Below are 72089 nucleotides of genomic sequence, written 5' to 3'. Positions count from 1 at the left end.
GTCTTGGAGGTGCATCATCCGAGTGTTGGGAGTTGGCCTCATGAGGGGATACATTGACTGGGGACCGTGTGCTTTCCATGCGATCAATCTTATCCATCATTGTGCGCACCATGTATTCGAACTTATTCATGCGCTCTTCCTGGCTGTCGCTATATTCGTTTACAACCATAATGCAGACCATTTCTCTAGGAAGGTCAACCTTAGATGCAGTGGACAGCTTCTGAGCTTGGCCAGTCACGCGTGGCAGATCGGTCAGTAAGGGCTCAACATGCCTCGACTAGACTCGAGTCTTGTATGCCGATCGCGTGATGACCGGTTCTTGACGGCCTTAAGACCGAGGCTGCTGAGTGGTTGGGTCATGTTTTATGACGCTGACCACAGTCCAGGATTCACAGATTTCTTCTTCAGGCCTTGTCATCTGAAGAGGGTAGAAGAGGTTCAAGTGAAGAGGGTCGTCAGAGCTGGGTGCCCCGACCATCTTGGTTGCTTCCCTAGTTAGAATTTGCAGACCCCTATGGCATTTAGCTTTGAGGTTTTGATGGACCTCATGTCAGAACTGCGATTGAGACTGCAGCTAGTCAGCCCTTCTTGCGCAAGAAAGAGTAGTTTTCATCAGGTGAAGCAATGGGTGTGGGCCAGGAACTGGGGTCATCCTGAGCCGAGGAGGACGAAGGACTTTATCTCCCATCAAGTCTTTGCCCCGAGCCCTCTTATGGTCTCTAGAGGCATGATTGAGATGACGGGGCTAGTTCAAGATGATACTCTTGGGGAAGGTCTTCAAGTACCAGGGCTGGAGGTGCTTGCCCAACAAATGAGAGGTAGGCAGGAGAAGGGTTGACTCATGACAGCCCCTGAGTCAGAAATGAGGGGCAATCTGTGACGGCGACGTGTGTACACCCCTTAAAGAAGGATCACAGGTGACTTGGGGGTCATCCCAGACTCGAACAAGTGGTCTGGCCTTAGGAGGCCGAGAATTGTGAGCAGGTGTTTATAAGAGGACAGGTGGAAGCCTGCCCCTTTCAGGGTGCACTAGAGTGTGCTGAGTAGGAGGACAAGGTACCGGGGGTTGACGCAGCGACGACGTTGCCCCGAGTGGTGGGATGCAAATGCATAACGTGTACATGACCTAGCCTTAGGAGGTCTGATCCTGAACGCTGACTCGAGGTAACATAAGGGTTGCCCCGAGGTGTGGCTCGAGTGGATGACCCACGGGTGTGTGCAAGAGGTAGAAGCTCCAAGGTCTCCGCCTCGATGTGTCGAGCCTCTAATGGTAGAGACTTGTGGTGGTGCAGGAATGTGGGGAGTAGCCTTGTGGCGACCCACAAAAGCAACGACAACTTCCTTGCCTTTTACAGAAAGCGACTGGGCAGCTTTCTGGCGTATCTCAGCAATACGACCGACAAGTGACTTACCGGTGACAGGATGCATGCTGTGAGTGGTGGTGTGTGTGCCACCAATGCAGAGTGCTTTCGTGGAGTTTCCACCAGAGTTAGGAGATGGGGAGTTAGGGACTTTTAAGTCCCTTCTCACATCTATCCAGGTTAAGACCTGGGAGGTAGCACTGGGTCTTTGCTCAGAAGAAAAGTTGGGAATGAAGTTCGAGGAACTTGTTCCCGGGGGATGCTTGCGAATGCGGGGATGAGAAAATCCCAGATCTAGATAAATGGGTTAAAAAACCCAATAGCCATGTGTGTGCAGAAAAACAAAAAACAAAGGAGAGACTAGCCAAACAAGGACGATCCGACGAAGGGGTAGTGTATCCCCAGTGGAGTTGCCAAGCTGGTTAGGTGCCTTAATCTCGCCCTTTGAGTCGGGATGACCTGGTGGCACGTGTCTCAGGTTTCAGTGGAACTCGGGATTTGAGATCGCCCACTCGGGAACCTTATTAGGAAACAAGGGTAGGTATACCAACCGAGGAGAGAGGAATTTTAATGTGAGGCGGGACACACCTCACTTAGGTCTGTGACTCACTCGGGCTGACTCGCGCGGGCGCTCTCTTAGATCATGATGGAAAGCCTCCCAACCCTACAAGTGGTTCGGAATCACCTCCCTTGGCCTGTACTCTCCTGTCTTTGGGCGAATGCATATAGGCATGCACATTCAAAAGAAGAAAAAAAAGTAAGAGGATAGATGAAAGGAGAAGAAAGAGACAGAATAGAGGAATGTGGAAGAGAGGAATTTGATCAAGTCGCTAAACTAACACAGTAACTAAACCAGCAAGTGATTGACTCGCCGTGGTAGCAAGACGGGCACGGTAACTAGACAGACACAATGACAATACTACTAGATGACAGAACGATCACTGACCAGCCTGACACGATGGCTAGCCTATCATGACAGTAAGATGGGCACGACGATAATACTACTAGACGATGAGACTATCATGGCAGTGCTTGACTTAGCCTCCCTTAGTCAAACGAGAAGGAAGGAAGAAAGAAGAGAGAGAAGAAAGACAGAATAATAAGTAAGAAGAGAGAGAAAGAAGAGAGAAAGGAAAAGAGAAACATAGACGGCGATGAGGTTCCACCATCTATGACAGAAGGGGGAAAAAAGGAAAAGAATATGGACGATCATGAGCTTCTACTGTTCATGACAGAGGAGAGAGAAAGTAGAAGAAAAACATAGACGGCGATGAGCTCCCACTGTCCAAGACAGAAGAGGGAGAAAATAAAAGAAAACATGTACAACGATGAGCTTCCGCTATCCATGACAGAGGGGAGAGAGAATAGAAGAAAACATTGAAGGCGATGAGCTTCCTCCATCCATGACAGAGGAGAGAGAGAATAGAAGAGAACATGAACAGCGATGAGCCTCCACCGTCCTTGACATAAGAGAGAGTATTTAGAAGAGAATACAGAGGCTCTCCATGACATAAGAGAGAGAGAATAAAAGAGAATATGGACGATGATGAGCTTCTGTCGTCCATGACATAAGAGAGAGAGAGAGAGAGAGAGAATAGAAGAGAATAGCGATGAGCCTCCGCCGTCCATGACATAAGAAAGATAATATAAGAGAACATGGAGGGTGATGAGCCTCTACCGTCCATGACATTGGAAAGAGAAAATAGAAGAAAACATGGACGACGATGAGCTTCCATCGTCCATGAAAGAGGAGTAAAAAGATAGAGAAAACATGAATGGCGATGAGTTACCATCGTCCCTGACAGAGGAGCAAGAAGAGAGAGAAAACATGGATGGCGATGAGCTTCCATCGTCCATGATAGAGAAGCAAGAAAAAAGAGGAAACATGGATGGCGATGAGCTTCTGTCGTCCATGATAGAGGAGCAAGAAGAGAGAGAAAACATGGATGGCGATGAGCTTCTGCCGTCCATGATAGAGGAGAAAGAAGAAAGAGGAAACATGGACGACGATGAGCTTCCGCCGTCTATGATAGAAGAGCAAGAAGAGAGAGAAAACATGGACGGTGATGCCATGACATCAGAGGGAGACAAGGGAACTTTGACAAAGGCTCAGCCCGCCACTCGGGTTATGGCCCGACTCACTGTTTATGTCCCAGTAGTAGGAAAACATCATACTCAGCGATAGGCTCCATCATGAATGAATGGAGAAGCAAAAGAGAGAATAAGGGTAAAGGAGGAAGAGAGAGATTAGAAAAGCAAAGAAAGATAGAAGAGAGAGAGGGAAAGTGCATAAAAAAGATTAAGAAAGAGAGAGATAGATGAGAGGAGAGAGATGAGAGTAGAAGAGAGAAAGAGAAAGGTGACGGGAGGAGAGAGATAAACGAGGGGAGGAGAGCGAGATATAGACAAGGGGAGGAGAGAGAAAGAGATAAATGAGGGGAGAGAGAGAAAGAGAGAGATGAGAGGAGGAGAGAAAGAGAGAGATGAGAGGAGAGAGAAAGATAGAGATGAGAGGAGAGAGAAAGAGAGAGAGGAGAGGAGGATAGAGAAAGTTACCTTCACCAATGGATACCAGACCTTTTCTTCTCTCTCCTCTCTCTATCTCCAAGACGTGCCCACAATTTCACGTAAAAACTCCCAATTTTTATTCATGAGATTGAAAAAATGAGGGGTCCCTTGACAATTAGGTTTAGCATGTATTTATAGAATTGAGCCCAAACATGAGTGTATGCCCAAAATCTAGCCTAATTGATGATAATTACAGTTTAATTGAATTAAAATAAAATCTAAAAATGGGTGCAAAATGATTGTTTTGCCATTGCCCAATAGTGCATGAAATTTCAAAACGGTCTCTATTACTGCCCTAGAACTTGTGTGATCTTCCATGGATAATTCAGGGTTGTGCCGACGTTTGTTTGGCCGAAAGATGATTGCTTTATTGTCGGGCTCGGCATGACAATTGATTTGATACCAACTTCGAGCCACGGATCGCGTTTTTAGGCCACGATCATGCCAATCAAAATTTATATAGATCTTGAAAACTTCTGATAGATAGTGTGCTTGTTTCTTGATGTTTTTCTTTGGTTTCTTTACTGAATTGCACTGAGCATACCATCACCGTCATGTTGCAATGAATGTTGCTCGATTTCATGTCCGAACGAAGATTTCATCGTCTTGGGTTTTTGCCTAGAATCTAGAAATTTGACGGTCGAAAACTGCAACAACTTTGATGCCTTCGTTGCCGAATTCAACTGTTCATCATACGCAAGGTTTGGACCAAACATAGCCTCTGACCTTACGTACAAATGCAATTGGTATCGTGTCGATTGAGTACATGAGTGTTGTGATATGGCCGCTCAAGCGAGGCATGTTGGTGTTGAATTTTCTACTACTATCTTCATGAATTGCCAACTTCTCTCTAGTTTTTCTCCCTGCTTGGGTATCTTCAGGGTCGTGCCAGATATCAAAACGCTCGTCTTGACAAGACGAACATGCTCACCAAATTTAAGCGTGATCTGACTCAAGACGAGTGAGATACGAGTCTTCAAAGTTGCTGCTCGTGAGTGTACAAACCAGTCTCCTTTAATGGAGATTGGTAAAGGGAAGCCGCACGGGAATAGCGTGCGGCCTACCCCTTTTTAATGTTTCACCCATAACTTTGTTTTATAACACCCAATTAAGCCAAAACTTGACCCATAACGGTTTTCGACCGTGCTAGATTCAGTGGCAGTGGTCCCACAACAATTTGACTCATTGAAAATAGAGTTCTAGTTACGAGGTCCGTTTCAGGGTGCTAGAGGCTAATTTTTCCGAAATTGTTTCTTTGTCTGCGCTGCCTTAGACATGTAGGATTACGACGAAACTTGACAGGTGGCCTTTTGGAATGCTTAGGAAGATTCTGACCCATTCTGGGGAAATTCTAAGACTATCAAGAATTCCACTATATATCAAGGTTGTATTGACCAGCCTCTCTTTTATTTTGCATCGGGGACCCAAATTGCTAAAAAATGTGTTCAAACAACGAGATATATGGATGTGGAGAAACATTGCTTAATGCTTATATGGGCTATGAAAAAATTAAGACCTTATGTCTTATCTCATACAGTCAAGCTCATCTAAAAACTAAAACCACTCAAGTACCTATTAGAAAGACAGTCCTTAACGGACGTTTGGTGAAATGGAGAATGTTATTGAACGAGTTTGAGATCTAATATGTCACTCAAAAATAATCAAAGGACAAGTTATTGTTGACCATTTAGTCCAACACACACTGCCAGATAACACTTCCGTTAGCACGAATCTCCCTGCTGAGGACCTTTTCACAACTGAGGACTTAACTTGGGTGCTGTACTTCGACAGTGCAAGGAATGAATACGGATCAGGTGTAGGGGTTATACTATGCTCACCCGAAAACTTTTTAATGCCAACAGCCATCAGACTGAATTTCCCATGTACTAGTCAAGGCAAAAGCATGGTTCCACGATGTGTTGTCCCTGTTAAAAGATGGTTCATACCCTGATGGAGCCACCGAAAGGGATAAGGAACCCCTCCAAAGGTTGTCTAATAAGAGATAACTTTATGTTTAAGAAATCCTTTGATGGTGTCATTTTGTGGTGCCTCCATCAGCCGTAATTGACTAGGTATTAGCAAAATTACACAATGAAGGATATCATTATGTGGCAGGTGCCTTAGCTCAAAAAATCAGGCTCTAAGGCTATTATTGGACCACCATGGTTGAAGACTATTAGAAATTCATTAAGAAGTACCCCAAGTGTCAGCTTTATGGAGACCTCATCCATGTACCGTCTGTACCACTTAACTCAACACTGCCCGTATAGCCCTTTGCCATGTAGGGTCTTGATATTATCAAAATGATTTCACTAAAAGCCACAAATGACCACCATTATATACTAACGGCTACAAAATACTTCACAAAATGGGTAGAGGCCGCATCATTTGTCAAAATTGAAGGTCGGCTTGTTGCCCGTTTCATAAAAAATAACATTGTATTTAGATTCGGCATTTTAGAATCAATCATTATTGACAATGGAAACAACTTAAAAAATGAAAGGGTCGCTAAGGTCTGCAAAAGATTTGGGATAACACAGAAATTCTCCAAATCTTACTATCCTCAAGAAAATAGACAAGTAGAGGCCATAAACAAAGGACTTCTCAAAATTATAGATAGAATGATAGAAGATGGTAAAGATTGACACAAAAAAATAAATGACATGTAATGGGCCTATCGAACAAATGAGAAGACTCCTACTGACATGACCCCACACTCATTAGTATATGGTATGGAGGTTGTGGTACCCATTGAATTTGAGATACCATCTCTCCGAGTGCTTATTCATAATGATTTAGATGAGGAACCAAAGATCGAAGCACGAGTCACTGCCCTCAATACTTTGGATGAAAGATGACTACGAGCAACACATAATATCGTAGCTTACCATCATAGAATTGAAAGGGCATACCAAAGAAAAGTTGTTCCCTGACAATTCAAAGAAAGAGACGTGGTACTCGAGAAGATTTTTCATGCTCTTACAAATCCACACCCATTAAGCAAATTCAAACCTAATCGAGAGGGGTCATTCGTGGTAACCTGAGTGCTACAGACAATTCTTACAAAATAAAAAATCAAGAGGGGTATGAACTTAACTACTCTATTAATACGGTGTATCTCAAGAAATACTACCTGTAACGAGCTCAAAAAAAGAAAAGAAAAAAAAGAATGTGGTGAAAACTCGAAAAGAGCACCACCGGTATAAAAACTAAAAATAAAACTCCAAAAAGGAGCATCTAATCCAGAACCTCAACTACAAATAGGTACTTGCAAGTTACAACAATACTATATAAGCAAGCCCTGAGGATGGAGACTCCTCCTAATCCTTACAGGTTCCCAATAGAACCAACCTGGGAAGATATGAGAGGGTGAAATGAATTGTAGACCCAAGAAACTTTGACGAACCTCAATAAGAGCATCGAGACCTCTCCAATAAGGAAGCCCTTCAAGAACCCAAAGAACTCCTCATAGTTTTGCGACACACAAAATGAGAGCACCAAAGGCCAAGGGAAACTTCAAGACTCTTGGGCCCTCACAATCTCACAAGGAAATCCATTCATCTTCTTTATATAAGTGAATAAAAATAAAATGTCCACCAAAGGGGTCACAGTAGTTAAACTGTAAGACCCACATTAAAAAATAATAATAATCTTGAAAATTTCATTTCAAAATTTTTCTTTTTAAGAAAATGATCCTCAGTGACATGAGCCTAAACTGCCAAACAATTTCAAATGGAAAACCTTTCCATTCAAAAACCAAAAGGGGTTAAAAAAATGCTCCTTGGTGGCATGAGTCTAAACTACCTACCAAAATCCAGTTCAAAACGTCTAGCCCCGTATGACGTAAAAGGTCGGGTGTATCCATTTCAAAATGCTCCTTGGTGGCACAAGTCTAAACTACCAACCACATTAAACTACCAACCATATTTTAGTTCAAAACGTCTAGCCCCATATGACGTAAAAGGTTTGGTGCATCTGTCTAACCCAGGGTTTAAAAAATCGTCGATCCGATCAGGAATCAAGTGATCCAGATCGGGTATCAATGACACCGTTCCAGATTCACTAATTAAACTGGATCCGGTCGTTTTTTTTCAAAAATCGCCTTGATGAGGTCGTAAGTCAGAATAAATCGCGATTCTGACGTCATAAACGCGGACACATCATTGATTCCACTGTGGAAGTCGGACGTCACCGCGGCTTAAATGCGATATGCCGCACACTCCTCATGGCACTCGACACCACTCGGGATAGTTGAATTAGTTTTATTGCGCTTTGTAGTCCCGTAATTTTTCGATGGGAGACACTGTTGTTGGGTGCCATGCATGCAGACGATTAGGGCGCCAAGAGGTTAATGCATTTAGACGATTACTTTGAAAGCACCATGCATTTATACAAATTTTTAAACCTTCGCTTCATTTACAAATCACCAAGCTTCGCTTCGTTTATAGCACCATACATTTATACGCACTTTTAAAGCCTTCAGAGTTTTAAGCACCATGCTATAGATAGAAACGCATTTAAAGTCTGAACTACTATTTAAAGCACCATGCATTTGTACATATTTTTAAACCTTATTATTGGTCCATATTCAATAGAATTTCAAAACCTTCCTTATATGCATTCAATAGTATGTTAATAATTTTTTATCATATTTATTAGAATATTATAATTAATAATTATACATTGATAACCAAATTTTGTATTTTATTTACTAACTTGTTTGTATTATAAATTATGCAATGTATTCTTATTTTCTTATAGTTGTAAACATGGATTGAAAACTCGGCGAGTAGGCACAAAATCGACCAACTCGACTAGGGAATCGGTGATCCCGTGCCGATTCTAGCATAAAACGTGGAACCATACAATCTTAGAGGAGAACTAGTTGTGTTTTGGCTGAACTCCTACTTGGACTGGTGAATTTTTGCTATTGATTTCATAATGCATATGTGACTACTTTAATAATCATATATGATGAAATTGTATAGTTGCTAATTTATCAACAATGAACTTTGACAACCTCGTATTTGGTTTTAATATTAGTTTATATTTTACGAATTGTAAGCTTTATTGTAGTCCATGTATGATTATATACTTCATTCATGATAATTCTATGCTTCTCTTTTTGTGTGATGTAAATTTAATGGTTAGCAGTAGTTCATACATGGAAAGAACATCTCAATATTCACATATTAATTCAAAAAAATGAAAGTTATTAATGTAGTACACCTATTTCATATTGGATTCCTATTTATAATGATTTTTGATAATTTTTTTGGATTTTTTTAAGCTTGAATCGGACCGATTTAGCCGATTTTCGATCCGAATCGTCAATTCACCGATTCAGATAGTTTTTTTAGGTGCCTGATCTGGGGCACCAATCTGTTTTTTAAACCACTGGTCTAACCTCATATGATATTAAAGGTCGGGTGTATTCAGAAAATGTTTAGCCCCGTAAGACATAAAAGGTTAGGTGTATCCGTCTAAGCCCCTATGACGTAAAAGGTCGGGTGTATCCGTCTAATCTCATATGACAAAAAAGATGATGTGTATATGTCTATCATTGCATGATATTAAATTGCTTAGATGGTTCTATGGTTGCAGGAGCTAAAACTGCTAACTAAAAATTTGGTTTTCAAAATATCTTTCTCATTTCAAAATTTTCATTATATCTTGTGTTTTAAAAAAACTTTAATTTTTTTGTTAAAATCGTAACTTTTCCAAAGGTTCAGGTTTTATTTCAATCCTCTCCCTATTTTCAAAGTTTCTATAACGTCTTTTAAAACAAATGAGCTTGGACACCCGTATACGATGATTACCACGTTGTCACTTCATTTCTCTCTTCAAAATTGACCAAGCAAAACTTTTCATAAATAAGTAAAACCTCTAGAAGACCTTAGGAAACCTTAAGGAATCAAAGAAAATACCACGTTTAAGAATTTAAAAATGAAAACCTTTGAAGGTAAGTGGTATGGAAAAAAAATCCAACTCAAGTTCCAAGCTTGTGTAACTCACTGGAACATTTCATGCCAAAAACCCTAGGATGAAAATTCCCTAGGTGGGTGAGTGGGGGGCGCAATGTCTTAAAGGAAAAGTTGATGTGCCCTCTGACCAAGTGACATCAGATAAAATTTAAAATATCACCAGCCTCTACTTCTTTTGACACTCACCTGTCCCTCAAAGGACAGAGAGTGCCAAAGAGGGGCAACTGTAGACACCCCATTTTGTGAACTGGCAAATTCGATGCTTTTCTAAACATAGACAACCTTAGGATCACATTATCCTAGTAAATCCCCATACCATAGACCACCATAGTCCATACTGCCTGCCATGTGATCTAGAATCTTACATAACACCATGTTTTAGTAAAAAATCATTACAAATAACAAAACACCTTATTTTGACCTAAATTTTGGCAAGCAGGATAACAAGAGCTCGTAGATCCCCATAGTACTGGAATCTGCCAATTCTGGGTGGATTTGGTCTGAGCGACACCACTAGTGTTGCCCAGGCTAAACTAACCCAAATCAGCTAAGTTTTGGCAGGCAGCATCCCAACAGCCCCAAAATCAGCTTAGACAAGAATATGCCAATTCCGGGCAGATTTGGTCTGGAGCCTAGATCGACCCAAATCGGCTGATTTTTGGCAAGCAGCATCCCAACAGGCCAAAATTCACCCCAAACTGGATTATGTCAATTTTGAGCAGATTTGGTCTGAGCGACACTACTGATGTCACCTAGCTCCGACTGCCTCGAATTGGCAGTTTCCGCATGTCAACCCCTCTCGAATCATTTTTGGCCAAGTTCATTGAACCTGGACCATTTTGGTCTGGGTGGCACTGCTTATGTCACCTAAGCCTAGGACCACCAAAACAGTAGTCCAAGTTGGAAAATCTTCTGGTTATGGTTTGTTGCCCACTTCAGACGATTTTCATCTTATAAAATGATCATTTCCGGTTCATTTAGGGGGTTAGACCTTATTAACTTGAGTGCCCAGAGAAAGCTTTGAGATTGTGAGACCTAAGAAAAACCTAGATCTAGGAAAAGTATAGCTTTAGGTCATCTGCAGGCCTTAGATTAAGAAATTCATCCAACCAAGCTAAGGCTTGGTCAAAACGTGAAGAGAAATAAAGATGACGCATGGCATAAGCTTAGCCGGTCCTGATACAGGTGATGCCTCGAAGTCTCGGGAGCCCCAGACCAACTGACTTGGTCTAGTACATTTTACTCTTTCCTGTATTTCGTTTCATTTTTTTTATTTTTTAGAATTAAATTAGTTTTATTGCATTTTATGTAGTATTTCACATTTCGTATCTATGCTGGCTCTGCCACTGATCTGATAGCAGATCTGCTCATTTATAAGGAGATCTGGCCTCATATCAAAATTTGATTGTCTCCACTCTCTATCATGCTCTTAAAAAAAAATTAGTTTGTGGTACGGATCTGAGTGATCTTTCACTGAAGATCTCCCCGATATGCATCTTGAACAACCTCCATTCATGATGCCCTCCTCTTTCTCTCTCTCTATCATTCTTTTACTCTCTCTCCAAACTTTTATCCTTTGCTATGCACAAGATAAAAGCGATTACGCTCTTCCTGTAAAAATCGACCATGTTTTTTGCTATAGATAGAGTTATGTTGTTTACCATTTTCTTTTGATATTATTTGTTGTTTGGATGATTTGAGGAGACTTTTATATGATCAGATTGTCTTTTGAGAATGATAGGCTTTAAAAAGAGATATCCACTGGAGAAAGAAAGAATATATTGTTATATCGCAGAATAAGATACCTATATGTTCCAGCCTTAAAACGAATACATTGCTATTGCCAAATCAACTTTTCCTTGGAACAACCATCCTCCAATGTGAGCCTTTCTCAGGGACTCCGTTCATTTGGATTTGGATAAATACATTGGAATATAGAACCCAATATCTAACGCTCTTCGTGAAGAAGTTCCAATTAATCATGGCCCCCATTTTTTCCATTTTTTCTATCATTCTACCATATTCTACCATTTTCAAGAAGTGATTTTTTTTACTGTTCATGTAGCCAGTGTGATGCCCACCTACATTTTATCTAAACCCACCATTTTGTTTCTATACACTAGATCATTTGTGAACATTTTTTTTGTTATTGCCTTCTTTCTTTATGTTTTTTGTGTATGCATGTACGAGCCCATGCATGCATAGGTGTGGTGTATGCCTACAATTTATATACAATGACCTCAAGGAATTTGATTATAAGTTCAATTTGGATTCATCAAATTTGCTCTCACTCTCGACAATCGAATGATGTCTTTTTTTAAATTTTATCTCAAGAATGAAAAGTTATTCAATTATAAATATATCATTATCACGTGAAATATAAGGGCATAACTTATATATATATATATATATATATATATATATATATATATATATATATATATATATATATATATATATATATATATATATATATATATATATATATTATTGGAATATCTCCTATATGGATAATACACATTCCAGTTGCTCGAGCTTAATTCTATTTTGTTCTGACGCAAAGCAAAGATATCAACTTAGGCCGGCTCGTGTTATTCAAATATTCATGACCAAGAAGCACTGAATTCTCTTTCGAACAGGCCCTAGCAGGAGAAGGAAGGTTGGAATGCCAACATATGTTTATTATGTAATTCACCCGATCCGGTAGTACCCATTTTGAGAACGTCCAGTGCCAAAGTTACCAAATGGATAAGCGACAATCTCTAGAACTTACTATATAATGTACTCTATATGTTGAGTTACGGTGGGGCATTTTACCAGAAATTTCTATTATATCAATCTAACCTCGTGGATTCATGTTGAATCATATACTAGGGGGTGGGTTATAATACAATATTATATATAATAGAATGTTATATTGTATATATAGTAATATTATATAATCTATTTTATATAACATAATAGTGTAATAATATATGATAGTATAATATATATTAAAATGATATTATAATATTACTTAGCCAAAAGAGTGTATCCTCCACTCACCTGACTGAACATGTCTTTTTATCTGACTGAACGAACAGAAAGCTAATGGTACTATTTTTTTGGGTCTCTAAAGAAAGTCTCATATATATATATATATATATATATATATATATATATATATATATATATATATATATATATATATATATATATATATATATATATATATATATATATATATATATATATAAGTAGGGTTTTAGCAGTGGGAGTAAATGGGTGTTATACTCCCAAGTGAGTAGATGACCTTTTTGGGCTGGCTCGAAATTTTGGGGGTTTTGCAATGCTTTAAAAAATGATCAGTAAACCAACATAGATCATCCAAAAAATCAAACTAGGATTGTTATATCGATGGTCCAGATAGCCAGATCGCCAAATTTGACCTTAAAAAGGTTCAAAAAATTGCTAAAAATCGTCGCAAATAAAATTATTTGGGTTTTCAAAAAAAATAAAGAAGCAATACATTATGGATTTTCATTATCTTGTAATAAGCACATATTTTCGCGTTTGAATATCTGTTGATAAAGGTTCTAGTTGTATTTCAATCCATTGTTGGATCGGGCATTTATCTCTCTCTCTAGAGATGATGAGGAACAAAATATTAGATTTGATGTGGACCTAAGCTCTTTGTTCTTATGATCTGCATTTTTATGTATTTGATATTGTTTTGTGATGTGATGTGATGCGAGAGACATAGATATTTTGAGATGGGTAGACACTGTTTGTTCTTTTGGGTCTGTTTTTTTAATAAAGCTGATGGTATTCTTGATGTGATGAGAGACAAAATTAATGGCTTCGAGATAGGTCTTCAATGCTGATTCTTTGGTTTGCGTTCATGAATTATATGATATTTATGGAATGTATTTTTATTTTTTGTGGCTTTTTTTATTTTCTTTTTAAGTTGTATCACTTGATCCTGCCTTGAAATTTGTAATAAAGTTGCATAGGTCTAAGCAATGGTTTAAAAACCGGATCGGTGATTCGGATCGGGCTTTTCAAAAATAGATCCGGATCGGCGAATCGGCGATCCGGATCGGCGAATCGGCGATCCGGATCGGAATCGGGTGAATCGGTCAGAATAAAGCTTCAAAAAAATCCGAAAAAATTATTAAAATTCATTATAAATATTGTTTTTTAGAAATTCAATAAAAAATGAGGGTACTCCATTAAGAATTTTCATGTTTTTGAATGAATATGCGAATATTGATATGTTCTTCTCCTGCATGAACCGCCATTCAATATTTAATTTACATCACACAAAAGGATAAACATAGAATTATCATGGAATAAGTATATCAACATACATGGACTACAATAAAGCATAAAATTAGTAACATACGATCTAAATTAAGATGTACAAAGTTTAAATTAACCTGACAGTTCAAAAAGAAAAATAATCACCATATGTGGTGATAATATGTTGCGGTAGTTCATGTAGTCATATTCGTTGTTATTTGTTATTGCAAAAGGACAATAATATTTTCGTACATATCAATTACAAGCATTTAGAATAATACAAAATGCAAGCTCCAAACATGGCTACAACTCAATTATCAAGAACATACATTTTTTGCATTAAAAAATTAATAATAAAAACAATTCTTCAAAGAGCCGGCTAACATCAGTCATTCCAACTAAAAAATCCATGAACAACAGATAAAAAAAATACAGTTTTGTATTGAAAATATAATAACATGCATTTTTTTGCATAAATAATCCATCAACATACAATTTTTTCAACAAAAACTTTAACAATAAAAATTTAAAATATGGTTTAATACCTCATGATAATTAAAACCTTGTCACGATTTTCACATCTTTTTGGAAAATCATCATTTTTCAAAAAATTCGATCATGGAAAAAAAAAAAAAAAAATTACAGCAAACTCAAACAATAAAAATTAAAAATTGAGTTTAAATGTTTAATACATCATGATAATCAAAACTTTATCACGATTTTCACATCTTTTCGAAAAATCATCATTTTTCAAAAAATTCGATCATGGATAAAAAGAAATAAAAAAAAAAAAGTACGGCAAATTTTCAAAAAATTCGATCATGGATTAAAAAAAAAAATTAACAAATTTTCAAAAAGTTCGATCATCGATTAAAAAAAAAAAATCATAAATTTTCTAAAAAATCGACAATGGATTACAAAAAATTCGATCATGGATTACAAAAAATTCGATCATGGATTACAAAAAATTCGATCATGGATTACAAAAAATTCGATCATGGATTACAAAAAATTCGATCATGGATTACAAAAAAAAAAAAAAAAACATAAAAAAGCAAAAAATTCGATCGTGGATTACAAGAATAGAAAAAAACAATTCGATCATGGATTACAAAAAATTCAATCATGGGTTACAAAAAAAAAAAAAAAACAAAAAATTCGATCATGGATTACAAGTAAAAAAAACAAACATTTCGATCATGGATTACAAAAAAGTCGATCATGGATTACAAAAAATTCTATCATGGATTACAAAAAATTCGATCATGGATTACATAAAATTCGATCATGGATTACAAAAAAAAAAAAAAACAAAAAATTCGATCGTGGATTACAAAAAAAGAAAAAAACATTTACATCATGGATAACAAAAAGTTCAATCATAGATTACAAAAAACTCTATCATGAGTTACATAAAAAACAAAAAACAAAAAATTCGATCATGGATTACAAAAAAAAACAAACATTTCGATCATGGATTACAAAACATTCGATCATGGATTACATAAAATTCTATCATGGGTTACAAAAATAAAAAATAAAAAATAAAATTCGATCATGGATTACAAGAAAGAAAAACAAACATTTTGATCATGGATTACAAAAAATTCGATCATGGATTACAAAAAATTCTATCATGGGCTACAAAAAAAAAAAAAAAAAAATTGTTCTTCACAAAGTCGTTTTACATAAGCGATTTTAACTCAAAAATTCACCTCTAAGTGAATAAATTACATCCAATTGAGTATATTTTCTGATAAACAACAATATAAGGAATTAAAAACCTAAATTTGTAACACATTATTTCTAATATATCATGAAAACAAAATCAAAAGGCGGAAAAAAAAAAAAAAAAAGCGGAATTTGGTTCCGCAGACATCTCACTGTTCATATCAAATTTCTTGCTGTAATTGACTAGATTACGTAAAATTGAAAATTTTAAATCATACTAGACACAATAAAGATTAAAAACCCTAATTATTGAACTCATTTTGTTCAAAATATGCCGTGAAATAAATCAAATGGCGGAAAAAAAAAAAAAACCCAAAGTTCTTACCTGTTTTTGTGAACCGAAGCCTTCAATTTCCAAAAAACTCTGTTTTTCTCAACGATTATCACAAATTAGTAACAAAAGGTTTTGATTCACAGCTTTAAGATCAAAATGCCTACAAATTTTGAAAGATTCATGCCCTATTTGGCATGAAATTTCAGAAAAGGCGGAAACCCTAAACCCCGAAATTTTCGTGATCCAAAAACAACCAATTTTTCCACCATTTAATTCTTGAAAAAGCTGAATAAAGCTGTTTAAAGCCTGCAACTCAGATCACATGCCAAAAAAAACAAAAAAAATGATAAAAAAATGACAAATTTGAAAGAATCCATGAAGAACACTGTGCAACCCGTGTTCTTCACGGACTCGCCGATTCCGCATAGTGAATCGGCGAGGCACTGTGCGGAATCGTCCGGTTCTCTCTAGAACCGGACGATTCCCGATTTTTGAAACGATCCGGTCCATTTTCGTGAAATCCGAGTTGAACCGGGCGAGTCCGGTTCTACTCGGCGATTTTTTAAACGCTGGGTCTAAGCATCATATTTTTTTATGCTTTTCCATCTTTTTCCGTGGAACTCCTCATTTGCTGCATGGTTTTGTTAATCTTTTTCTGATTTTTCTTTCAATCATTTTAACGTGATATTTTATTGCCCCAAAGTAACCGGTTAAAATAAAGTAAAATAAATTGGTATTTGTTTTTTTTTTTAATCAAGTAATAAACACCTTTTAAAAACTTGATTTTTTTAAAACAAAAATTTATCAGCAACTCTTATTTTTAGGTTTCATAGGACTCAAAGTTTGAAAATATACTTTTGAGGCTTATAAATTTTAAATTTTTATATCTTTTAACCTTTTAAAACAATCTTACTCACTTTAATATTAATTTTTTAACCAAAATAAATTTTAAAAAAATAATATTTTTAAACCATCATTTATATATCTTCACGTGTCACTCTCCAAAACTTTTCAATCCTTGTGAATCTCCGTAAACCCTTTTTATTTCTACCTACACACTCTCTCTCAACACAAACTGCTACCTAGACACTCTCTCTCAACACAAACTGCCGGATCGAAAGCTCGAGACGGATTTGCGCTCTCTAGAATAACTCCAACTGTTGGCCTATTCTCTATGTCTACAATTGCCCCAACTGCATGCAAATTTTCTCCCGTCTACAATTTCACCATCGACTGGCCCAGTTTCTCTCTACAGTACATCGACTGCTTGGCAATTGTCTCTCTCTGCAATTGAAGGCCCCTCTTCTCTCTCTGCAATTGTGCCAACAGCAAACCCATTTTCTCTCTGTGATCACACCAATTACCGGCCCAATTTCTCTCCGTGTGATTGCACCAACTGCTGGCCCCTTTCTCCCTCTGTAATTACACCAACTGCTGGCCCATTTGCCCCCTCCGCATATGAATAAGCAGCTACGCCATTTTCTCTCTCTTCAATGGCACCAACTGCTGGCCCATTTTCACCATCTGCAATTGAACAAGCAGCTGGGCCATTTTCTTTATCTGAATTTGCCAGCACATTTTGCCTCTTAGCAACATCACAAACTGCCGGTTCATTATGTTTCTATACAATGGGCCTCGATGGAGAAGCAAATATGAGATGAGCTTTCTGGTTGAAGTAAGTCAGCATCATCCCGTTGTACCTGCACATACTGCTTGTTGATTATGGTCAATTGATATCCGGACATGGTCATTGGTCACAAAATATAAGATCATCGCTAAATTACATCAATTATGGAACCCACATCAAGCTGCAGATAGTTAAAAAAAAAGGTACGCAAGGTAGAGAAAATCATCAAATATATCCCGGCTTGGACAGAGAGAGTCATAGAGGGAGACAAAAGTTTGGGATAGTGACCAGCGAAGAGAGAAAAATGATGGATTTAGAAAGAGTTATCATTGCATTATTTGTTTGAGTTAAAAAAATAAAATTAAGATGAGTAAAATTAATCTAAGCATTAGAAGATATAAAATCTAAGATTTTTATGTTCTAAGATATATTTTAAAACCTTAAATCTATAAAGATATGAAACTTAGAAATAAAAGGTACAGAGATATCTTCATTTTTTAAAAATATTAAAAAATACAAAATTTTTTTAAAAAATAAGGGCTTTGTTTTAATATGTTTTTGGATTTTTTTTTTTTATCATTCTTACGAAGATTGGAACGTGTTTATTTGCCATGAATACTTATTTTTACTTTTTTAGATTAATTCTAAAATATCACTTGACACAAATTAATTTTTCAAAATTCCATTTTTTCACTATTTTCAACTTTATTTGAATGTGCTTTATTTTTAACATTTTTTTTTAACACTTTGTGGACCTGTCGGGACCTGCCCGATTGGAACGGGTGAACTGGACGGTTTACCAGTTACTCAGATCTGGCCTTTGGTTAGTTTCTGAGTCCGATTCGATTTGTCGAACACTTACCAAAATACTACTAACCAAACCATGAAATGCACAAGACATTGAGTCACTGAGCACGAGAAAGTCTAGGACTTGAGAGAGACAGACAGTGAGAGAGAGATTACAAAACTCTCCAAAGAAAAAATTCATTATCAAAAAAAAGAAAAAAAGAAAAAAAGAAAAAAAGAAAAAAAGTGGGATCTAGCGGTGTTAATATCAACAATCATCTATAAAAGGTTTCTAAACGAGAGAATAAGGACACGTTTTCTTCAAAGTTCCCCATGTGAGAAAATTAGTCCCACACCAAAAACCTCGAAGAATAATATGGGGGCGAGAGAGAGCTCATAATCTCAGTCATATAACAAATCTAATAGCTATTATATAGATGATTATGATTCATCACACCTTATCACCTCAGAACCCTAACCCATTTCTAAATTTCCCTCAATTGAATTTGAATTTCAATAGAATTTGAAAACCCTAACGCCTTTCATTCTCATGGTCAATGATGAGATTGAAAAGGAGGAAGAGAAGCGCTAAGTGGGGCGTCCCACCTCTCTCTCTCCATTTAACTTTAATTTGCAAATCAAATCTCAAATATTCTTATCTTTCCTAATTTTCAACCCTCACATATATTGTCTGAGTTGGAGCATCGATTGTCATCCCAACTACATCCATCTTGCATATCATCAGCTTGAAACTATGCACGTGCTCAGGCATGTGGAAATCCAGCAACCAACTCATGACAAGAACCTCTCAATTTTGAGAAGGTGTGTCATATGCTTTCTTGAGCTTATCGATGATTCCATTTACGGTCCCGCACACTCTCTAACATAGGTCTCAATTATTGTGCCCAATAATATGTTCATAGCAGTGCGGTTCTTAGAGACCCAAGTGGCATAGGCATCCCTAGTGGCCTGAGCCGCATTCCCTTTGGGCTCAATCGGAGTAGCCTATGATATGATAGTCACACGACTTTCATGTAAGACATTTCCCACTTTTCTTTTCCATCAAAACTACATTATAAAAAACAAGCATATAACCGAGGTTCTTCAATGTAGGATTAAAAGACATTAAAGATGAAAGACGAAACAAGTAAGCTTGCTGTTATGGCTAATTCCAGCAACTTATGTTGGGTTGGGTTTCCCTCCATGGAGGATGGCCCACAGTTCATCCTTTTTTGAGTGAAGCCCATATGAAATAAGGGCATTTCAATCATTTTACCCCATTATCTATTAAATGAGGGTTTTCCTCATTCGATCTCTATAAGCGAGATTAAAAAAAGAGAGAAGAGTGTGTGCTGACTGCAGAAATAGAGAGGAGTGGAGAAAATTCTGGGTTTTAAGGCAATGTGCAATCATCATCAAGAGCTCGATCGGATGGTTATTCGTAGTCTGATTGAGCTGAAATTTTGAACGCAACACATGATTCTTCATTTTGAACGGTGTGATTGACGTTTGGCGTCCTCTAACTTAGTTCTGTAGAGCCGTCTTTGCTGCCTCTGTTTTGGTGATATCTCTTCAATTTTCTCTTTTTTTGGAGTTCATCTTGTTTATGATATTTGCCAAGAATATATTTTTATGATATTCGCCAAGAATATATTGTTCTTGATAATTGGTATTGTTGTATGCCTTTAGTTTTAACTAAAAAAGACTCTTGTATATTCCCATTATTTGGTGATAGTGGAAGCTTTGGGTGGACTACGGTCCCGTGGTTTTTACTCCTCACTTTGGGGGGATTTTTCACTTGAAAATTGGTGGTATCTATGTGTGTGTTTGTGGTGCATTTGGTTGTTGATTTGGAAGCTTGTTAATTGCCTTTATTGTGTTTGATATATTGCTCTCTACTTGATTACCTCCTATTAGGTTTACTCAAAAGGAGAAGAATTATTTTGTTCTGTTGAGCTTGTTGATCAGGTACTGCCCGGTTTGACTTTCTCCCCAATAGCGTACACTTTCATAACAATGGATCCCATGGAGAAATGCATGATGGTGCTCAATAAGATATGCTTCCCGTATACAATGGAAAACATGAAATAGGCTCAAAATTATGCTATCAAAGGGGCACAAAATAAAGGCTCTTTAAAAAAGGATGGTCTTATGGAGGATAACGTTGGTAACAACCATGTGGAATGCTTAGAAACAAAGAACTTTGAGAATTTTCGAAAATAAATTGATGCCAATTTCACAATATTATTATACAATTTATTATAGACTGTGGAATGGCTACTGACGATTTTAAAACAAGATTAATGATCCTATGAGACCCACTCATACCCATGTGCATAGGACCCCAAATGATTACCATTAAATTTGACACAGATCTCTAAATAAGTTATTACATGGGTGTGAGACTTGATTTTTTTTGACATCTGTGTCAAATTTAATGGTAATTTTTTGGGATTTTACATACATGAGTGTAGAAATGCCTCATAGGATTATTACTCTTAAAACAAATAATAATAATAATAATAATAATAATAATAAAGAGGGAGTGAGAGAGATTGTATTACAAGCCTATGGGTAAGAGAAAAAGAAAGCCCGAGAGAGAGGTGACATCATTTGCAAAAACAAAAATGCATTTGGTTTATAGAAGATGCGGCTTCCAAAGCTGCCACTTTGGGAATTTGCGCTATAAATCAAAGATAGACAATGCAGCTTTTATAACTTAGTCGTGGAAAAATCAAGTATGCCTTAAGCGTTGTGCCCGTCAAGAGAGAGAAAATCTTTTGGAATCCCATTAGGGATGAGAGGAAGAGAGAGATCAGAGTGGAAAAACTCAGGCAAGCTAATTCGGATTCGCCACAGAAACTTGGACTCGCCACCCAGGCGAGCCGAGCCACTAGGGAGGTCTGATTTGGGGATCTTTAAAAAAAATATAAAAATCCAAATATGATAAATTTATTTGCAATATAATTTTGATATTTTCAATCATTTTGGCAAAGATTAGAAAGTTTTTTCACCATAACTACTTATTTTTGTATTTTTTTTTTCTTTTTGGATATTTCTAAAGGATGTGGTTTGTATAAAGTTGATGCTCTAAAAAATCAAAGTAAGGCGCACCATCAAATAGTGCCGAAAGATGTCATTCCCGAATTGGAAATCTTTGCGATGTCTTTAAAGTTCATTTTTATATTTAATTATAAATTTAAATCTTCAAATTAGTGTAGATCGAGCAGATTTATGAACACTTGAAAGTCTTGAAAATTGACGGTCCAAAAAATGCATTATAAGATGTACTATTTTCAAGACTTGAAATCTATTTTTCTCATTTCCATACATCTTGAAGTCAAGATGATCGATTCGTGGATTTTTAAGCATCGAAACAACCTCTTCTATTGAATTTTTGATGTGTGCCTTAATTTGATTATTTTAGGGTCTCACCCTTATATAAACTTTTTTCATTTCTAAAATACCCCCATCACAAATTGCTTTTTTTTTAAATCTATTTTTATCTACTTTTTTTAACCTTTTAGATGTGTTTTCATTACTTTTACTTTAAAAATGTTTACATGTGTTTTTGTTTAATTTTACTTTAAAAATATTTTTTTTTTTTGTGTTTTAAATTTTTTAACACTTTTTTGCTCGGCCGGACTCATCCTGACTCAGATCGAGTTACTCGGCGACGTGGTTTGCCACAGTGAGGTAGATAAGCCCCAAGCTTTCGTAAGAAATAGAAGCTCGTATCGAATAAGGAGAGGGCTTGTATTAAAACGTGCATGTTATAGCTTTTTCTTGGAGCATACTGTGCATTTACTCTATTAGGCAAAATACGTATTTGGAAGATTGTTTTGTATTTGAAAATCTAAGATTCATCTATAACGAGATGATTATTTTCATAGAAGAAAAATAAATAAATTTGAAGTTCTTGAACATTCATTTTCTCAAAAAATTGGATGGTTCGAGTCCAATCTTGAGAATAATTTTTTTTAGGCACATAGAGAGTCAATTTCTTTTTTTTTCTTTTTCTTTGTTTTTGTTTTTTATTCTTTGATGTTAGAGATCACAGCTCCAAATTTTTGAATCTAAAAGATATTCCAATTGTAAGTTTTGCCCAAGGAAATAGATATATAATATACTCCCCAGAAGTAAGAAATCTTTTAGCTATTACAAGGTGATTTTAATCACGACTTTCTTCCCTTTTCTAAAGAAGAATAATATAAGGAAAAAGTTTATATAGAGCTGAGGCTCTGAACCATCAAATTAGAGCCAACATTAAAAATTTCACTAAATGAGGTTGTTTTGAAATCTTCAAATTGATCATCTCGATATCAAGATGCATGGATATGAGAAAAAAAAAAAAAAAGATTTTAAGTTTTGGAAATAGTGTACCTTGTAAAACATTTTTGGACCGTCAAATTTTTCAAGTTTTCATAGATTTGCTAAATCTAGACTATTTTTTAAACTTGAAATTTTATAACCTGAGATGAAAATATATTTTAAGGCTATCACAAAGATTTCAAGTATTAAAACCTCATTTCTCGATACTATTTGAAGGTGTGTTTTACTTTGATTGTTTTGAGCCTCGGCTCTAAACAAACCGGAAGCCTTTCCTCGATTGAACCTAAGGTAGCAACAAGCACAGTCCCACTCGATCACGAAGGATTTTGAAATGCTGCGACCCACTTTCAAATTTCCCAAAGGAAATTGAGTCATCCCTTTGAAATCTATTTTAGCGATGGATTTGGGATTTAAAAATTTAGGTGATCAGAATCTCCACCATGGTGAATATGAATATAAAAAATAAAATAATTTTTAAAAATAAAAATGATATTGTTTAATATATTTTTAAGACCCTCCATTTTTTTGTCAATTTCCGTATGTGCATCTTGTCACCCATGAATACTTTTTCATTTATTCAATTACAACATTTTGGATTTACTTTCACAATACCCATAAAATACACATGACTATGGGTTGGAATAGTTCAAAAAAAACAAAATGTTAAATTGTTGAAAAAGTGAATTGTATTTTGATAAAATCTCTATTTTTTCTTGGGCAAGTGGCACAACTGAGAGAGAATAAAAAGGGGAAAGGTTTTTGAGGGTGGCGGAGGAATCCCAAAATATAAGCATGAAGATAAGAAAAATAGTGTGATTGCTAGAGATAGGAAATCTTGAATTATTCCGATAACTGGAATACACCGTAACATCTCAGTAGTATGGTTTGGTTCATACCTAGAATAAACTGTAACTTCTTAGTGGTAAAACTGTAACTTCTTAGTGGTATGGTTTGCCTCACTTCCTAGTAGTGTTTTAAAATCCTATAATTCTCTATCCTCATCCTCATCACCGACTTTGATGGGAAATCATCCGCGATTGAAACAATTTCTAGATGGTATGGGTTCCAAACCAAAAGCAACCCCTCCTTTCACCGCATCCCCTCTTATATTATGTAGAAAAGTTTATCTAATATATATTTTTAGGTTCCCCTAAACCACTATTTCACAAAAGCTTTATTTATTTTAGCATTTTTTAGAATTATTGATTCAATCTAACAATCCGACACTGATATGTGGGGGGAATGATCACCCTACCGATATTGCTTCCTAGATAGAGAGAGAAAACCCAAATCAAATCCATGAAATTTTCCTTTGTAGCCTTAACCTTCCACGCCTTATTCTTGACTGTAACCCCATTCTGGATTGAATATTAATAAAATTTTCACAAGTTGCTATTATCTAGTAGCAGTGATTGTAAATCTAGTTAAAATTGAAATTTAAATGGATGGTTAAAATCTGATCGTTCAAAAACTCAAAATCTGAAATCATATGTTAATTCTCATGCGATTCCCAAAATCTCATAGACAAAAAAACCCTGTCAAACAGTGTCAGACAAGCTAGCTGGCCCAAACCGGTCCTGGCTTGGTTACCTAGAGTTTGCCAAGCCCGGTTTTGGTGGTCATTATATATTTTCTATTAATTTGATAAAAGATTGGAAAATAATTTGGTTATTTATTTATATATTTTTTTATTTTTTAAATTATTTTTAAAATACCCCTGGTCATAAATAAAAAGTTCAAAGTCTAATTTTCTACTACTTTTTTAACCTTAGCCGGATGTATCTTTTTTTAATTTTACTTTAGACATATTTTTCATGTTTTTTAAATTTTGTTTATATTTTAAACACTTTTTGACCTAGTGAGTACCTGTCAAACTCGAGCCACTTACCCGGACCTGAGCCATGACAGGGTCCGTGGCTGGATTGAGCAATCCTACACTACTCAAATATCCCCTTCGCATGACCGAGTAACTGTGATGATGTGGTCGGGCCAACGAATTTTATCTTTTGGGGCCATTGGCGTTCACCGTTAATTCAACGGGCAGCTGACACCTTCCTTCCTCATAAATAGGGAAAATTACGGAAAACCCTCAAGACAATTTACATAATCTAATTTTTCTCTCACTTCTCCCCCAAAACAAACCTTTTAAGGAAATACCCTTGAGGAAAAAAGTTTATTTGTTTTTATACGAAAATGTATTTTTTATACACAAAATTGAGTTTGATCAGCTTTGATGTTGACTTTAGACCAAGTAGCAAATGGACCGCACTATCCCAATGTCGGACCGCACATTAAATAGCACTTTACATAATACCGAAGTCCGTCCGCCCGACCGCATTTACCGCCTGACCATACTTACAAAGGGCCAGAGCTTCTATTTTGGTGGTATAGAGGAGAAAGAGGCATGACTAAAGTAATAGTAAGGGAGGATAATTTCGGTGCCTTTTACTTAGTGCCCGAATATTGAAATCCAGTAACATCTACGGTTAGACCGTCTTTTGCAATTGTCAGATCCCATTTTATACAATGTCGGAGCTTACTGCCGGACCGCATTTTACTCAGTTATGGGACTGCATTTTACATAATACCGAAGTCCTATTGTGTGACCGTGTGTAAGCGGGACCGCATTTTACATAATATCAAAGTTTTAGTGCAGAGTGCGTAGAGCTCCTATTTTGGTGGGATAGTGGAGAAAGAGGTATGAGTAAGATAAAAATAAGAGAGGATAGTTTAGGTAGATAGTGGAGAAAGTGGCATGGATAAGGTAAAAGTGAGAGATTATAGTTTAGGTATTTTTTAATTTTTTGATTAGAGGTATTTAGATAGGAATTGTATTTTGAGAGGATAATTTAGATATATTTTTCATTTTTTCTTTTGGACGTAATAATTGTATTTTAAGAAAAAAAAAGTGAGAGAAAGAGTTGGATGGGCCGTAAGTTATAGAAAGTCTTACATTGGTTGTTTTTTTTAATTTTCCGTAAAAAATATTTTTGCCGAGAGAGAGAGAGAAAGCAAAGCAGAGATTGAGCCACACATGGATCAAAGTAAGTAAATTGTTGCGAGTGTGTAGAGATAGAAAAGCCTGATCACCTGCCCCTAGCTGCACTTGCCTCATCTGCTAGAGATAGAAAGATAAAATCAAGATCAAATCCATGGCAGTTTTTCTGAACTTCTGTGATGAAGACACAGGAAAGAGCTTCGTAGCTCATCTCAACAATGCTCTCACTGAATCCGGCATATCCACCTTCTTCTTCTCGCAACGGGGACAAGGAGAAGAAGAAATGGAGAGAGCGATTAGAGAGTGTGAGGTGTTTATAGCCGTCTTTTCTACCAACTACGCTTCCTCTTCCTTGTGCCTGAACCAGCTTTCTTATTTAATGAGTTTGCCAGCAACGAGTATGAAGTCGATTTTACCTGTGTTTTATGATGTGGAGCCTTTTCATGTCCGCCGGCAAGAGGGACCTTTCAAGGGAGCTTTGGAGTTTCATAAAAAGAAGAATGGGTCTGATGAGGAGATAATCCTCAACTGGAGAAATGCTTTCCAACAAGTAGCGGATCTTTTCTGTTGGGATATGCAGAATCACAGGTATGAGTAGTCTTAAATTTCTTGTAATGAGAATTTCTCTTTCTCTCTCTAGATTTCTTGTAATAAGAATCTCTCTCAATACTAATTGATACACAAAGTCCTGTAAGCCCCTCTCCCCTTTCCTCCTTTGAAAGTAGGAACCCCTGTTTATAGCATTTCTGTCATATCTCTCTCTTCTCAATTATCTTGGATTTCTTGAAAAAAAGGAGGAGAGCACTTCTCTATCTCTCTTTAGAGTTTGTGAGGAGAAGCTCCATGGAAAATAAGATAGAACCACTAGGATTACTATCATCACTTCCTGGAGTGACATATCTGTAACTGTTTTCTGCTCCAGCTATGCTTCCTTTTCCTTCCCCCTTGATCAGCTTTCTTATTTTCTGAATTTGCCACCAAAGTGGGGGAGGAGGTCCATTTTTCCTGTTTTTTTTTATGTGGAGCCTTCGCGATTCTGCCGGCAACAGCGGCCTTTCAGTGGAGCTTTTGAGTTTCATAAAAAGAAAACTGAGATTGGTGAGGAGACAGTGCAGAACTGGAGAAATGCTTTGAAAGAGGTCGGTGGTCTTTGTGGTTGGGATATGAAGAATTGCAGGTATAACTTTATTAACCAATTATCTTAGATTTCTTGAAAACATAAAAGTAATCTAAGTAGTCTAAAATGGGAGAACCATTTCTATTTTCTCGCACTGTGAGTTCAGTTACCACTTATTTGGTTTTTAATTTCACATGGAAATACTCGATGGGACTAAGCCTTCTTAAATTCTTGTTTGATCATTTCTTTATAGATCTATGAAGTGGAATACTATTCGTAGTTTTGATTATTTTTATAAATACATGAAATGGGGTCTGTCATATTATTAGACTTGATGAGCATGAATATTTCGTTGTTGTTAAATATATCCCATAGCACAGCCATGTGTTTGGCATCATGTTTGCTGTGTCACTTATATTTCACTCATTTACCTTAAAAAAAAGCTGTCCAACTTTTCTTTAATTGACTAACAGGGAAGGATTTTCTATAGGAATGAAGCCAATTTGGTGCAGGAACTTGTTGAACATGCTTCAGCCAAGTTAGAGAACACAACATCATGGCATGTTGCCGATCACCCCATTGGTTTAGATTCTCGGGTCGATGATGTGATGACACTTTTAGATGTTGATGCTGCTGATGTTCGGATGATTGGGATCCATGGCATGGGTGGTATTGGCAAGACCACTCTTGCTAAGGCAGTCTTTAATAAAATATATGCCAGTTTTGATGCCAAATGTTTCCTCTCAGATATTAGAGAAGTTTCAAGAACATGTGGTGGACTTGTCACCTTACAAAAACATCTTCTTAAGGAATTGTTCAGTGACGAAGGTCGAAATATATATGATGTTGATAGAGGTATCAATGTTATCAAAAAGAGGATTGGCTCTAAGAAAGTTCTTGTTGTATTTGATGACATTGATGATGAAATTCAACTTGAAAAATTGGCTGGCAACCATCATTGGTATTGTCAAGGAAGTAGGATCATCATCACTACTAGAGATGAGCATGTGTTGAATGTGCATAAAAGAGTGGAGAATAATCATATCTACAAGCTCGAGGGATTGGCTGACACACAATCTCTTGAACTCTTTAGTTGGTGTGCATTCCAGAGAAATCAACCCATGCAAGAATATGTGCAACTCTCTAGGGATGTGGTATCCACTGCTGGAGGGCTTCCCCTGGCTCTTGAAGTTCTGGGATATTATTTATGTGACAAAACCATTGAAGAGTGGAAAGATGCAATAACAAAGCTGAAAAGAATACCTGAAGATAAAGTGTTGCTAAAGCTGAAAATAAGTTTTGATGACTTGAGCGAAGAAACGAAACAAATATTTCTTGACATTGCATGCTTCTTCATTGGACAAGACAAAGATTATACAATTTATATATGGAAAGGTTCTGGTTTCCCTGCTTTAAATTCCATAAGGAAATTATTGCAACGGGCACTCATAAAGATTACTAATGAGAATTGTTTGTGGATGCATGACCAACTTCGTGATGTGGGGAGACGGATTGTTGAACTAGAAAACTTGGGTGATCCTGGGAGGTGCAGTAGGTTGTGGTCTAGAGAAGACGTCATTGACGTGTTGAAGAATCACAAGGTGAGAAATTCCTGGACTAGCTCATTTTTCAAAAAACTTTAATGGATTATTAGATTAGTATTCATTTAACTCTATTTCGACAAATGTTGACGCACATACATCAATTTTTCGGCATCTTGTTACTTGACTGACATTTATTTTTACTGTCGATTAGGGAACTCGTGAGGTTCGAGGCCTAATGCTTAAGGGGAATGAACGGGAGGAGAACTGGGAAACTGAAGCATTTAAACCAATGACCAATCTGAAGCTACTCAACATCAGTGATGTGTCTCTTAAAGGAAGCTTCAAATCCCTTTCATCAGAATTAGTGTGGCTAAAATGGCTGCGATGTCCTTTAAAGTACGTCCCAGATGACTTTAGTTATGAAAAGCTAGCTGTCCTTGACTTGTCAGACAGTGAAGCTGTCTGGAACTTGTTAAACAACAACATCAAGCAGGTGTGGAACTTAACTCATATTTAACATTGTCTCGTGCCAGTTCTTTTTTTCCTTTTTGTTTCCATATTTGAAAGCTATCATGGCTGTTTCCTGCTTTACGGACAAATTTTTTTGGACAGATTTTCCCCAAGTTGAAGGTTCTTATTCTTAGAGGTTGTCATAACTTGGAGAGAATTCCCAACTGTTCCCTATATCCAAACTTAGAGACGTTAAATCTCGAACAATGCTGCAACTTGGTCGAGATTCCTAACTCCATTGGCCTTCTAAGGAATCTAGTTTATTTGAATCTTTGTGAATGCTCCAGCCTCAAGGAAGTGCCTGATTCCCTAGGCTCACTAGAGAACCTTAAGGAGTTGGATGTGGGTCAGTGCGAGGAACTCAGTAGATTCCCAACATCAATAGGAAGGATGAGGTCACTGCGTTATCTGTACATGAAAAATACTGCTCTTGCTACATTGCCTGATGATTTTGGACGTCTTTCCAAGTTGGAAGAGTTAACCATGAATTGGTGCAAACAGTTGAAAGAGCTCCCAGAAAGCTTTGGAAATCTAACAAGTTTAAGGGCACTCAATATAAGCAACAGTACAAGTTTGACAAGGCTTCCATCTACTTTCTCAAGTCTTTGCTCCTTGGAGAAATTGAATGCAGAAGATTGTAACCTACAGGGGATGATTCCTGATGACTTTGAAAAGCTATCCTCATTGAGAATCTTGAATCTCACCAGGAACAAGGTCCAAGGCTTGCCCAGTAGCATGAGGTGCCTTTCTCACCTAGAAGAGTTGTATATAAATGGTTGCGAGCAGCTAGTAGCTATCCCTGAGCTCCCCACCAGTTTGAAACATTTGGATGCTTCCGGATGCAAAAGTTTGCAAATGATAACCAAGCTATCTCACCTTTATCACCTAGAAACACTATGTATATATGATTGTGAGCAGCTAGTAGCTATTCCTGAGCTCCCCCATAGTTTGAAAGAATTCAAAGCTAGGGGATGCAGTAGTTTGCAAACCATGCCCAAGCTATTTCACCTTTCTAAACTTAAAGAATTGGATGTTAATGACTGTAAAAAACTATCTGCTATTGAGGATATTCCCACCAATTTGGAACTTTTATTTGCTTCCAACTGCATATCATTGCAGATTATACCCAATCTCTTTCATCTTTCTCAACTTAAACATTTGGATCTCACAAACTGTGAGAAAGTGATTGAGATACAGGGTCTCAACGGTTTAAAATCTTTGAGAGAATTGTTCTTGAGTGGGTGCAGTCCTCACACTTTGAGGGGTCAAAGTCTGGCGAAGGTAAGTTGCTTCTTTTGCAAGAAAACTCTCATTGTTTGGTTATTGAGTTGCCTTTATAACTTTGACTGCTAATTGCTTTTTTTTCAGTTCAATCTGATATATATCATATACATTTTTGTAGGAAACATTTACGAGTCTAGATAAATTAAGTATTCCGGGAAGCAAGGTGCCAGATTGGTTCATGTTTCAGACTCCCTCGTTCACAGTGCCGAGACTTTCAGATGTGGGCCTCCATATAAGAGAAGTACTACTGTGCTTTTCTTATTCTACCTATGACACTAGTCCTGGCTCACCCAGATCTATGGTATCAATCAAGAGGGAAGACAGGGGCATTAGGATAGAGGAACAAGTTGATATTCAATATTTTCCATTGTCCCACCAAAATCAAGTCTTTTTTCGCCGTTTGCGACATGGCCATATGCCTAGACTTTGGTTCAAGTGGTTCAAAGATGAGAATCAAATTGAACTCTTAACTAAGTTCATGGTATGCCTGAAGGGTGCGATGCATCTGGTGTACAAACCCGCAGATACCGATGAATCCATTCAAGAAAGACTGGCTAATTTCTTCAACCCATTGCTTAGTGAATGACAGTTTACAGCCTCATCATCTCATAAGGTACCAACAATTTCCGGTTTTGGATTGCTAAATGATGCTTCCTTTTTGTATGACAAATATGTTCAGAAAGGACTTACAACACCAGTTGCTTTTATATTTCAATGATTTATTCAGTGACTTCTAATGAAAATTTCATGTTTTTGGCTCATCTCTCTGTTTCTTTTGATTCCCTAATGCCAACAATGATCAAAAGCATTCTAAAAAATTATATTGAAGCTTGAGCAGCACAACTTTATTTATATTTGAACTCAAAATTGCCCAACATTTATAGTATTCTAGAGCTCTTATAGGACTCACTCTCTCTCTCTCTCTCTCTCTCTCTCTCTCTCTCCATGTCTGTATGGGGGACATGCTACGTGTTACAAGTCTGTCGCATGACATAATATAGAAAGAATTATATATATATATATATATATATATATATATATATATATATATATATATATGGTAAAAGTCTTCCCAACGCCTATAGGTGAAAATGAACAGTGATTTTGTCTACCCTCATCACCGTCCAAAGTTCATCTCATAGTCACGATTGTCCGGTAGTGTTTCATTTTTCATGTTTTTTTAGAAATCAGAATGATCTGAAATTTGGAGCGTGTGTACATCTTAGTGAGGCTCACCTAATAAAAATAAAAATAAAATAATTCGTAAAATAAAATTGATCAAAATACCCCCAAAACTTTTTGGGGGTATTTTGTTCATTTTTTTTCATGTAAAATATTTTTTTGATATATTTCGTAGATTCGCCTGTTTTTGATGAACACACGTTCCAAATTTCAGGTCATTCTGATTTGCAGAAAAAATATGAAAAATAAACACTATCGGACAATCGTGACCATGTGATGAACTTTGCATGGTGATGAGGGTAGGCAAAATCACTGTTCATTTTCGCCTATAGGTGTTTTGTAGTATCTTCCTATATATATATATATATGTATATATATATATATGTATATATATATATATGATTTCCAAGCATACTGTCATTCTTTTGGGTATGGTAAAAGATGATGAATTTGCCACATGTGCAGGAGGATGGGAGCTGACACTTTTCTTAATGCTTTTGTTATTTCCTTGTTTGGATGTGTTAATGTGATTGAGCAATTTTGGTTAAAGCAAATCCCAATCAGCTAGAAAGGATCATCTATTTGCATGTTGTAGAATAATGGTTCCACTACCCTTTCATACTCAAAAGTACCACCTTCTTTGAGCACTTGATACACCGACAAAGCAAAAGCAGCAAGGGAATCTCCCCCACCCCTTATCTCTCTCTCTCTCTCTCTCTCTCTCTCTATATATATATATATATATATATATATATATATATATATATATATATATATATATATGGGAAATACTGACGTAAGCCCACTAGCCTACAGCTACATACAGGCCCAACGGCCCATATTCAATTTGGGTTGATCCAATGATCACGATTGTATTTTGTATTTGAATTTTAATTTTTTTTTTATATAAATCCAAATCACTTGAAATTTTGGGCCAGCATTTCCCACTAGTCTACAGCTACATATAAGCCCAACAGCCTAGATTCAATCTGGGTTGATTTGACGGACACGACCTCATTTCGTATTTGAATTTTAATTTTTTTCTACAAATCCAAATCTCGTGAAATTTTAAGCATCTATTCTTCTCATCATGGCGCACCAAAAAAAATATTAAAAAAATAATTCGCAAGACATAAATTGACCAAAATACTCCTAAACTATTTTGTCAATTTATTTTTCACAAAATATTTTTTTGATATTTTTATTGGAATCTAATATTTTTAAAGAACACACGTCCAAAATTTCAAGTAATTTATATTTATATAAAAAAATTAAAATTCAAATATGAAATGCAATCGTGATTATTGGATTGGCCCAGATTGAATCTGGACCGTTGGGCTCATATGTAGCTGTAAGCCCACTGGCCTATACTAGCATTTCCCATATATATATATATATATATATATATATATATATATATAGAGAGAGAGAGAGAGAGAGAGAGAGAGAGAGAGAGAGAGGCGCGTCCTTATGGACCGGAGGTAATGTCATGAATAACTGCCATTTTTTTGTATGGTGTTAAATTTTTTCGAAAGTATTAGTTACTTTAAAGTTCTTCGTGTAGATTACAAGATGGTGCAAGCAATGTGAGAAGAGGTGACTATTCAAAGGCTCATGACCCTACAACCAATGAACTTATGGGCAGATATTGGCACGAAATGTTTCCAATATGATGGGGTCCTTCATATTAAGGTCTCTGTTTCTTCCAAATCTGATTATGGAGCTTCATCTTGATGGAATGTCTATTTCTGTTAATGAATTATGTTATTTTCAATTTGTGGATTCTTAGAACTGTGTCAGTTTCAACAACTTTGTTTGCTCCTGTTTATCTTTTGTTTCTCCACAGGAAGCTTTGAGGAAAGCTGAAGTTACAGGCAATAATGATTGCCCCATGAAAATTAAGCTGGCCACTCCTCCCCTTCATCGTCTTACTATACAGACTTTGGACAATGTATGTATGGGTGTTCTCGTGATATTAGAACAGGGTGAGAATTATAATATACACTTTAAGCATGACTTGCCTATAGTTGAACTGACTATTTTGTAGGTCTGATTGTGGCTATAGTCAAGCGGAATATTGAATTTTATGGCAGTTACTGCTTTGTGTCTATAGGGATCTATTTTAGAGTCTGGTATATAACTGGTTTGTGCTGCTTTTGGTTTTTGTTATAAAGATTTGTGACTTTAGAGGAAAATTAATTATTGTGTCAATGTGTTATTGCATAGAAAACAAAGAAGGCATTAGCTGACCCACCAAAAATCAAATTTTTGTTATTCGTTTTCATTATGACCATTTGTTTGATTTTATATGGTTGAAAGATGGCGATTAATTTATGCTTGTAGATGGTTTCTACAGGATGCTGAAGGGAGGAAGGATCCATCTGGTATACAAACCGGATTCCATTGAAGAAAGGCTGGCTGCTTCAAGTCAGACTTTGCAGCCTCCCTGATCTCATAAGGTAACAAAATTTTCAATTTCTGCTACAATGCTGTTTTTTGGGTAGCTGTTGTGTCATGGTTTTTATATAACAAATATACTCAGAAATAACTTCAGCATCAACTGCCTTTTTCTCAATGATTTGAAATGAAAATAATTATTTTATTCTTCCTCATTTCTTTTATTCTTTTGATTCCCAAGTGCGTCATGTGAACAAGGACTTGCTAAAGAAAATTATATTGAATCTTGAGCAGCACAGCCTGATTTATATTTGATCTAAATAGTGCCCAACAGTGGTTCGCTCGGGGACTTGGCTTATGACCGAGGTGGGACGAGTTCCACCCACCTTAATCACCCACCCTAATTAAGGAGGAAACAAATTAAAAAATATAAAAAATGGGTGAAAACACCACCATATTACTTTATAATTAGTTTTTTGGATGATTTTGATAGTTTATAAGGTGATTTGAGAACTTTCATATATATATATATATATATATATATATATATATATATATATATATATATATATATATATATATATATATATATATATATATATATATATATATATATTATTTTATTTTATTTTATTTTATTTTTAACTTTTCAGAAATACTCAAAGATTTAAATAAAAATTTCAATAATCCATGTCTTTTGATCTTTTTTACTACTTCTTTCATGTTTTTCCTTATTTTTGACTTATTCTAATTTTATGTACATTTTTTCTAGCCTTTTTTTTGGGCTTGTGTGCAAGGATTTACTTGTCTCGACCAAGGGCCAAGTACCTTGGCCAAGGCGATTCTCGGAACACAAGTGCCCAACTTTAATAGTATTCTAGAACTCTTAGTGAACTCTTAGTGAACACTCTACGCCCCCACCTCTCCCTCATGTGTGTGCCTGGGGGTAGGCCAGGTGTTACAGGTCTTTATCCCACATTTGAGTTCTTTCTACATACTTTGGGTTATGGAAAAAGATAATGAATTTGCGACATGCAGGAGGATGTAAGCTGTGGCTTGTCTTGATACTTTTAGTTATTTCCTTGTCAGGATGGGGGTAATGTGATTAACAAATTCATGAATAATTTTGGATCCCAACTTGAAAGGATCATCTTCTTCTATTGTTATGTGTTCTTTTATCATAAACGGACTCTCAACATCTTACCTTGTTGCAGAAAATGGTTCCACTACACTTTCATAAACAAGGAAGCTACCACCTGCATTGAACGCCTGTGCCTGATACTCTATTTGTCTATAGAGTGAGAATCATTTGCTTCTTATTGGGGGAGACTTCGTCGTTCGCTTCACATTGGCTGTTTTCTTCTTTTGTACCAAAATGGTCCCCAACTTAAAACTTGTATCTAATAGCCTAGATCCATTTTTCAGGCATGTCCTTGCTGTTAGTTTACTACTTTTAATTGAAGACTTTGTGCTTTGTAGCATGTGCATTTTTCTTCATCATTTTCTGCGACATCTATGATATGATCTCCCATTCATGGTTAATCCAATAATTCAAGAATTGCCTGATTGGGGCTTTTTGGTCTACCTGAGAATTGATGGTGACGGCCAGTTTAGTTGCCGGATAAAGGCATGAATCAGGAGTATCAGTGCAGAGAGAGAGAGTTCCTGTATATGACAAGCATATGGGTGGGGAGTTCCTATCGTATGACAAAGGGGTTCATACAACGCAACAGCATGACGCCTCCTCCAATCGAACCCTTATCAGGCTTATCGACCTCACCCTTCACCTTCCATGGCCCCATCCTCCAGGTTACCTACAATCTATTAACGTCCCTTACTAGGCATAAGAACTCTCTCCTTTCCTTTCTTAAAAAAAAAAACTCTCCTTCCCCTTTCTAGGGCACATTCATTATTAAGTACCAATCTGTTTTTATTGGTATTCATGAATAAAGGAAAGTAGAACTTTTCTTCAGACCCAACCTACATTAAAAAAAGTGAAATGGACATAAACCGTCAATTGGAGTAGGGTTGGTACAATGCCTGGCAGGGCCTGGATAAACCTGACCTAGCCCAAACCCCTAAGCAATTTATAATTTTGAAACTTAGTTGGATCTAAATTCATCAAATTAATTTAGAATTAATTATTTTGATCTTAAATGATTTTTAGATTTATAAAATAAAATTTTAGAAGTCTCTAGATATTTTACTGTTACAAAATAGATTTATAAATAGAGATAAATTGAATTTTCAATATTTTAAATATTAAAAAGGAAAATAATATATTTACCATTTTTTTAAAAATCATTTTTATAAATTTTATAAATCATAATTTATATGGGGACCCACTATAATTTACACATGTGGTTAGTGCATGGGGCCATGAGAGGCATGCCCCACTTAGTGCACTCTTCCTTATTTTGTAGCCACCAAATTAAGCCACTTAATCAGTTGAGTGAAAATAAGAAAGTTTTGAAAATTAAGATGAATGATTTTCAAAATAAAGAGCATGTATAAGAGATTTATGAAAGAGATAGAAAAGTATAATATATTTTTCATATCAATTTTATTTGATGGGATTAGGTTAATGAAGTTGAACGATAAGGCTCTAACACATTTCTTTTAATCATGATGGTTGATTTAAGGATTGTATGGTTAAGATCTCTCACCCCAAAGGTCTTCTATGATCAATGATCTAGATCTATTCTCCATAAAAATGATTAACCTTAAAAAATCCTAAACTTAGGTACAGTCTATAAATAGGCCCTATGGGGTTCCTATTCTCTAGACCTTGAGCTCTCTCTCTCCCTCACAAGGTAGCACACCACCTTCTCTCTCTCTCTTTTGATCCCCTATTTCTCTCTCTCTCTCTCTCTCTCTCTCTTTTGATCCCCTATTTCTCTAGCGTCTCTAAAATATAGTTATCTATCAAGCGTAGGTACTGAGACCTCGCTATTGTACTAGGTATTGAGACCTAACTTACCATACTCCGATTGAGACCTAGCCCATGGTTCTACTATTGCTCTCTTATTTGAAAGGGTTGACAGTTTGAGGTTTCCCATACTTTAAAGATCTGAGAAAGACGTTGATCTCATTCACCATTGGAAGAGGAGACTTGGAGTGGGGTGTGCAAAGTCCAGTTGATGTAATTTTCTTGTAATTTGTTTTCTATTTATGTAGCTATGTGTTTCATGCTCCAAAAGATTAAGTTTATGCCATTTTGTTGTGTAATAAAGAATGGTTAAAATGACAGCAAATGAGAGTCATTGGGATTCTTTATGTTTTTATTGTTTCTCATAATGCATTTGGACAACTGTAAGTAATATGGGTGGTGAAAACAAAGAAAAAACGGAAACATTTTAATCGATATACACTTGCCCAGGTTATATAGTCTTACTTTCAACCCACTCTCTTATTAGTTGGTTTCTTATTGTGCTTCGTGAGAAGAATTTGAGAGAGAGAGAGAGAGAGATGAACTTTTTGAAAAAGTAGTTGTACCCTACACTAACATTGTGGTGGTTTTTTCATTTTATGTATAATAGTGATACAATAGTGTAATTGACACTTTCCTATCTTGTTGAATATAATATACACATTCCTATATGATATAATTGACACTTTCCTATCTTGTTAAATATAATATACACATTCCTATCTTGTTACATTCTCTCAAAAGGAAAGAGTAATATTTCAATTGTTTCCATTCCAAAACTAGGATTATTGAATTTTGTTTTTATTAATCCTCCTCAAACTCTGCTGGGGAGGCATTTGAATTCGAGTTTGAAGCAAAGATCTTGAAACCATCTTGGGGCAATGAAGAGATTCAATGACTTAATTAAGCAAGGAAACAAACTAAGTAGCAAGTAATCCAAGACTAACATTTTTCAATGTGTTTTGCCGTAGCATGAAAAATACGATTAACTGTCATGTGGAGAGCACTCATATTGTCACAAAAAAGTGTTGGTGGCCGAGAAAGTGGCACCCTAATGTTCGAAGAATAAAAGAAAATCATGTCAATTCTGCAACAGTGGATGCCATAGATCGGTATTCAGCTTCAACACTTAAACGAGCCACAAGTGACTGTTTCTTAGTACTCCAAGATATGCAGTTGGAAACAAGATAGGTGCAGAAACCAGTGGTTGAACATCGAGTGTTTGGAGACTCAGCCTAGTCGGCATTGGAGAAGGCATATAACTCAAAGGAATTAACAGGTAAGATTTTTATAACATAAGACTGTGTATCATTGCGATACTAAAGAATTCGCTCAACTACTTAAAAATGTGCAATTGTAGGGCATAAATAAATTGACATACTGTATTAGCACTATAGGAAAGGGCAGTCTGTGTTATGGTGATGTATTGGAGTGCACTAACAATGCTTTCATAAAGAGATGGATCAAGAACAAATAAGAATTCCCTTGAACATTATTCTTCATTACCATTGGTGTTGAAATAGGTTTGGCACCTAGTATCTGGACGTGGGCAAGAAGATCTCAAGCACATTTGCTTTATGACAAAAGGATTTCACCAAAAAAATAAGATACCTCTATGCTAATAAAACAGTAAAGAGGTTCAAGATTTTTCGTTGCAAATTCTTTTCTAAGTTGAGAAATAAATCATTCCAGGAGATTTGAATTATCTCTTGTACCAATAATATCATCAGCATAGAGGAGAAGGACAATGATGGCTTGAGTGAGTAGTGCGACAAACAAATAGAGATGAATAAGCTACATTGTAATAAAACCCTAATGATAATAAATACGCACTAAATCAATCAAACTAGGCCCGAGGTGCTTGCTTAAGATCATATAGCCCTTTTTAATTTGTAGATATGATTTGGATATTCTGAGCTAATAAAACCAGGAGGTTGTTCCACAATTACAGGTTCCTTAAGAAAGCCATGCAAAAAAGCATTTTTCACATCAAGCTGTTTGATAGGCTAGTGATGAACAATAGTTATGGTGAGCACAATTCGAATACTAGCAGGATTAATAACAAGACTAAATGTTTCAGATAAATCAACTCCAACAACCTAATTAATCATTTAGCAATTAATCTGGCTTTAAGTCTCTTTCGACTACCATCAAATTTTAGTTTACTCTTATAGACTCAATGACAACCAACATTCATACCTGGAAGACAAGAAAATAACTCCCAAGTTGAATTAACATGTACAGCTTCAATTTCCTCTTTCATTGCATGATGCTAGTCCGGATAACCCAAGGCAGACTTGATGGTCTAGGTTCTAATGGATAGTTTCAAAAGTTTTAAAAGGACATTTTCAAAAGTTTTAAAAGCAGAGTTTCAAAAGTAAGAGCATTTGAGACTGCTGCCATGGATGGTAGAATTTGAGGTTTTCGAGTACCATCTTGAGTTCTTGTGACCATGTGATAACAAGAGCGCTCAGGGGCTCGTGAAAAATTAGATTGGTTAGTTTTTTGCATGACATCATTTTATGTGCTACATCATCTTAGACATCTTGTATTGATGTCATAGTGGTGGCATCTTCCTTTATAAGACCGACCATTATTGAAAGGCAAATCAAGTAGAGGAGAAAACACATCTTGTCATCCCTTATGGGCGGTCTATGTAGAGGTAATGGATCAGAAAAATAAATTTGTATGTCATATTCATAACAGACCATTTTTCATAAGTAGTGCGCTCCCCTTGAGCATGTGCACTATCAAACAAAGAAATTTAGCACATGAAAGAATATTTTCATCAAATACAATATGTCTAAAGATATGGACTTGCCCTGTGGATGGATGTGTGACATAATGTAACTCAAAAATACATATGGAAGAGAACGATGATAGAATTTATCTACAGCATAGTCTCGAAGGTACGTAAAACACTGACAACCAAAAACTTGGATTGAAGAATAGTCTGGTAGGTGGCCAAACAACAAAGAATATGGTGAAAAACATTTGCAAATTGGCCGAGGGACTTAAATTTTGTTACAAATACTACATATGGAATGCTCCAACCCAAAATCGTTTAGGAATTCTTGCATGAAACATCGTTGTAAGATCCAATTCTACAATAATTCTATGTTTGCTTTTAACTATTCCATTTTATTTAGGGGTTCCCGGACATAATATTTGTTGCACAATTCGATTACTAGTAAGATGAGCAATGAATTCTTTATTAGCAAACTTATAACCTCCATCACATTGAAAAATTTGAATTCGTTTATCATATCTCCTTGCAACCATACGATGAAATTTCACATATGTAGAGAAAAAATTCAATTTTCTTTTAAGGGATAAATCCAAAAAAAGCGAGTATAATATCCACAAACACTACATAAAAGCGATAAATCTGTTTAAATAAAACTGGAGGAAGACCCCATAAATCTTAGTGAATTTTGAAAAGAAGTTATGTAGAGGTCTTATTAGTACTACTAAATGAGAGTTTATAACTTTAGTTTATAACTTTTTCCCATCTAACAACTAGCATAAACATAATGAAATTTATTTCATGCATCAACATTGATCAATTGTTTAAATTTTAAGTAACATACTACTTTATTTTGAAGATGTCTGAGTTGTTGATACCACACATCTTCTGATGTTCTGTTATTTTGATTAGAAAATAAAGCTTCATTCACATCATCAAACACATAAAGTCCACCTTTTTTTATTCCTGCTGGTTAGAGTTCTCCCTGGGGTCTTTTCCTTAATCAGAAGGCCATTTGATAAAAACTAAAAAATACAAATAATATCTTTTGTAGACTGGTAAATTCTTTTTCATCTCTGGCACCAAAAGAATGTGTGAAATATTCAAGTTTTCAAAACCAACATCAATATTTGTATCACCGACATGTGAAATAGTCAATTGCTAACCATTGTCAACCATGATTATATCGATACAGTAAGGGTGAAGGTTTTGCAGTTTATCCGAGTCTTTTATCATATGAGTTGAGGTACCAACGTCTGGAATCTATTTTGAGCCTGGGGAATTTGCTTTAGTCATTGCAACAAGAGCTTGAGAAGTGTCTTTTTCATGATACATATGATTGAATCGACACCAGTACTTTAATGCAATATGTTTAAATTTTTCACAAAATTTGCATTTTTCTTGAAGTGCCTAAGCTGATTACTGTATTTGTGAATCTTGTTGGAACCTTTGATTCATGCATTGCACATGTGTACCACCATTTTTTTTGTTTGTCTGAGGCACACCATGCACCCATTATTGCTTTGACATGTTTCAGTAAATCATGTACCTAAGATTGAAAAACTATTGACCACCAAAGTGGTGTCTACCTCTACCTCTGTAGTTTCTAGTATCTTTGTTAGGTACAAAATTTCTCTGTTATTCAACGAGGGCTATATTTTGATTTGGATGTTCTTCAGAGACATGAGGTTGATTTCTAATCTCATGGCTTTGAAGAAGTATAATTTCAGGATAGAAAGGAATCAGAGGCTTAAGTATAGTGGTAGCAAAACACTCATATTTTGGATCAAGTCCATTAAGAAGCTAAAATACCTTATTTTCATTTGGTATAAGTTGGTTAATAGCAGCCAAATCCTCTCAAATACTCTTGAATAAGCATATGTATTATGATAGGAGGGTTAAATTCTTTTTCTTGTAGAGTTGGAGTTACTGGGTAGGTTAGAACTCCCTAGCTTGAGAATTACTTGCATACACTTTCTTCAAAACTTTCCATACTTCTGTAGAAGTCTTAAGGCCAACCACAAGACTGACTCTTCTGACGGGATCCCGATCCATGCTTTAAGGAGCCTGTTAGACTTTTTGTAATATGTATTTTCGATTTCACTCTTATCATCAAGACATGAAATTTTTTGACTTAGTATAGGAAAAACACCATTAATAAATCATGAAGTTCCTGACTCTCAATCAATGATAGTATTTGATTTTCCCATAACAGATAGTTGTTATATGTCAATTTAAGAGATACAAAGTTTCCTATATTAATGGAACAATGATAAGGATACTTGGATGTTGAGGGTGGAATGGCCATCTGAGAAAAGGATATGATGATAAATTGATTAGTTGAGAGAGGGTAAGAAATAGTGAGTTTATATATTTTTTAATAAATACATGCGTTGGTTATTAATATGATGAGTAAATTAATGAAAGAAATAAATTAGTTAGTTGTATTTAGATGGGTTTATGAATGAGTTGGTGAGATGGATGTTAATAGGATGTTAAATGTATTATGGACAAGAAGAAGAAGGAAGAATAGGTAAGAAAGAGAGAAGGAAATGAGGAGCGTGGAGGAAATTATTTTTATTTTATTTTTGTCTTTTTGAAGAGTACTAGTGTGTGAAGAAGATAAAAATGGGCTGGAAGAAAAATTGGGCGTTGAGAATAGATCTGGCAAAGAAGATTGGTTACTATCTACTTCGAGAGATAGAGAAACTTACTTGTAACTAGTAGGATTAGGCTAAATGAGATCCCTATTCTGATACCATGAAAAATTTTAGAGAGAGAAAGGAACTTTTTAAAAAAGTAATTGTACCATACACTAATATTATGGTGGCTCTTTCATTTATGTATAATAGTGATACAATTGTATAATGGACATTTTTCTATCTTGTAACATACAATATACACTTTCCTGTCTTGTTACATTCTCTCGAAAGGAAAGAATAATATTTTTATTGTTTGCTTTCCAAAACTAGAATTCTTGAATTTTGTTTTTATTTCGGTGGTACTCACTTATGTAGGTTGGCTGACTCATCTTCAAAGGGGTGAGCATATGAGTGCCACACAGTTGGAACACGAGGTTTGGATAAGGCCGTGATAATAAGCTCTAAAAGCTAATGGGTTGATTTATGTCACAATAAATACCAAGAAAATAACACCACATGTAACAAACATAAACAAAATCAAGAACATGGAAGAAATAATGTAAGAATGATCATAAAGAATTTACATGATTCATCACAAATGAGACTACATCCAGAGGCGACAATTAATAGCTTTCTCTATACAAAAGCAAAATTTACAAGATCATTCTTTCGCGAGAGAACGTGAGAACATACACCCAATCTCCTTCTCATACAAAGTCTCTCACATCCCACGTACCACCCAATAAAGTCTCTCTCAAAAGCACCTCTTAAAAAAATAGCATCCCTCTATTTCTTCCATGGATTATAGATACATTGTTTGTATATGGCAACCATTTTTAAGAGAGAAAAAGCCCTAGAGTGATTCACATAGTGTCCATGCTCTATCCATATTACAAATGATGTACCAAACCTCTAATAGTTTACTTTTTGTTAACTTAGTTATCAACATATATTAATTGCTTATACGACAGAATCCCATCCCACAAATAGGAAAGCAATATCAATGAACTTTATGCAAAATGGGAAACGGTTATGTTATGGTACTCATGCATGTCAGTATTTACTTAGTATGTGAGTATTACTTAATGTACTCAATATTTTTGGATATTGAATACCCTTACCTCATAATATAGTAATTTTTATCTAGGGTTATTTAGGTAATTAATCAAGGGCAAGTAGAAATTCATGATAGAAAGAAGAGCATTTATTAATTATAGTGGAAAATGATATCATCCACATGGGGTGTGACATCAGAGCATTGAATACCATTGCATGCTTATAAAAATATTTATCCCACCCCTCATAAGGAAAAACACCCTTGCTAAAAAAAAATAGGACTACAAAGTAAGGGTAATTAGTGTCCAATAATATTGACTATATAATTAGTGTCCAATAATATTGACTATATTTAATAAAGAGTAATGATCCTATGAGACCCTCCCACACCCATGTGTATAGGACCCCAAAATATCACTATTAAATTTAGCACAGATCTCTAGAAAAGTCAAGTCCCACATCTATGTGATAACTTTTCTAGAGATATGTGCTAAATTTAATGGTGATCCTTTGGGGTCCTACACACATAGGTGTGGGAGGTCTCATAGGATCATTGCTCTTTAATAAATACTCACTTGTATGTGTACCTTAACATAATCCAATATGAAAACTTCTAAATCATGTTGTATATGTCCTCCTCTCCTTATGGGGAGGTTTGCTTTGAATCTTGATGGACTTTTCTACTCGGGACTTGTGATGTTCTAGTTGGCTCTCATTGGATGGTCAATGGGCTTAATAGTTCCTGAAACTCTTCCCATGCATCTAGAGAACATTTTGATAAGTCAGATAAAGGTAAAAAGAAGTTATCCATTGGAAGATCCCGAGGTTGCAAGTCATCTAGCAATTGAAGAAGTATGCTTTAGTCCTGAACCATAGCTCCAAAAGGCTAATGTTTGTACTTTTTCTCCTCTGGTTGACGACCTTAGTGCGCTTCAAGAATGGGCTTCTCAGACTTGGGGGGACTCTTTAACATGCCGTTCTAGTCCTAACCATCGAGCTTTGGTCAGTGTTGACTGGCCTAAGGTGGCAGCTAAAGTCCTGAAACAAAAATTTTAAAGGTTTAAAGGTGTGCTGATGATGGTTGAACGTTGGATTATTGAAGTTAATGCCTCCTTGGTTCACTTGTCTGCGGTCTGGGTGAAGGTATTGGGTATTCTTATCCATGCCTGGGCGAGGGAAGTTTTTAATTTGGTTGCAGGACATTGTGGTAAACTGATAGATACTGACTAATTCACCACGGTTGTTCCTTGTCTGGGTACCTTGCGTATGAAAATTTAGTCTATGCTGGCCAGGTCTTTGCCATCTGAAATGCTATTGAAGGTTGGTGACAATTGTTTTGTCTTATCCATTCAGTGGAATCCTTGCAGCCTCCTTTGCCTTGCAAAAGTTTGTCTTCCTCACATTCTTCTAGTTCTTTGGTAGATTTCGGTCGTATTTTGGCCAACGGCATCTTAAGCCACCAATGGATGGTGGTATCCAAAAAAAGAAGGGCACAGTCTCTTAGACAGGCTATGTCGTAGAAGAGGTTTTCTCGATAGGAATGGAGGAGGAAGACGGTTGGCCATGCCCTGCTATGGGTGGCGGGAATCAAAATGAGCATTTAATGTATGCTTCAAATTCAAAATCAAACTTTTCAAGGAGGCCTAAGGCTCAGTTGGGTGGTTCTCAACAGACCATGCATGGCCTTGTTTCTATCCCTCATTATATTAATATGAAGGGTGAACCTTCGAAAAGGTATAATGGCCCCCCTTGAAAAGGGCCAATTTCTCAGTTGTGTCTGTATCCAACGCTTCATACAAGGAGCCTTTCCACAAAGCCACCGCCTTTGGTTGAGGTGCCCTTCAGATTTCTCTAGATCATACAGTTATGGATTCTCTTAGAGATCTTCAGCCATCTCAACAGATGGATGTCCATGATTGTCGTGACATCATGTCCTCTCCTGACGGTAAGACGGCGAGCAGTCATGCCTCTACGGTAGCTTGGAAGATTGAGTTGGACCCATGTGAATGATGGGATGAGGCTTTCGGGTGCACTACATTGACATCCATTGATGATCTAATAGCTAAGGTTTTATTGATCGATGAGAAGGATTTTGTTGAAAAAGTGTGAGATCCACCTGTCTTTTCGGCTTTGCCAGTTCACCTGCAATTGGTACCTTACCAAAACCCTATTTCATCTTCTCTGACCCATGATATGAGTCTCATTCTTTTGCTTTGGGGTCTCCTCTTTTCTTATCCTCTTCATATTCTTTTTTTTAGAATCGTTAGCTCTCTTCACAGCTCTGCAATGACACCTTTGGTCGCCATTATGGACATACTTGAAGAAAGAGATTTTATCTTATCCAACCCTATTGATATACCTGAGAATGCAGTTAGGATGTCTCTCTCGACCTGGGAGTATAGAAGGGCCTGCGGACGCTTCACTTTTTCCACCCCCTCAATGGTAGCAACCCAGAAGCAGAGTCAGAAATGCCTGATGATTGCCACCATCCCGAATATTCCTCGTGCACCTCCTGTATTGGCCACGGAGTCCTCAAACTTGTCGGAGGAGGATCTTCCAAGGATGTAGGTAATTGGTCCATCAAGGCTTGTAAGAAAGGTCTGGTTTGAGAACGGGCGGCTAAGCTTTTGGAAGGAATTAAGGCTAAGTTTAAAGGTGAAATATGTCTCGTGGAAGAAGAAGTGTTCCCGGATGCTATCCCTGCCACTTAGAATCTGAGACCTAGAAGGATACGTTTGAGGCTTCAGAAGGAGGTTAAGGGGCTTGCAGCAGTCTTTCGTTGAACCCCCTTGCTATTGATGCTACAAGCACCACTAGAAGGGGCAGGGGATTCCGGTCGCAATGCTAGTGCTTTCTTAGAATGGGTGTGGTCTGGGAGGGATGCGAAGAATAAGGATGCTACGATGTATGATCCTCCGTTGCTGACCTAACGTGCTTGTTTCGTAGGAAACTAAGCTAGCTCTAGTAGATATACCTTTCTTGAGAACTTTATGGGGCAGTGGCCCTTTAGACTATGCTGTCTCTCCCTCTCTTGGCCTCTCCGGAGGTCTTTCTCTTTGGGACCCTTTATTTTATTGGGGTATATTTTGGATTTGAACTTTCGATGTATTTCTGTTAATTTCTCTGGTCCTGATGGTTTGGTTTGATGTTTATCTAATGTTTATGGGCCAAATGTGCTTGGGGAGAAAGAGGATTTCCTGAACTCCCTCTTGAGCATTATCTTAAGGACTGGAGTCCCTTGGTGAAGTGCAGGGGACTTTAATATGGTCTAAGAACCACATGAGGTGCTTACTCCTTCCGTGATCTATCTGACTATGGCCCTCTTTGATGATTTTATTTCTATTCATGATTTGCTAGATTAGGATATTGTGGGGACCAGATTCACTTGATCAAACAACTCGGCCTCTGATATGAAAACCTTCAAGTTGGATCATTTTCTGGTCTTTGATATTTGGGATGAGCTTTTCCCTAAATCTGTGGTTCAAGCGCTGCCTCAATTTGCTTCTGACCATGTGCTGATTGTTTTTTTATTCTAAGGGGGTTATCTTTGAACCCCCTCTTTTTCTTTTTGAACTGATGTAGTTGTAGGATAAGTCTCTAGCAAATGTTGTGAAAACCTCTTGGGCTACTGCCGGGTTTTGTTATGTCAAATACTTAAGTTCTTGATAAAAAAATCTTAAGCTCTAGGGTAGAACCAAATTTCGCAACATTGTTGAGAATATTGGTAAGTTGGAACGAGATATCTCCAACTTTAACTCTTTAGAGCAATTGAATGATAGTCTCTCTCAGGATCTGATGGTTGAGAGAATATCTAAAAAACAAGATCTGGATGCCTTCCTTAGACTAGAGGAAATCTTATGGTCCTAAAGGTCTAGATCCAAATGGGTTAAGGAGGGAGATAATAATACTAAATACTTCCATAGTATTGCCATCTCTTGGAAATGATCCAACTGCTTGATGGGTTTTTCCATCCAGGGTACTGATATGGAAAATCCTTTGGCTGTCAGTGATGTAATTGTTAATCATTTTAATATGGCATTTTCTTTGGAGCCCAGGCTTTCTTTTGACATTGGGGATGTGCCTTTTAAGGCATTGTCCCCGAATTTGGCTATGGCTTGAGTGTCAGTTTACCACTGAGGAAGTCTGAAAGATAGGTTTTGGCTTGCCTAGGGACAAGGCCCCTGACCTTGATGGATTCCCTTTGGCTTTCTTTCAAGACTTTTGAGACGTCGTTCAGGCTAATATTTTACGTTGGCTTAACCAATTTTATAATGATGAGATATTCTGCTATGCTATCAACTCGACTTTCATTTCTCTGATCCTTAAAAAGAGTTCTATTGCTTCTCTTAAAGATATCCGACCAATTAGCCTCGTATCGGGCTTGTATAAGATCTTAACTAAAGTGTTGGCTAACCGTCTTTGCTTGATTATCAATGAGGTGGTAGAGGGCCCTCAAACAACATTCATTAAAGACCGTTTCATTGTAGATGGTATTCTGCTTGCCCAAGGGACCATGCATTCCACTGACCTTTTGGGTTTGAGCGGTCTGCTGTTTAAGATTGATTTTGAAAAAGTATATGACAGGGTGGAGTGGGATTATCTCGACAAGATTATGACCCTTACGGGCTTTGGATAGAAATGGAGAAAGTGGATTATGGGGTGTTTGTCCTCTGCCTATTTTTCAGTCTTGATTAATGGGAAAGCTAATGGTTACTTCCGTGCCACTAGAGCCTTGAGATAGGGGGACCCTTTATCCCTTTTGCTTTTCGCCCTTGTGGCTGAAGCCTTCAGTAAAATGTTACAAGGCCTGGTGGACACAAACATGATTAGGGGTTTGCCAGCTTAGCCTAACGGTCTGATGATTAGCCATTTGCAATATACTGATGATACTCTGATCCTCTTGGAGGGGACTGATATTAAGGTCCATAATATTTGGTTATTCCTTAAGTTGTATAAATTAATCTCAAGGGCCTGTATCAATCTTGATAAATCCAAACTTTTGGGTATTAATTGTTCTACCTCGAAAGTTCAAAATTGCACTGCTTGGCATGAATGTGAGGTGGAATACTTTCCCACGAAGTATTTGAGATTGCCTCTCCTTAATGGCAGTGCACCTAGATCCCTTTGGGATCCCCTCATTCAGAGGGCACAAGTGAATTGGATGGCTGGAAGGTTCGCTACCTATTCTTTGTTGACAAAACGACTCTGATTAATGCTACTATCTCTAATATTCCTATTTATTATTTATCCATCTTTTAAGCACCAACGACATTTATTGCTAAGATCGAAACCTTAATGCACAACTTTCTTTGGAGTGGATCCTAAAACAAAAAGAAGTTCCACTTGGTCAAATGGGACTCTGTGTGCCAACCAAAAGAAGTGGGAGGTTTGGGCATTCATCGACTCAGGGCATTCATCGACTCAAGGCAGTCAACGACTTCGTGTTGACTAAGTGGTGGTAGAGGTTGTCCCTCATGGTGACCAAGTATGGACCAAGGTGATCCTTGGCATGTATGGATAAGACCCCGATGGCCTTTATGCGAAGAGAAGGCCTAGATCTGGGAATCTTTTGATGGTATGGCAAGGCATCAAAGGGGTTAGACATCTCTTTCTAGCTTATAGGATGCTTGTCGGAGATGGTCGTAGCACTAGATTTTGGAGTGCTAAGTGGCTTCGAGATTTCCCTCTCAAACTTCTTAACCCAAACCTAAACAAAAATGCCAATAAGAAAAGATCTATTGTTGCTGATTTGATCTCTATAGTAGATGGTAAACCAATATGGAATGCTACCCTCTCCATCAGAAGGGTGGACCATCAAGCTGAATTCCAATATGTGGCCTTGATGTAAGATGTTTATAGCTTCTGTTTCAATCCTTGGAAGAGAAACATATTGATATGGTGCCTTGAGCCTACTAGTACTTTCTCCGCTAAATCCCTGTATAAAGAAATTTAGAGGGATAGGTATTTTGAAGACAAAAAACATATTGTTAAGTTCTGGAAGTGCAAGGGGCTTCTTAGGGTTAGGTTTCTCCTTTGGCTTTTTGCATATAGAAGACTGCTTATTGTAGACCAACTTCGAAGACGAGGTATGATAATCACCAATGTATGCTTGTTATGTAAGGAAGATGAGGAAACAATCGATCATATCTTCCTCATGTGTAAGTATGTTACTGCAATCTGGGATTGGATCGAACGTCTGGCTGGTTGGCATGGCCCATAGTCCCAGAATGCCCACACTTTTCTTCAACAGGTGTGAAATTCTCCTTTTATTTCTCTTTGGCCGAAATCTATGGAGGATCATGATTGCTACCTCCCTTTGGACCCTATGGAAAGAGAGAAACCTCGAAATTTTTGAAGGCCGATCTAGAGATATTCTGACCTTACTCTCTGTTATATATAGCATTGCTATCATGTGGGCATATGCGTCTCTCCCTCTTATGGCTGTACCCAACCTCCTTCTCTTCTCATGTTTCAAAGATCTACTCTATCTTGAAAGTCAACGGCCAGCACTTTGACTTGTTTGAACTAAGCCACCGGAAGGTTGGTTTAAGTTGAAATTTGATGGAAGTGTAAGGGGTACTCAGTTTGGTTATGATGGCCTTCTTCGTGATCACAACAGTACCTTTATCTGGTTCTTCTCAGGTAGTCTCCATTATTGTGAGATTAATGAAGTTGAACTCTTGGCAATTAAAATGGGTGTTTCTCGTCTTGCTCATTCCCACAGGAAGGTTATTATTGAAGGAGATGCGGCCAACATAATTTTATGGTGCACCTAGCCTTCATAGATTCCCTGGAGGCTGAGTATGGTCATGGATGAAATCCTCTTGGCGTTAAGGGATCGGGAACGGTTCTTTATCCATATTTTTCGAGGTGCCAATTTAGAAGCTAACCTTTTGGCAAAATAGGCTACTGCCCCATGATTTTGTTTTGTGTGGCTCTTTGTGTGGCTCTACGCCTTTCTTTTTGACACTTTCAGATCTGGGTTCTCTTCCTTGTATCCTTTTTTTTTTTTATTTCTTTCTTCTTGTAACCTTTATTATCTTAATGAATATCGTCTTCTCTCAAAAAAAAAAAAAAAAACAAAAATCCAATAAGAAACTAAAAGTCCTTCACATGTTTGTTGTAGGAATTCAAGGACATTTATTACAAGAGGCATATTCTTCATATTTTGTTGGTTATTGTCCTTATATTGAAGGTTATATTAACGTACGTTAATTAAAGTACGTTAATGTGTGGTCCTCTATAGTGTTAATGTTAATCGTTTAATGATTAGTTTCTTTGCCTTCAAAAAGTCATATGACTCACCTTATCTCAGTCACCATCCACTTTACGGGCTATCGATACGATACGTAGAGTTGCTATATTTTAATGAATGAGCTTTTTATGTATCTACCAATATAGGTACGATTTTTGTAAGGAATCAATATTAATCAATCAAAGTAAGGCGTACTTCCCAATTATACTACAAGAAGTAGTTCTGAGGCCGAAAGCTTTGCAATGGTAGAAAAATATATTTTCACATCTAATTATTAAATTTAAAGCTTATGAGTAGATCTATAAACACTTACAAATCTTGAAAATAGATGGTCCAGATAATGTTTAACTAATGCACTATCTTTAGGACTTGAAATTCTTCCCATTTGTTTCCCCATGTATGTACATTTCAAGGTCGATATGATCAATTAGAAAGTTTTCTACATCAAATGACTTTGGGTCAGTTTTTAAGGTGCACCTTACTTTACTTCTATATTGTATGGCTGATCCTTATATAAACTCTTTCTATAAATTATACACATGTAGATATATCTCATTGTCAAAGCAAAAACAATATGACAATATTACTCAAGATGTTTCCCGGTCTAATGACACTAAAATTCCCATTGCATAGTGGAACACTAGAATGATGGCAAGGAAAAATGTTGGTAGAATTGGGGCTTGACATCTTAGCATAGTATTTACGTCACAGAGCTACCTAAGAATCAAAACCCAACTTAATCATTCGAAAAGGAAAAATTAATTACACATGATAAGAATTTAGGAGCACAGGGCTACTCTTAAGCATGAACCCATGTATCTCCCTCCCAATTAAGAGCTACAAAGTCTCCTTACTTTTTGAATTGTTCTCCGACAAATGGGGCAAGATTTGCTCTCTCCTGACTCTATCCTGCAAAGCCAAGACATCATATTCAAAATTTTGGAAAATAATTAATAGTCAATGAAGGGCATTTCAATAATTTCATCCTCAAGAATTACCCACTGAATAACTAAAAGGAAAATACAAAATAAGACCATTTACTTTTGATACAAGATGGTCACAATAATTTTGACCATTGGATATTAAATTGGGTGGCTATAATTATTCCATTGACCAAACTCAAATTTCAAAAGAAATTTTATCGAACTTTGTGACACATCCAAGCTATCAAATTTCACATCAAATGGTTATAAGTTGTGAGCACTTTTGTATCAAAGGTAAATGGTCTTATTGTATACAATCCTATAACTTAAATAGCACTACTTATTCAAGGTGATAAATAAAAAACACATTGTCTAGAGTCAATAATAAATAACAACTGGGGGTACTTTTATCTTCGAGCACTCAAATGCCTTGCATATCTCCAAATGACATGGATACCCTTAATAGTTCCTCATTGAAACCCAAACTAATATGCTCCTTATTTAGAACTTTGATTAATGAAATGCCCTGAATGTTGAAGATTTCCAAACTTGAATAAAGGCAATTTGAGAAGTTTTTAAGATTCATTATTTAGGGGACACCCAATTGAAATGAAATGAAAAAGAAACCATTCAAATGATAAATAGAATCATTTGAACCTTCTTGATGATTTTTTTGAGTATTTCAACCCCTCAAATGACATCTTCTCATATTTTAGGCATGAAAGTGTATGCAAGCCCAAAAATATGAATCTCTCTCCTATAGGTCCCCTATCTCCCATTTTCCGAACCTGAGAATGGAGTTGGGGCCTCAGTGGTTGAAGGGCTGATACTTCAACATAACGTCGCATCCTTTATTCCCACCATTAGCATATACATATAAAAAAAAAGCAATGAAAATAGTTTAATAAAACCTTCAAATAGTTGGGGTTGCAAGGGTGATACCTCTGAGCACAAGTGTAACAAGTAGCACAATGTCCACATGGAACAAAGAAAGAGTTGCGGATGTTGTCATAACATATGACACAAATCTTGGCATCATACAAATCTTGGCATGAGTTGATGGCAGCAGAATCAGAGCACTCATCAGCTGTCCCATAGAGAGTAAGTATGCTATGTTGCTTTGTATCATCATTTAACAATGCCTGGTTCTCTGCCCCCACCACAACTTCTTCCTCTTCTCTACCTCCAAAACATTTCATCACTATGTACACCACAACTATAATAATGGCTGCTCAAGATAGAGAACAAAGGAGAAATGAGATATCAATGATTTGCATAAAACTGAGAGGGATCAGATTCGATAGTGAGTACCTAAGATCACACAGTAAGAAGCCACACGAGCCATGTATGAAAGCTCTACATTCCAAGTTGTTGTGCCCCCCTGTCATTTTTTTATTTATTTTTGACAAATATCAAGAACTTTTATTGAATAACTGCTTGGAAAGCATCGGTTACATAGCTGGAATTAAAGCATTAAAAAAAAAAAAAGTGGGCAAGGATACACCAGCTAATCTATCGCAGAGTCATTAGCTTCTCGATAGACATGGGAGAATGAAACATGGAGCAAAGATGAAGAGCTAATATCCATAATTTTTACCGGAAATCTATAAAGCCTATCAAATATTTTTAAATCACATTCAGGACTCAACAAATTAGATGGGATGAAGGTAACTAATAAACAACGTTTAGGCACTAGCCTCGGCCAAGAAACCGAGGTGAGTTACTTGGTTGAGTCCTGTATAGGCTAAAAATCCTATGAAAAATAAACAACCGAAATAGTAGTAATAAAATCCTATGAAAAATAAAAAACCGAAATTGTAGTAAAGTTAAAATAAAACCAAAAGAAACATTAAAAAGTCCAAATAAGCTTTAAAAAGTACAAAAAAGATATTTAAAAAATTGATTTATAACAGGGATATTTTAAAAAAAATTCAAAAAAGGAAATATAAAAATAGGAGTCATGGCAAAAAAAAAATCACCAATTTTTGTCAAAAACATTCAAATCATTTATCATTGTTCGTAAAACCAGCTGATCCAAACCGGAATAGGCCGGTTAGATCGGTACCGGCAAGGTACCGATTCCGGTTAAAGCCGGTTTCTCAGTAGACGCTCATCTTCAAAAACCAAAGGTCCAAAACCCGGCCGGTTTGATGTCAAACCGGCGATATTTTCTAAAAACCGGCCGGTTTTCATCCTACCGGACCGGTTCGTCGTTATAACAGCGTTTTAGGGTAAATAACAATAACTTATAAATAACAGCGTTATTTTAAAATTCAAACCGTTATTTGTAGAAGGAAAACTGTGAATCCAAATTTCACCATTTTTTATTCGGTTTGTAGCAATATTTTGGTTTTTTTAGTGTTTTAATGGTTTAAATCACTATATAATGAGTCTAAAACAATAAATTTGGATTTAAACATTGAAAAAAACGACTTTCTTGGATTGAAATGACAGATTTTTTAGGTTTTTGAAAACTTCCGCCATTCTTTCAATAATCTCCTCAATACCTGATGATTCTTCAAGAAAGAGGAGGGGTTTGATTGCTATTCGAAGTATTTACTAGATTCAACTTTAATTTAATCATAAAACAAAAAAATAAAGGGTTTATTTTAGCCCGAATGGTTGCTGCTCATGGTTGCTGCTCCAAGAACCTGTCTTCTATCCAAAAAAGAGGATTTTTTGTCCATTTATTGGTTTTTTTTTTTATCAAATTAAGATGTGTATTTCAATAATTGAGGCTTTATAGCTCAAATAAAATTACTATGTTTATTTATTATTGAGTAATTTTTTTATATCAATTTTTTCATTGCATCATATAACGAAAATTTCATAGATCTCGAATTTCCGTATTTTCTTCAATTAAATAAAAAATAGAGAATATTTTTTGATGATATTGGGTGTGTTTGAAAGATGATGGAAGCCTTTATATGCATCTATGTTTATTTTTTCGATTATCCAAACATTGAGGGCTCGGAATGTTGCTTCATTTTTTGGGTTTTTGAAAAGTGGATTTTTCTAAAAAAAATATTTTGTTGAAGAAAATTATGTTTTTTGATAAAATTGAGAAGTGTTTTTCTATTTTTCTTAATAAATTATTTTTAATAGAATTATGATTTTTTAATGAAATTACATTTTTTTTGATGAATATGGGAAGTGTTTTTCTATTTTGCTTAATAAAATTAATTCTTTAATAAAATTATTTTTTGATGAAATTGATTCTTCTTTTTGATAAGTGCATGATAATGTCGCTCGATTTTTTAGTTATCTTTTTTTTTTTAAGTTGACATATTTATATTTATAATTATGGAAATGGGATATTTTGTTTTTTAAAGTGCATGTAAAAATTATGGTTGCCTTATGTTCAATGAAACACTACACCGTCTTGTATGTGCTTTGAAATTCTCATTTTCTTTATTTATTTATTTTGTTCATTCTCTATCAAGTTTTTGGAATGTTATGGAAATAGCCTCTAAAAGATCAACCATTTTTTAAAAAATCGGCCGACTAACTCGGGATCAGTCACTGGCCGATTCTGATTTGGCCCGATTCCAGAGAAAGAGAGTTATACAAAGATCTTAATTCAAATCATCCCTCATTTGAGAAATTGATAACAGAAAAATTTCATTTTGCTTAGTATAATTATAAATACTTTTTGTCAATGGGAAGTTTTTTCTATATTATATGACAAAAATATCTTCAAAAAAAATATCCTAAGCTATTTTCAGGCACAGGACCATAGTATTCAAATATTACTTTATAAAAAGTTGTTTCAATATTTTTTTTATAAAATAAATATATATAATAAGATATTATACATTTAGTCTAAGTATTTTTAGTTTTTTTTGTTATTTTTTTGGGAGTTTTTGACCCATTTTTTTTTAAAAAATCTACTTAATCGGTTAGTCCGGTTAACCGTCCCAGTTAGTATGAATCCGGTTCAAACGGCTCCAAGCCCCACGTCCGGTTAACCATTCCGGTTTGATTTTGCGAACAGTGTCATTTATAAAAAAATTTATATTAAAATTCTTATATTTCTTATAATTTTTGAATTATTTTAAACAAATTTATATACCCCGAGTTGTGCGTACAACTCGGGTAACTCAGCCTTGCTTACTAGCCCTTGCCAGAGTTGACTAGGGCAACTCCTCACTTTGGTCAACCAAAATATCCACTTGGAAGGAGTTTACATTTTCAGGAGTGTTTTGAAAAACCAGTTTTACAAGACTCGTCCTCCCCTTATTGGCGTGGCGCGTTTGCGGCTAGAAGGGTCCCCAGAGCATAAACATCCTAGAAAATATAAAAGAAATGTTAAAACAAAAAAATTAGAACCACTAATATATTGGTTAGAAATATTTTTTGGATGATTTTAATAATTTTTAAGAAGATTTTGGGAACTCTTATATTTAATATTCAAGGTATAAATCAAAATTTTCAGTATCTATCTATAGCATTTTTTTCATCTTTAGTCTTTTAATGACTTCTATTAACTTTTTCAACTTTTTCTTGATTTTTATACTCACGCCAAGTTATTTGTCTCAATAAAGGCCGAGTAATTTGGTCGAGGCGATTTTAAAAACACTGTAACGGATCGGTGCAACCTAGAGATTGATTTTTTTCGACCAGTCAAAATTAAGAATATAAATGTAAAAATAAATAATTAAATAAGTAAAATAAAAAATTAAAAACCACGAAAACCATGAGATTCCGGGTTTCCCTAGAGCAAGGTCCCTACAAGCGGTTCTGTTCAATCTATGTGATCGATTTCTATTGAGCCAGAAATTTGTAAGCTACTCGTTGTTACTATTACCCGGTAAATGACTAAAATTTATTTACTTTTGGCCATGGGTGGTTAGGAGGGGGAGCCTCAACATAACGTCCTGTCCTTCATTCCCACCATTAAAAAAAAAAAAAAAAAAAGGCAAAAAAAAAAACAAAAACAAACATATGTATCACTTTGTTTTATAATATGTACAGTTTAATAATAAATTTGTCCCTTAGTCCAATACTAAAAATACGGACTAGCCTGATATTTTTTTTTTTTTGAGGATCCACAAGGCTCTCGGGATTGTGGGCAAGGGATATGTAGGGTGGGCTCAAAAGTTTTTGTGAAAGAAGCGGTCTGGGGTTATGAATCTAGGACCGCTTATTCTATTTCAACCTTGGAAAGGTTATTCTACCTATATTGAGAGGCGTCCGAGGTTTGAAACATTAGACTGTCTACGACCCCAACAAAATAAAAAAAGGAGGATAAATAACAAACTTCACAATCATGTAGAGATACAAATGTTATATGAAGCGTACCATAACGTTAAATGAACGAAAGAAAATAAAACAGGGGGGAAGGACGGAGGGGGGAGGGGGGGAAAGAATACCGCAGAACTCTTACTAGTGCGTCAACTATGCATTCCCCATAGCAAACGTAAGAGATTCATTGACCATATTCCCACAACGATTGACATGTATCCTTGTCTCCACATTCGACCGTTTCTTGATGGACGGTGGATATGCCATCCACATTATGCAATCAAGTTATTGCATACTCTCTTTACAGTTGAGGCGGCCCAGACCTAAAAAATTAGGGCCTAGGCCACAAACTGCGGCCTGAGGGCCGCACTAGGGCTAGTGTCGGCCCACTTTTTTTTCGTAGTTTTTCTTTAATTTGTCCTTCATTTGTTTTTGGTTTGGCCCACCTCTAACAGGGCCAGGGCTAAGCCTGGGTTTGGGCCGGCCCTATAAGGGACAACAGCTTCTCCAGAGCAGCGCAAAGGCCTTGGCCCGGGCCATTGCTGTCCTAACCCATCATGAACCGTGAAGTGCCATATGAGTTTAGAAGGAAAATCCTGAGCTTAATTGGTTGACGCTTAATGATTTTCAGCGTTATGTCCTAGGTTCAATTCCTACCAGGTAGGGGCCTCTCCCCGCTGACTCACCTAAAAAAAAATGAAAAATCTCCCGTACCAAGCCAAAGACCGAAAAATTATGTTTGGTTATGCAGGTAATATGAATAAGGTTGAGGATATGGACTCACCATTGGATTGGTGGGTGTAGTCACAACTGCATAGCGCTTGCTAGAGAAAAGAAGCTCAAGAGAACAAGGGCCATTGTCCATTGAACAGTTGCAGAGGGCCTTGCTTGTGTCATAGACCTTCGACGAAATATTTGCCGCCAAGGAAACTCGAAGGCTTCTTGACCCAAGATTCACTATTTCCAAGTAGTAGCTTGCATTTTCTTCTACAGTGTATTCCGCTTTTCCAGTACCTCAATTCATGGAAAATCGCATAGAAGGTCTGTTATTTCCATTGCATATTCACCACTTCCAATTCATTGAGAAATGCAAATGAATTCTGTTATTTTACTGCCAAATACACCACTCCTAAAACTTCACAGCTTCAATTCATGGAAAACTTACTTTTGAATTCCATTGTTCTCACTTCCCATTAAGTTCCTGTAGCTCAATTTTGTGTTGTTTCACTTTCAAGTGGCCATTAAACAAGCATTTGAAATTAGATAAAGTGAGATTTAGTAGTACCAAGAGCTTGTTGCCATGACTCCATAATAGATGCATTCTTTGGATCCCTCAGCCACCTTCTGAAATTCTGATCCCCTGTAAAATACAATCTAGAACAATCGAGTCTGCTATCAAGTAAATCTCAGCCCTTCATCTGAGTACCCAATATCAAGAGATTGCACATACCTTTGAGAATAACAACCAAGAGGTCCTTCTGAAAACCACTTGCTCCCACCTTCCATCTGCACACAATTCTTGATCCCTTGTTCAGCCAAACAGATATCCCCTGCAAAAGTGTGCAGCAGATCTTTTGTGAAAGTCCAATTTGGAGAGAGAGAGAGAGAGAAGGAGAGAGAGAGAGAGAGGGAGAGAGAGATAACCTGTCGCTTGTAAGGATCAACAACCAGATCTTTTGTGAGTGTCCAATTGATCTCAGTGCTCAAATGGGGCTTTACAGAAAACCCAAAAAACAAGAGCCCTTGTGCTGTCTCATCTCTCAGCTTGATTCTCTCGACAAAAAACGAACTCACCTGCACCAAACGAGAGGAGTTCGGCCCAAGAACAAGCTCGCAATCACTGTAACACCCGTAGCGCAAGCCCAACGAGACTGTCACCAAAAACCCAAAAAGAAACCAATCTTAGATATTCAAATCATTAAACCGACGAAGAGAAATCACGAGGAAAAGGGAGGAATTGCATGCCACAAAACCATAGAATCACAGGTGTAACAAACCCAGCCCAAGGTTGGGTTCGATTGTTGGATAGGTGTGGCTCCATAGACCTGTACATGACTTGCCGTGTGTGTGGTGTTGTTGAGTGAAGAGAATGATTGAGAACAATTGAGGCAAATGGCAGTTGGAAAAAGGGGGAAACTAACTACTGGTCATGCTAAAGAAAGGTAGAGAAGAATAGCAGTTGGCTTCTTTGTTCTCTTCTTATTTTTGTTGAAAACTTATTTTTCTTTTTGAATTTTTTTAAATTCTTTATTTTTGTAGATCAAGATCAAATGGGTTCATTACAATTGAAATGGGAGATTAGTGTTATTCGTTTTGTTTTGTGAATGTTAGGTGAGTGGAGATAATTAAGCACCAGTACTGCTCAATGTGCTAAAGGAGAGCTGATGGGCGTGATGGTCATTATAGTGAGAATGCTAGGTAGGATTAATTGTTTCTTTGGAAATTGTAGGTCTAACATAGTTTAAATTGGGAATTACCTGTTTGAAAGCATTTCATTCACCTAAGAAGATGGAGAAGAAAACAAATTAAGTCCAGAAATAAAAATAAAAATAAAAATAAAAATAAAAATAAAAATAAAAATAAAAATAAAAATAAAAATAAAAATAAAAATAAAAATAAAGAGCAAGAGAATGTAGCATCTGTAAAGGTGAGAATGAGTCAACCCCAAAAGATTCTTTTCATAATACTCAAAATAAATATTTCATCATCATCAGTGTCAGAGCCTTTTTCCAACTAATTGGAGTCAGCTGCATGAATGCCTTATGGCTTCATAAAATGTTTTTTATGTGGGTTGTCCACCTAACATAACCCACTGAAAAGTTTAAGGTCCTTCCCGTTCTTAGACTACCAAAATAAATCTTCTTAGACTACCAAAATAAATCTTTCTTTTCTATTTTTTTTTCATTTTGTCCAACATTTATCTTTTTACATAAGAAAACCCTAAAACCTAACTTCTTCACTAAGAAATCATAATCAATATTAAACCTAATCTTTCATCTCTTATAAATTAAAATTTCAATTCTATCTTTCAATTATTTATAATAAAAGAAAACAAAAATACATTAAAAGAAAATTAAAAAGCTGAAATAACCCGAAATCTAATTCTAATATCTCAAAATTAAAAAATAAATAATACTAAACCTGTAGATAACTCCCCTGAAATTCTGGTTAATAGGGTTCTCAGAAACCTTAATTTTTAGCTCGGGACAACATCAAACCTAGTAGACCCCATTATACCATTTTCAATAGCCTAAACAACAAGAAACCTAAACATAGATACCTTAAAATCTAAGCTTTGAAGACCACTCAAAACTTACCAAAAATTGATCAAAACCAAGCTAGATTGTAGGGGAGATCGGGAACTTTACAATGGGCCAAGAATCACCCAAATCCAATACATTGCTTGATAGTTATGACTCATGCAAATTTGTTTAAACAATTTACCGTTTAGTTCATGTGCGAGTCATACATGTCGCATATGGGCTTGCATGACCCAAGGGGACTTGTGGACCCACGAGTCGTGACGTGTCGTGCAAGCCCAACAGCCCCAAATGCTTCACGAGCTCTTAGAAGCCTCTGGAAGATCTATTGAGGCGGTTTTCGATCCAAAAGGTCGGCTTTGACCAGCTAGATCAAGCCAAATCTCCCTGAAATAATTATAAAAATTAGTTAGATAATTAAAACCCAAATTTTCAAATTTTTTGTAAGTGTCCCTAGCCTCATTCTATATAAACAGCTTAGAAAAATACTAGAAAAACTTCCAAAAAATGATCTAAAAATCCATAATTTATAAAAATTCACAGAAAATTAGATAAAATCCCATAAATTTCCTAAAAATCCCAAAAGATTATGGGAATTCATGAAAAATCTCAAAAACCCTAGAATATTAGGGAAAACATTAGAACAACCTTAAAAAAATACAGAAAGGTCTTACAAAAAACCTTGACATAGGACAAAAAGATCATATTTAGGACTTAGAAACCCTAGAACCTAGATCTAAGAAAATACATTATAATTCTTTCCAATTTCCTAGGCCATGGTGCTTTCCAAATCTATCTTTGTGCAAAAAGCAACAAAAAATAAGAAGTTGAGTGCAAGAGCGGCTTGATCTGAGCTTGAAACTCTGGGTTTTGGGTCCCAAGTAAGTAATTCATCATTTTATTTAGAGAAAATTACATACATATCCATTAAATTTTGAGTTATTACGGATGTACCGAATATTTTCAATTATTACATGTTTGTCCGTTTTTTACCATTCATAACACATTTTTTTTAAAATGATGACTTTGCCCTTTTTCTGGTGTTCAACATCCAAATTGAAGGTTTTTTTCGGATGTTCAACATCCGAATTCAATATATGTATTTTCGGTTGTTGAACAACCGAAAATATGTTGAATTCGGTAGTTCAAGAACCGAAATTTAGCGATTTTTGGTTTTTGATTAACCAAAAATATGTTGAATTCGTTTGTTCAACTTGCTTGTTTGTATTAATATTTATTGTTTATTTTGTGTTTATTTGAGTATTTGTTGTTTGTTTATTGATTACTTGAATTTTTTTAGTAGTACACTATTTCAATCTAATATGTAATACTGACATATTCTGAACTATAAGTAGTTAGAAATATCCAAATTTTTTGTATTCCTTATTGTATTGATTTTTTGTAACACAAATTTTTCTATTCATTTAATATAGTAGCATTGGCGATGGTTATCGAGAGAGTGGAACTGGTATTGTGATATAGGGGTCATTTGAGATGAATGCAGATGATGAACGTGGTATTTATAAAAGGGGAAAATTAAAGGTCATGAAGTATAATGGAAATAGTTCCTTCGAGTAACTAAAAAGTCATTTGGTAATTTAACCATGTGTGATCTTAGCTATTATGTACCACAACACAAGTCTATCTAGTGGGCTTGAATTGATTGATGTAAGTGATGATATAGATGTATCTTTTATGTTGGGGGAGGAATCTTCGAGAATTGTTGTATATATTGCTGCTACAATGGAGCCAGCATGGTAATCTGTTGCTGATGGCCCATCTTCAAGAAATAGGTATATCTACAATTTACTTTTTCATCTGTAAATTGCTTTATTTTAATCTTTTATGTGCATAAATTGTTGCTTCATCTTACACTCTATCTTTTGTCAACAGTCGGCATAACACATTGCATGATCAAGATCAAAACATTCAAGTGGTGCCCGACCCTAAGCATGTACCAGAGCGTGATATGGAGGATATTGAACCACTAGAAAGCCCATATAGAAGAGTTGGTAGCGAGGTTTAATTGAATATTGGACAATTTTTTGAAAATGTCAATGAATACCGACATCATCTAGTTGATTTTGCAATCCACAATAATTTGTTCTGACGTTTGACAAAAGTGAATTGGGATGGGTGTGGGTAAGTTGCAAGACTGAGGGATGCACATGGCAAGTGTGGTACTTACGAGTTGGCAATGCCGCATACTTTAAAGTGAAGTTTATGGTTAAGGAGCACACATGCAGTGGTACAATGGGGAGGGTGGTCCATCAGCCACTAGCTCGTAGTGATTGGGTGGCAAAAACGATTAAAGGACGCCTTATTGACTAATCAAAAATTAGAGTGAAAGACATCGTAAAGGATGTCCAACGTGATCACAGTGTCAAGCTTTCCTACATGCAAGCTTGATGAGGAAAAGATGTTGCTAGAGAGATGATAGACATGAACAACAATACCATGACTTCCCCTTGAATATGGACAAGATCTGAAGAACCAACACAGGAACTGAAGTTCGCATCCACTTAGATGAAGGCACGTTCAAATGACTATTTATTACTTATCGTCTATGTATTATGGGTTTTGTTAATGGATGCATGCCACTAATTGGTATTAATGAGACATTTTTAAAAGGAAAATATCAAGGCATATTATTGTGCATCATCGTCCTAGGTACAAATAATGGGCTATTCTCATTGGCATTTGCAGTGGTCGAGAAGGAGAACTACCAGAATTGGTATTGGTTCTTAAGTATATTGAGTGAGCTATTGAATGAGTATCCTAATCTGCCTGCCTTAACAATTATATCATATCTACAGAAAAGCCTGTCAGAAGCAATAGAGAAAATGCTTTCCCACATGGTTTTCATCATTCTGCATGTGACATATAGGAGAGAATTTCAAGGGCTTTATGAAGAAGTCAGCAAATACTGAAGTATTGTTGATGCTGTTTTGGAAGGCTGCCCGTAAAGCGACCATTGGTGGGTTTGAAAAAATAATGTTTGATATACAGTGTTACGACCCATAAGCATATGAGTGGATTAAGAATATCCCTCCCAAAATTTAGGCAGATGCCTATTTTTCAGGGTCAAGATACAATCATCTTACCTCTAACATGGCCGAGTCTTTTAATGCTTGGATTTTATCTGCTCGAGAGAAGCCAATCATTACAATGTGTGAAGAAATAAGGGTACAGTTGATGATCAAGTTTGAAGAGAAGAGGGAATTAGGTAATACTTGAGTAGCATGCTAGTACCGCAAGCCCAAGAATTACTCGACTTGTGAAAGATGAAGGCTAGATATTTGCACACAGTTATATCCACCATGGACATGCAGTTTGAGATCCACTATCTTGGGAAGAAGTATGCTGCCGATTTAACGTATTGAACATGCAGTTGTAGAAAATGGCAACTCAATGGCATTCCGTTTGGTCATGCTATTGCGGTTATTAACCATATGCATTTGGATCCCACTGCATACTATCTTCAGTATTTCACAGTGGAATACTTTAAAAGGCCTTTCAAACTCCCTTTGGACCTGTCCTAGATGATATTGAGTTGACAGGTATGTTCAATCGGACAGTGTTGCCACCAATGACTACACGCCTTCTCGGTAGGCCAAAAAGGCAACGAAGAATATCTGAGACCAAACAGCCCATCATTAGGTCTTTGAAGTGCAAACGATGCGGCGCAGTGAGTCATAATAGGAGACATGCAGAGAACCGATAGAAATTGCGTGTTGTTAATCTTGTGTTTTTGTATCGAATTATTAATTTCATGAATTAATGAATAGAGTGAATTCGGTGTTGTCAATATTGTGTTGTTGTACTTGGTGTTAGTGTGATCGTAAATCAGTGTTGTAAAAAATCTTCAAATTGATCATCTTGACAATATTCCAGAAACAATATTACGAGATATTGTTAGACGATATGTTGTTAGGAAGCATAATTTAATACCCTAAAGATCTACCATTCTGCTTTGCCATAAAGAAATCTTATGGAATTTTGCAGGCACATTTTCAGATGTTGAACATCCGAAAATAATTTCGGATGTTCAACATCCGGAAATAATTTTGGATGTTCAACATTTGAAAATGTTTACATTTTCTCTGCCAAGTTATGTTGCTCTTAACTTTTCATGTTGTCATCATTGGTCAATCATGCCCTTTGCCACATGTAGTGGCTTTAGAAAGTTGCACACACCATCCGTTTGAAATTGCATGGAGCATGTTGCTATGTCTGTATCTCGTTGTACATATATATAAAAGGATATGCATGTGTTTTTTTAAATTATTTTAGAAAGCAGCTGTTTGCTTATCTCATATGCTTCTTAAAGATATGACTTGACAAAATTCAAACAAAATCAAACAAAAAACAAGTAAGAAAGTAGAAAGACTTGACAAAATTCATTTAACGAATTGGGTAGGTCAAAATGACCAATACATTAGAAGGGTCAAAATGACCAATACATTGGGTGGGTCAAAATGACTAATACATTACAAGGGTCAAAAGACCATTACAATGGCCACCTTCTCTTTAGTTGATACTATTTCTTTCGTGTATTAGGTCTTCTCGACTCCTCAACTACAGGTTGTGTGGATGGAGCTAGGTCTTCTGCAGCCTGACTACTTTCACCCATTACATCATGTTCGGCCTTGTCTGGTACACCTTTGTCATTATATTAACGTTGTAAACTTTCTATCCTGGCTTCTATATCATCCATATCCACAGGCACAAGCTTAGACAACGTCTCAAACGTGTTGTTAACACGATTATAAACTTCAGGATACCACTTCTATCTAAGTGTAAGTGCCTCTGCTAACATAATTGTAGATGCTGGAACTGCACTAATCTGCAAAAACAAGATAGGTAATTAATATATTTAAACAATTTCATGGAACTAATAGTTAAGTACAAGACTAAAAGAATTTGTAGGTTAATATAAACATACCAACTGGTTCTCATAACCTCGAGGTCTCATTATATACTGTGTTTCATGAACATGAACCACATCTTTTTCTTCCTGGTTATGAGGTTGCAATATGTCTTTTGGTGGGTTAGTGACATTATGTATTATAGGATGGGACACTAGGTTGTAACAGGCCTTGTACTCCTCTGAGGGCAATCCATTGACAGTATCTTCTTCAATATCAGGCATCATGCGGTCCTGACTAGTCAACCAGCGTTGGATTTTGTCTGCATTTGCCAATCTCGATGTCCACCTTGTCTGTTAGACCTCTTACTAATAGACAAGGGAGTTCTTAAAATGCCATGTTTAGCTCCAAATTGCTGGCAAACACGATCTGACATATACGGCTCGGCAATATCATCAAATATGAGCGTTGTTATGCACATTGCAGTTTCAAATGCCTGTTGCCTAACATCTGAAATGACCTCATCAGGCTTGAAATAGGGATCCCATATTACTTGTTATATGATATGCAACCAGTCAATAAAAAAATTACAAATACTTAAATACAATTGAAACTAATCAATATCACAGTACGCATTAACCTCATTAGGTTGGAGGTTATCCAATTCTTGTCTAATGGGAGGCATCAGGTTATGTGGATTTCCATAATAATTCTTCGGTGGCTCCCATCTTTTTGCCCTAGGCATATTTGGAGAGATACTATGAGGTATGGGCCTCATATGCACAATATGCTCATACGATCAGCAATGCATTATATCAATATATGATAAGTAATAAATATTTTTGGAAAGCATTCTAAACTATTACGTTTATGTCATATACAAAATAATTACCTGCATAAGAGTGGCTGAACCACAAAAATGTCTTCGCTTGAAAGTGTAAGCTTTTCCAAGGGATCGATAAAGAAATGTAAGGGCTGCAACACCCCAAGCATATCTGTCGGCTTCCTCAATATCTTCAAGAATTGCAAGCAAGTACCTTGTTGGCACTGTTGAAACTGACGTATCAGCGAAAATGGTAACGCTGATGAGGAAGAGCAGATATGCTTGAGTATATCTAAACAACTTCAACAGGGGTTGTATCAAGTAGAAATTCAGATCGAGCAATGTTGCTTGAGCAGAAAGAAAAGCTAGAGAGAAGTTGCCGATTCATGGCAAAAGTTGTACGAATATCAGCAGTGACACACATCGATTGAGCGATCATATCACGACCGTCACACAACAGATCAACGTGAAGCCAGATCCATTGCGTGCTCGAGGTTTGAGGCTACATCTGGGCCAAACCTCGCATTTGATGAATCGCTGGAATCGACGCACGAGGACGATGAAGTTGCTACAAATTCTATCCATTGAAATTCAGATTCCAGCCAAAAACCCAAAAGTGGAAATCATCGTTTAGGCATGAAATCGAGCTGCGTTTGTAGCCAAATGATCATGATGGCGTGCTTGTCGTAATTCAGCGAATAAATCATGAAGACATGTCGAGAAATGGGTGCAATCTTGATCCAAAGATCGTAAGTTTCTCAAAAATTTCGTATCGCATGATCGTGGCTCAAAAATGCAATCCATGATTCGAAATGAGTATCAAAACGATCATCATTTCGAGCCCAACAAAAAAACAATAATCTTTTGGCCGAACGAGTGCCAGAACAACCCCGAATCAGCCTTGAAAAATTGCACACGTTTTAGGGCAGCAACAGGGACTGAATTGGAATTACATGAATTTTTAGGCAAGGGCCAAATCGTCATTTTGCCTCCATTTTTAGAATTTCTTTTAAATCAACTAAATTGTAATTTCCAACAACTAGGGTGAATTTTAGGCATCCACCCATGTTTCGGCCTTACCTCTATATATACACGTGATATCTCAATGTAATGGACTCCCAATGAGACCCCAACTGAATGAATAAAAATTAAGGCTTTAGCTTGAGTTGGTGGGTCACATCTTGGAGGGAGAAAGAGGAGAGATAAGAAAAGGTCTAGTACCCTTAGGTTAAGGTAATTTTCTTCTCCTCTTATTTTCTCTCTCCTCTTGTTTTCTCTCTTCTCTTCTCTTCTTTCTTTCTCTCTCCTATTCTTTCTTTCTCTCTTCTTCCCCTTCTCTCCTCTTCTTTCTTTCTCTCTCCTCGCCTTTCTTTCTCTCACTTCTTCCTGCTTTCTCTCTCTTCTTTCCTTTTCTCTCTCTTTTTCCCCCTTAGTTTCTTTTCTCTCTTTCCTTTCTCTTTTTCTTTGTCATGCACGGTGGTATCTACTGCCGAGCATGACGTTTTCCCCCTTCTGTCAATCTCTCTGGGATGAGTGCAGTGAGCCAGGCCCTTTCCCGAGTGGCGGGTCGGGCCTTTGTCCAAATTCCTTCTCCTCCTGTTGTGCACGACGGTACCCACTGCCGCACATGATGTCTCCCACCCCATTCTTTGACAAAGATACTTGACTGGGCCTTTTCCCGAGTGGCAAGTTGGGTCATGTTTGAGTCCCTCTTGACATGCACTACGATGCTTATTGCCGTGCATGTCTTTTCTTCTCTCTCACTTGTCATGCACGATGGTGCCTATTGCCATGCATGTTTCTCTTTCTCTCTCTTCTGCCATGGACGGCAGAGGTTATCGTCGTCCATGTTCTTTCTCTTTCTCTCTCTTCTGTCATGGATAGCAGAGCCTCTCGCCAGCAATGTTTTCACTCATCTTGCTCTCTTGTCATGGATGACAGAGCTTATTGTTGTTTATGTTCTTTCTCTTTCTCTCTCTCTTCTATCATGGACGGTAGAGCCTATTGCTGTCTATCTTCTTTCTCTTTCTCTCTCCTATCATGGATGGCAGAGCTTATCGTCATCCATGTTCTTTCTCTTTCTCTCTCTTCTGTCATGGACGACAGAGCCTATCGCTGTCCATGTTCTTTCTCTTTCTCTCTCTCTCCTGTCATGTATGACAGAGCTTATCATCATCCATGTTCTTTCTCTTTCTCCCTCTCCTGTCATGAACGACAGAGCCTGCTGTCGTCCATGACTTCCTCTCATCTCTCTCTTTCCTATCATGCATGGTAGTGCTTACCACCGCGCACGACTTTTCTCCTCTCCTCTTCCCTCTCTTCTCTTCTTTCTCTTTCCTCTCCTTCTCTCTCATCTTCCCTCTCCTCTTTTTTCTTTTTCCACTTCTCTCTCATCCCCCCTCTCTTTTGTTCCTTCTCTTCTTCTCTCACATCTTCCCTCTCTTATGTTCTTTCTCTCTCTTCTCTCTCATCTTCCCTCTCCTCTGCCTTCTTTTTCTTTTCACTCTTTTCCTTCCTCCCTCTCTGTTTCCTCTCTCCCTTATCTCTCTCCTCTCTCTCTTATCTCTCTTCTTTCCCCTCTTCTCATTCTTTTCTCACTATTCTGACATCTCTCACTTATCTCTCTTTTATCTCTCTTATCTCTCCTTTATTTTTCCCTCTCTCTTTTCCTTTGTCTCTTCTCTAATTCTTCTTCTTCCCTCTCTTTTCTCTTTTCTCTCTTCTCTCTTCACTTTTCTTCTCTCGTTTGACTAGAGGACAGGTTAAGCCTTGCGCTACAAAGTTAGTCTTGCCGTCAAGCAGTTTAGCCGCAGCGCCGGTCTGTGTCACCATGCCCATCTAGCTGCTATGTCAAGCTAATCGTGGTGCCAGATTAGTCAGAGTGTTGGTTTGTTATCAAGCAGTTTAGTCGTCATACCGGTCAGAGCTACTGTGCCTATCTAGCTACCACGCCAAATTAGCCACCACACTAATCTTGCATTTGCGATAGTCTAGCTACCTGGTCAAATTTCTTCTCTCTCATTTATCTCTATCATCTCTTTTCTCCTCATCTCTTCCCTTATTAACCTTCATTCATTTCTAAAAACACACATTTCTTTAAAGTATTGGTTGAAAGCCATACCAGTCTTTAGAGCTATTTCTTTAAAGTACTAGTTGAAAGACATACCAGTCTTTAAAGCCATTTCTTTAAAGTACTGGTTGAAAGTCATACCAGTCTTTAGAGCCATTTCTTTAAAATACTGGTTGAAAGCCATACCAGTCTTTAAAGCCCTTTCTTTGAAGTGCTGGTTGAACGCCATACTAGTCTTTAAAGTTCCTTCCTTGGAGTACTGGGTGAAAAGCAGACAGCCTCTAAGAGTTTATTTTTCTCCTCTTTGAGAGATTAGTTGAAAGCCATACTAATCTTTCATTTTCTAACAGCCCCCCCTTTCTTTCCTCTCATCTTTATTCTACTCTCTTTTCTTTGTCTTGAAGACTAGATGAACATCAGGCTGGTCTCCATCTCTTTATTCTACCCCTTGAATGTACGCTCGTGTGCATTCACCTAAAGGCAAAGTGAGGTCCTCTGATCCACTTGTCTTGTATACTAACATGTGCGTGTATAATTATAGAAACATGAGAGAATGGGTCAAGGGAGGCGATTGCGAACCAGCCGTAGGCTTGGAGGGCTTTCCATCGTGATCTAAGAGGGAGCACATGCGTGTTAGCTTGAGTGTGTCACGAACCCAGGTGAGGTGTGTCCTACCTCACACCTTAATTCCTCTCTCATCAGTTGGTGTACTTGATCTTGTTTTATACACAAGTTCCTGAGAGAGCAGTCTCAGGTTCTGGATGCCCTTTGAAACTCGAGACACTTGCTACTAGGTCAAAGCTACCCAGGGGTGAGATCGAGGCATCTAACCACTCATTTCTTACGGGTCTGCACAACCTATACTCTCGATAGACTGACTCAGCTTTACATCAAAGAGATAGTAAGACTGCATGGAGTACCTGTTAGCATTGTATCCGATACGGACTTTAGATTTACATCAAGATTTTGGAATAGTCTACAATATGCCTTGGGGACAAAACTCACCTTTAGTATTGCTTTCTACCCCCAGACTGATGGATAGTAGGAGAAGACTATTCTGACCTTGGAAAATATGTTAAGGGCTTGTGTCACAGACTTTAAAGGAAACTGGGATGATCACTTGCGTCTAGTAGAGTTTTCTTACAACAACAACTTTCAGGCCAATATTCAAATGGCTCCTTTGAGGCACTGTATGAGAGGAAGTGCAGATCACCCATATGTTGGGATGAAGTCAGTGAAAGGAGACTGTTAGGGCCATAAATTGTTCAATTAACATAAGAAAATATTGCTTTAATTCTAGAAAGACTCAAAATAGCTCAAAGTCGGCATAAGAGTTATGCCGATGATCGTAGAAGAGACCTCGAATTTGTAGTGGGTGATTGAGTTTTCTTAAAAGTATCACCAACTAAGAGCATTACGAGATTCGGTAAGAAGGGAAAACTGAGGCCACAGTTTATTGGACCCTTTGCAATTTTAGAAAGAATCAGAATTGTGGCTTATCGATTTAGCCTACCATCTTAGTTGAATAATATTCATGTTGTTTTTCATGTATCACTGTTGAAGAAATATCAGCCTGATCTGTATCATGTTTTGAAGTATGAACCGATCCCAATCAGAGAAGATTTGACCAATGTTGAGCAACTGATTGAGATATTGGACAAGAGAGTGCAGATATTACGCAACAAAGAAATCACTGTCGTCCGTGTGTTATGTCAGTATCATTCAAGAGAAGAGTCGACATGGGAGCGAGAAAATGAGATCTGGGATAAATACCCCCATCTATTTGATTAACTGACGATTTATAAGAACAAATCCTTTTTAAAGGGGGAGGGGAGGGGGGGAAGATGTAAGGATCAAGAATTCCTGACCATAGAAACACACATGGCAGTAGGAGTCTGGTAGAGAAGAAGCACGCGCGGCAGTGAGGTGGAGAGCTTACTGTTGTGCATGTCAGAGTGTAATGCCATGCATGACACTGCCACGAGTGTAAGGAAGAGAAGAGAGAGAAAGTTAGTGCTACACATGATAGCGCCGTGAGTGAAAGAGAAAGTCAGCGCCGCGAGTGTAATACTGTGCATGAAGAGAGAGAAAGTTAGCACCGCGAGTGTCACATCGCACATGAAAAGAGAGAAAGTCAGTGCCGGGAGTGTAATGCCGTGCATGAAAGGAGTGTTACCGCCGTGAGTGTAAGAAGAAGAAGAAGAAGAAGAAGAATCAAACACGCGCAGCATTCAGATGGAGCAAAGTGGACTAACGCCGTATGTGTTGGCGTCGTGCGTATTAACGTAGTGCGCGTCACCGCTATGCATGAACAAGACTACCACCTGCCAGATGCATGCTGCCACACGCCCCACTTGTCTTGTTGCATATGTGGTGCTTGCCACTTGTCAACCTTTGGATTGCCACCCTAGCCCGCAGGGTACTTAAGCGTCTCTCTCTCATGCCATTCATTTTCTCATTCTCTCTCTAAGAGCCCAACACTTAGAGCTCACCATTACTCCACTATTGAAGCCTCATTAGAAGCTTGAAAGGGAGTCTGTGAAAGAGGATTTGGAGGCACCATTGCATAGTAGGTAAGGGGATCAAACCACCATTGCACCTAATTTTGTAGAGGCTTGAAACCAAAAATACTTGTGAGCATGAAATAAGTGATAGAGAGTGATTGTGTTGTAGTGATTCTATGTATTGTGTCACTGAACTGATACCGCTATTGTATGATGAGTTTTGATGTTAAGGGTGAATATATTGCTCATAAAAATATTTAGAAATGTGTATACGTATGTCTAAATCAAGATGAAACTGTGTTGTGATGATACCTGCTGTGAATTGGAAGTTATTAAGTATCCCTTGAGGCCTGTACTGTGCACATTGTGAATTTTTCAAGAATACTCATGTTTTTGTGACAAGCTTTTGAACAGTCAAATGTGGTCCAAATGACTTCAAATCACTGTCATTAGAAAGATATATGTGTCTACTGTAATGTTCATGTTAAGAATTTTTCAATGTCCTTATAAATGAGAGGTTATGCTCCAATATATCCAAGCATATCACTGTTAACAGATTTCACTGAAGTTTCATAACTGTCACTATTGTTGCCATGGTTTTTGACTAACTAAATGAAGTCCAATTATTCTCAAGCCACTTCCATTTGAAAGATATATGTGTGTGATTAAAGTTGCTTGTTGAACATATTGTGAAATTCCTCTTAGATTGAGAGTTATGCATTAATTTGTAAGGGCATATCACTGTGGATAGAGTTTACTAAATTTTAGAACTATCACTTCAGTTGTTATGAAC

General features: G+C 36.7%; 2 protein-coding genes across 13 annotated transcripts; one reads left to right on the top strand and one right to left on the bottom strand.

The window, feature by feature from the left end:
- Nucleotides 1–25864: 25864 nt before the first annotated feature.
- Nucleotides 25865–38395, top strand: LOC18424646 (disease resistance protein Roq1). Of its 9 annotated transcripts, none has more exons than XR_002279262.2 (10): nucleotides 25865–26530; nucleotides 26865–27119; nucleotides 27550–28660; nucleotides 28815–29096; nucleotides 29216–30394; nucleotides 30516–31010; nucleotides 33144–33271; nucleotides 33426–33564; nucleotides 33936–34038; nucleotides 35191–35558. XR_002279262.2 is itself a non-coding variant. In XM_088854257.1 (7 exons), the coding sequence occupies exons 1-6, from the start codon at nucleotides 26097–26099 to the stop codon at nucleotides 30981–30983; spliced, it is 3729 nt and encodes a 1242-aa protein (XP_088710383.1). In that variant the 5' UTR covers nucleotides 25868–26096; the 3' UTR covers nucleotides 30984–31010; nucleotides 32175–32368. The 9 variants fall into 9 exon arrangements, 3 of the variants coding, with proteins under 3 accessions (XP_088710383.1, XP_088710382.1, XP_088710384.1); XR_016046237.1 differs by lacking the exon at nucleotides 35191–35558 and adding an exon at nucleotides 37877–38395 and having other exon boundaries at nucleotides 25868–26530; XR_016046236.1 differs by lacking the exon at nucleotides 35191–35558 and adding an exon at nucleotides 37877–37984 and having other exon boundaries at nucleotides 25868–26530; nucleotides 33426–33530.
- A 12804-nt stretch (nucleotides 38396–51199) lies between these two features.
- Nucleotides 51200–58829, bottom strand: LOC18424644 (E3 ubiquitin-protein ligase APD1). 4 transcript variants are annotated; one of them, XR_016046234.1, is made up of 8 exons: nucleotides 58737–58829; nucleotides 58416–58642; nucleotides 58222–58321; nucleotides 58057–58131; nucleotides 57556–57972; nucleotides 52839–52908; nucleotides 52470–52755; nucleotides 51200–51513 (listed from the first exon to the last, which is right to left on the bottom strand). XR_016046234.1 is itself a non-coding variant. In XM_011630742.3 (8 exons), the coding sequence occupies exons 1-8, from the start codon at nucleotides 58822–58824 to the stop codon at nucleotides 51435–51437; spliced, it is 1155 nt and encodes a 384-aa protein (XP_011629044.1). In that variant the 5' UTR covers nucleotides 58825–58829; the 3' UTR covers nucleotides 51200–51434. The 4 variants fall into 4 exon arrangements, 2 of the variants coding, with proteins under 2 accessions (XP_011629044.1, XP_088710381.1); XM_011630742.3 differs by having other exon boundaries at nucleotides 57556–57785; XR_016046235.1 differs by lacking the exons at nucleotides 51200–51513; nucleotides 52470–52755; nucleotides 52839–52908 and adding an exon at nucleotides 55569–55814.
- Between the last annotated feature and the right edge of the window lie 13260 nt (nucleotides 58830–72089).

The sequence above is a fragment of the Amborella trichopoda genome, chromosome 12 (assembly GCF_054954075.1).
Source record: "Amborella trichopoda isolate Santa Cruz 75 chromosome 12, AtrichopodaSantaCruz75HAP2 v2.0, whole genome shotgun sequence".
Lineage (NCBI taxonomy): Eukaryota > Viridiplantae > Streptophyta > Magnoliopsida > Amborellales > Amborellaceae > Amborella > Amborella trichopoda.
The sequence above is the reverse complement of the archived record's forward strand: the minus strand, read 5'-3'. Positions and strand labels throughout refer to the sequence as shown.

Bases quoted from the DNA above. Each gene is read 5' to 3' on its own strand.
- LOC18424644 (XM_011630742.3), bottom strand. From the start codon at position 58,824: ATGTACAGGTCTATGGAGCCACACCTATCCAACAATCGAACCCAACCT. The intron at 52,756-52,838 runs GTACTCACTATC...TATCTTGAGCAG, and splicing joins TTCTTACTGTGTGATCTTAG to CCATTATTATAGTTGTGGTG. The intron at 51,514-52,469 runs GTATCACCCTTG...TTGGCTTTGCAG, and splicing joins TGTTACACTTGTGCTCAGAG to GATAGAGTCAGGAGAGAGCA.
- LOC18424646 (XM_088854257.1), top strand. From the start codon at position 26,097: ATGGCAGTTTTTCTGAACTTCTGTGATGAAGACACAGGAAAGAGCTTC. The intron at 26,531-26,864 runs GTATGAGTAGTC...TTTCTGCTCCAG, and splicing joins TGGGATATGCAGAATCACAG to CTATGCTTCCTTTTCCTTCC. The intron at 27,120-27,549 runs GTATAACTTTAT...GATTTTCTATAG, and splicing joins TGGGATATGAAGAATTGCAG to GAATGAAGCCAATTTGGTGC.